At 51.2% G+C, this 60,948-nt stretch overlaps 3 protein-coding genes across 12 annotated transcripts in view; 2 read left to right on the top strand and 1 right to left on the bottom strand.

Moving 5' to 3' along the window:
* The first annotated feature begins 482 nt into the window (after positions 1–482).
* WASHC1 (WASH complex subunit 1) lies at positions 483–14,018 on the top strand. Of its 3 annotated transcripts, none has more exons than XM_077266982.1 (11): positions 483–612; positions 7,480–7,633; positions 7,830–7,941; positions 8,459–8,605; positions 8,773–8,909; positions 8,998–9,133; positions 9,205–9,412; positions 9,494–9,652; positions 9,733–9,891; positions 12,739–12,807; positions 12,989–14,018. In XM_077266982.1, exons 2-11 carry the CDS (start codon positions 7,494–7,496, stop codon positions 13,126–13,128), a joined length of 1,407 nt encoding a protein of 468 aa, XP_077123097.1. In that variant the 5' UTR covers positions 483–612; positions 7,480–7,493; the 3' UTR covers positions 13,129–14,018. The 3 variants fall into 3 exon arrangements, with proteins under 3 accessions (XP_077123097.1, XP_077123098.1, XP_077123096.1); XM_077266983.1 differs by having other exon boundaries at positions 490–620; XM_077266981.1 differs by having other exon boundaries at positions 563–746.
* On the bottom strand, positions 13,738–44,883 carry DDX11 (DEAD/H-box helicase 11). 5 transcript variants are annotated; one of them, XM_077266978.1, is made up of 27 exons: positions 44,788–44,883; positions 37,878–38,072; positions 37,538–37,735; positions 36,380–36,466; positions 35,749–35,900; positions 34,709–34,751; positions 32,000–32,107; positions 31,802–31,889; positions 31,452–31,651; positions 31,127–31,279; positions 28,472–28,518; positions 27,262–27,341; positions 27,145–27,189; positions 26,856–26,923; positions 26,195–26,233; positions 24,286–24,406; positions 21,970–22,092; positions 21,237–21,349; positions 20,957–21,029; positions 20,779–20,882; positions 19,027–19,176; positions 18,059–18,127; positions 17,712–17,812; positions 17,526–17,610; positions 17,358–17,433; positions 14,291–14,445; positions 13,738–13,869 (listed from the first exon to the last, which is right to left on the bottom strand). In XM_077266978.1, the coding sequence occupies exons 2-27, from the start codon at positions 38,067–38,069 to the stop codon at positions 13,840–13,842; spliced, it is 2,700 nt and encodes an 899-aa protein (XP_077123093.1). In that variant the 5' UTR covers positions 38,070–38,072; positions 44,788–44,883; the 3' UTR covers positions 13,738–13,839. The 5 variants fall into 5 exon arrangements, 4 of the variants coding, with proteins under 4 accessions (XP_077123093.1, XP_077123092.1, XP_077123094.1 ...); XM_077266977.1 differs by having other exon boundaries at positions 44,736–44,870; XM_077266979.1 differs by lacking the exons at positions 37,538–37,735; positions 37,878–38,072 and having other exon boundaries at positions 44,736–44,839.
* Positions 44,884–50,196: 5,313 nt separating this feature from the next.
* The window catches only part of FKBP4 (FKBP prolyl isomerase 4), an 18,893-nt gene continuing 8,141 nt past the window's right edge, over positions 50,197–60,948 (top strand). Inside the window, exons 1-2 of one of the 4 annotated variants that reach the window (XM_077266974.1) lie at positions 50,197–50,403; positions 50,435–50,689. In XM_077266974.1, the coding sequence (XP_077123089.1) occupies positions 50,597–50,689 (93 nt within the window). In that variant the 5' untranslated portion in view covers positions 50,197–50,403; positions 50,435–50,596. Of the gene's footprint in view, positions 50,690–60,948 lie in introns of all 4 variants that reach the window. The other 3 variants (XM_077266976.1, XM_077266975.1, XM_077266973.1) reach the window with 3 other exon arrangements.

The following is a 60,948-nucleotide window of genomic DNA, read 5'->3' as shown; positions in this document are numbered from 1 at the left end:
CAGCAGGCAGAGGGGTACACAGGTATCACACAGGGTAGGATTAGATACAGCAGGCAGTGGGGTACACAGGTATCACACAGGGCAGGATTAGATACAGCAGGCAGTGGGGTACACAGGTATCACACAGATAGGATTAGATACAGCAGGCAGTGGGGTACACAGGTATCACACAGATAGGATTAGATACAGCAGGCAGTGGGGTACACAGGTATCACACAGATAGGATTAGATACAGCAGGCAGTGGGGTACACATGTATCACACAGGGCAGGATTAGATACAGCAGGCAGTGGGGTACACAGGTATCACACAGGGCAGGATTAGATACAGCAGGCAGTGGGGTACACATGTATCACACAGGGTAGGATTAGATACAGCAGGCAGTGGGGTACACAGGTATCACACAGGGCAGGATTAGATACAGCAGGTTGTAGCTCAGCTTTTGGTGAGTGGTATAAAATGCATAGCAGATAGCAGAGAAGAAAGTCACGTGAGCAGTCACATGACTCCCATGTGGGCGGGGCGCTGACCACGTGACCTGTCACACGACTGTAGCAGCAGCCGCAGGAGGCAGCGGGGAGATACAGGGACCGCGCTCACCGGCAGCTCCTGTGTATGTCTGTATGTATGTGTGCGGCGGGACTACAACTCCCAGCACCGCCTGACACCCGCAGGCGGAGCACAAGGCTACTGCCCTGCTGGGGGCCTCGTCCTCCCCTATGTCGGCCCTGAGGGTCTCTTCCTCATGTATGTCTGCTGTCGGGGGTCTCATACATGTACTGGTCTCTGTTCTCCCTGTAGGGGGCGCTGTCACTGATCGCTCCTATGTATGGGGGGCGGGGGTCTCATACATGTACTGGTCTCTGTTCTCCCTGTAGGGGGCGCTGTCACTGATCGCTCCTATGTATGGGGGGCGGGGGTCTCATACATGTACTGGTCTCTGTTCTCCCTGTAGGGGGCGCTGTCACTGATCGCTCCTATGTATGGGGGGCGGGGGTCTCATACATGTACTGGTCTCTGTTCTCCCTGTAGGGGGGCTGTCACTGATCGCTCCTATGTATGGGGGGCGGGGGTCTCATACATGTACTGGTCTCTGTTCTCCCTGTAGGGGGCGCTGTCACTGACCGCTCCTATGTATGGGGGGCAGGGGTCTCATACATGTACTGGTCTCTGTTCTCCCTGTAGGGGGCGCTGTCACTGATCGCTCCTATGTATGGGGGGCGGGGGTCTCATACATGTACTGGTCTCTGTTCTCCCTGTAGGGGGCGCTGTCACTGATCGCTCCTATGTATGGGGGGCGGGGGTCTCATACATGTACTGGTCTCTGTTCTCCCTGTAGGGGGCGCTGTCACTGATCGCTCCTATGTATGGGGGGCGGGGGTCTCATACATGTACTAGTCTCTGTTCTCCCTGTAGGGGGCGCTGTCACTGACCGCTCCTATGTATGGGGGGCGGGGGTCTCATACATGTACTGGTCTCTGTTCTCCCTGTAGGGGGCGCTGTCACTGACCGCTCCTATGTATGGGGGGCAGGGGTCTCATACATGTACTGGTCTCTGTTCTCCCTGTAGGGGGCGCTGTCACTGATCGCTCCTATGTATGGGGGGCGGGGGTCTCATACATGTACTGGTCTCTGTTCTCCCTGTAGGGGGCGCTGTCACTGATCGCTCCTATGTATGGGGGGCGGGGGTCTCATACATGTACTGGTCTCTGTTCTCCCTGTAGGGGGCTGTCACTGACCGCTCCTATGTATGGGGGGCGGGGGTCTCATACATGTACTGGTCTCTGTTCTCCCTGTAGGGGGCGCTGTCACTGATCGCTCCTATGTATGGGGGGGCGGGGGTCTCATACATGTACTGGTCTCTGTTCTCCCTGTAGGGGGCGCTGTCACTGATCGCTCCTATGTATGGGGGGCGGGGGTCTCATACATGTACTGGTCTCTGTTCTCCCTGTAGGGGGCGCTGTCACTGATCGCTCCTATGTATGGGGGGCGGGGGTCTCATACATGTACTGGTCTCTGTTCTCCCTGTAGGGGGCGCTGTCACTGATCGCTCCTATGTATGGGGGGCGGGGGTCTCATACATGTACTGGTCTCTGTTCTCCCTGTAGGGGGCGCTGTCACTGATCGCTCCTATGTATGGGGGGCGGGGGTCTCATACATGTACTGGTCTCTGTTCTCCCTGTAGGGGGCGCTGTCACTGATCGCTCCTATGTATGGGGGGCGGGGGTCTCATACATGTACTGGTCTCTGTTCTCCCTGTAGGGGGCGCTGTCACTGATCGCTCCTATGTATGGGGGGCGGGGGTCTCATACATGTGCTGGTCTCTGTTCTCCCTGTAGGGGGCGCTGTCACTGATCGCTCCTATGTATGGGGGGCGGGGGTCTCATACATGTACTGGTCTGTTCTCCCTGTAGGGGGCGCTGTCACTGATCGCTCCTATGTATGGGGGGGCGGGGGTCTCATACATGTACTGGTCTCTGTTCTCCCTGTAGGGGGCGCTGTCACTGATCGCTCCTATGTATGGGGGGCGGGGGTCTCATACATGTACTGGTCTCTGTTCTCCCTGTAGGGGGCGCTGTCACTGATCGCTCCTATGTATGGGGGGCAGGGGTCTCATACATGTACTGGTCTCTGTTCTCCCTGTAGGGGGCGCTGTCACTGATCGCTCCTATGTATGGGGGGTGGGGATCCCATACATGTGCTGGTCTCTGTTCTCCCTGTAGGGGGCGCTGTCACTGACCGCTCCTATGTATGGGGGGCGGGGGTCTCATACATGTACTGGTCTCTGTTCTCCCTGTAGGGGGCGCTGTCACTGATCGCTCCTATGTATGGGGGGCGGGGGTCTCATACATGTACTGGTCTCTGTTCTCCCTGTAGGGGGCGCTGTCACTGACCGCTCCTATGTATGGGGGGCGGGGGTCTCATACATGTACTGGTCTCTGTTCCCGCTGTAGGGGGCGCTGTCACTGATCGCTCCTATGTATGGGGGGCGGGGGTCTCATACATGTACTGGTCTCTGTTCTCCCTGTAGGGGGCGCTGTCACTGATCGCTCCTATGTATGGGGGGCGGGGGTCTCATACATGTGCTGGTCTCTGTTCTCCCTGTAGGGGGCGCTGTCACTGATCGCTCCTATGTATGGGGGGCGGGGGTCTCATACATGTACTGGTCTGTTCTCCCTGTAGGGGGCGCTGTCACTGATCGCTCCTATGTATGGGGGGGCGGGGGTCTCATACATGTACTGGTCTCTGTTCTCCCTGTAGGGGGCGCTGTCACTGATCGCTCCTATGTATGGGGGGCGGGGGTCTCATACATGTACTGGTCTCTGTTCTCCCTGTAGGGGGCGCTGTCACTGACCGCTCCTATGTATGGGGGGCGGGGGTCCCATACATGTGCTGGTCTCTGTTCTCCCTGTAGGGGGCGCTGTCACTGACCGCTCCTATGTATGGGGGGCGGGGGTCTCATACATGTACTGGTCTCTGTTCTCCCTGTAGGGGGCGCTGTCACTGATCGCTCCTATGTATGGGGGGCGGGGGTCTCATACATGTACTGGTCTCTGTTCTCCCTGTAGGGGGCGCTGTCACTGATCGCTCCTATGTATGGGGGGCGGGGGTCTCATACATGTGCTGGTCTCTGTTCTCCCTGTAGGGGGCGCTGTCACTGATCGCTCCTATGTATGGGGGGCGGGGGTCTCATACATGTACTGGTCTGTTCTCCCTGTAGGGGGCGCTGTCACTGATCGCTCCTATGTATGGGGGGGCGGGGGTCTCATACATGTACTGGTCTCTGTTCTCCCTGTAGGGGGCGCTGTCACTGATCGCTCCTATGTATGGGGGGCGGGGGTCTCATACATGTACTGGTCTCTGTTCTCCCTGTAGGGGGCGCTGTCACTGATCGCTCCTATGTATGGGGGGTGGGGATCCCATACATGTGCTGGTCTCTGTTCTCCCTGTAGGGGGCGCTGTCACTGACCGCTCCTATGTATGGGGGGCGGGGGTCTCATACATGTACTGGTCTCTGTTCTCCCTGTAGGGGGCGCTGTCACTGATCGCTCCTATGTATGGGGGGCGGGGGTCTCATACATGTACTGGTCTCTGTTCTCCCTGTAGGGGGCGCTGTCACTGACCGCTCCTATGTATGGGGGGCGGGGGTCTCATACATGTACTGGTCTCTGTTCCCGCTGTAGGGGGCGCTGTCACTGATCGCTCCTATGTATGGGGGGCGGGGGTCTCATACATGTACTGGTCTCTGTTCTCCCTGTAGGGGGCGCTGTCACTGATCGCTCCTATGTATGGGGGGCGGGGGTCTCATACATGTACTGGTCTCTGTTCTCCCTGTAGGGGGCGCTGTCACTGATCGCTCCTATGTATGGGGGGCGGGGGTCTCATACATGTACTGGTCTCTGTTCTCCCTGTAGGGGGCGCTGTCACTGATCGCTCCTATGTATGGGGGGCGGGGGTCTCATACATGTACTGGTCTCTGTTCCCGCTGTAGGGGGCGCTGTCACTGATCGCTCCTATGTATGGGGGGGCGGGGGTCTCATACATGTACTGGTCTCTGTTCTCCCTGTAGGGGGCGCTGTCACTGATCGCTCCTATGTATGGGGGGCGGGGGTCTCATACATGTACTGGTCTCTGTTCTCCCTGTAGGGGGCGCTGTCACTGACCGCTCCTATGTATGGGGGGCGGGGGTCTCATACATGTACTGGTCTCTGTTCTCCCTGTAGGGGGCGCTGTCACTGATCGCTCCTATGTATGGGGGGCGGGGGTCTCATACATGTACTGGTCTCTGTTCTCCCTGTAGGGGGGCTGTCACTGATCGCTCCTATGTATGGGGGGCGGGGGTCTCATACATGTACTGGTCTCTGTTCTCCCTGTAGGGGGGCTGTCACTGATCGCTCCTATGTATGGGGGGCGGGGGTCTCATACATGTACTGGTCTCTGTTCTCCCTGTAGGGGGGCTGTCACTGATCGCTCCTATGTATGGGGGGCGGGGGTCTCATACATGTACTGGTCTCTGTTCCCCCTGTAGGGGGGCTGTCACTGATCGCTCCTATGTATGGGGGGCGGGGGTCTCATACATGGACTGGTCTCTGTTCTCCCTGTAGGGGGGCTGTCACTGACCGCTCCTATGTATGGGGGGCGGGGGTCTCATACATGTACTGGTCTCTGTTCTCCCTGTAGGGGGGCTGTCACTGACCGCTCCTACGTATGGGGGGCGGGGGTCTCATACATGTACTAGTCTCTGTTCTCCCTGTAGGGGGGCTGTCACTGACCGCTCCTATGTATGGGGGGCGGGGGTCTCATACATGTACTGGTCTCTGTTCTCCCTGTAGGGGGCACTGTCACTGATCGCTCCTATGTATGGGGGGCGGGGGTCTCATACATGTACTAGTCTCTGTTCTCCCTTTAGGGGGGCTGTCACTGACCGCTCCTATGTATGGGGGGCGGGGGTCTCATACATGTACTGGTCTCTGTTCTCCCTGTAGGGGGGCTGTCACTGATCGCTCCTATGTATGGGGGGCGGGGGTCTCATACATGTACTGGTCTCTGTTCTCCCTGTAGGGGGGCTGTCACTGATCGCTCCTATGTATGGGGGGCGGGGGTCTCATACATGTACTGGTCTCTGTTCTCCCTGTAGGGGGCGCTGTCACTGATCGCTCCTATGTATGGGGGGCGGGGGTCTCATACATGTACTGGTCTCTGTTCTCCCTGTAGGGGGCGCTGTCACTGACCGCTCCTATGTATGGGGGGCGGGGGTCTCATACATGTACTAGTCTCTGTTCTCCCTGTAGGGGGCGCTGTCACTGATCACTCCTATGTATGGGGGGCGGGGGTCTCATACATGTACTAGTCTGTTCTCCCTGTAGGGGGGCTGTCACTGATCGCTCCTATGTATGGGGGGCGGGGGTCTCATACATGTACTGGTCTCTGTTCTCCCTGTAGGGGGCGCTGTCACTGACCGCTCCTATGTATGGGGGGCGGGGGTCTCATACATGTACTGGTCTCTGTTCTCCCTGTAGGGGGCGCTGTCACTGATCGCTCCTATGTATGGGGGGCGGGGATCCCATACATGTGCTGGTCTCTGTTCTCCCTGTAGGGGGCGCTGTCACTGATCGCTCCTATGTATGGGGGGCGGGGGTCTCATACATGTACTGGTCTCTGTTCTCCCTGTAGGGGGGCTGTCACTGATCGCTCCTATGTATGGGGGGCGGGGGTCTCATACATGTACTGGTCTCTGTTCTCCCTGTAGGGGGCGCTGTCACTGATCGCTCCTATGTATGGGGGGTGGGGATCCCATACATGTGCTGGTCTCTGTTCTCCCTGTAGGGGGCGCTGTCACTGATCGCTCCTATGTATGGGGGGCGGGGGTCTCATACATGTACTAGTCTCTGTTCTCCCTGTAGGGGGCGCTGTCACTGATCGCTCCTATGTATGGGGGGCGGGGGTCTCATACATGTACTGGTCTCTGTTCTCCCTGTAGGGGGCGCTGTCACTGATCGCTCCTATGTATGGGGGGCGGGGGTCTCATACATGTACTGGTCTCTGTTCTCCCTGTAGGGGGCGCTGTCACTGATCGCTCCTATGTATGGGGGGCGGGGGTCTCATACATGTACTAGTCTCTGTTCTCCCTGTAGGGGGCGCTGTCACTGATCGCTCCTATGTATGGGGGGCGGGGGTCTCATACATGTACTGGTCTCTGTTCTCCCTGTAGGGGGCGCTGTCACTGATCGCTCCTATGTATGGGGGGCGGGGGTCTCATACATGTACTGGTCTCTGTTCTCCCTGTAGGGGGCGCTGTCACTGATCGCTCCTATGTATGGGGGGCGGGGGTCTCATACATGTACTAGTCTCTGTTCTCCCTGTAGGGGGCGCTGTCACTGATCGCTCCTATGTATGGGGGGCGGGGGTCTCATACATGTACTGGTCTCTGTTCTCCCTTAGGGGGCGCTGTCACTGATCGCTCCTATGTATGGGGGGCGGGGGTCTCATACATGTACTGGTCTCTGTTCTCCCTGTAGGGGGCGCTGTCACTGATCGCTCCTATGTATGGGGGGCGGGGGTCTCATACATGTACTGGTCTCTGTTCTCCCTGTAGGGGGCGCTGTCACTGATCGCTCCTATGTATGGGGGGCGGGGGTCTCATACATGTGCTGGTCTCTGTTCTCCCTGTAGGGGGCGCTGTCACTGATCGCTCCTATGTATGGGGGGTGGGGATCCCATACATGTGCTGGTCTCTGTTCTCCCTTAGGGGGCGCTGTCACTGATCGCTCCTATGTATGGGGGGCGGGGGTCTCATACATGTACTGGTCTCTGTTCTCCCTGTAGGGGGCGCTGTCACTGATCGCTCCTATGTATGGGGGATGGGGATCCCATACATGTGCTGGTCTCTGTTCTCCCTGTAGGGGGCGCTGTCACTGATCGCTCCTATGTATGGGGGGCGGGGGTCTCATACATGTACTAGTCTCTGTTCTCCCTGTAGGGGGCGCTGTCACGATGCCTCAGAGGATGTCCCTGGAGCGTCAGGCGTATTCGGTGCCGCTCATCCAGCCGGATCTCCGCAGGGAAGAGACCATCCAGCAGATCACCGTCACCCTGCAGCACCTGCAGTGTGTGTCCGACGACATCTTCAGCAGGTAACGCGTGCAGGGGTGCTGTGTACCGAAAACAGGCGCATCGTAATCATGTAATCTGTGAGTCGAGGAATCACCAGGTTTCCATTTGTACAATCTAAGGCGACGTCCTCCCCCCAAAATAGCGACTTTCGGATGTAACTGGAGTATCTCATGTAGTGTCACTCGGGGTTAACCCTTGCTTTTCCGCTATGGTCAGGATCCTGCAGCGAGTGGAGACCAACAGGTCACAGCTGAAGAACATCAACGAGCGGGTCCGGCTGGCGCAGGCGAAGATCGAGAAGGTGAAGGGCAGCAAGAAGGCCATAAAGGTGAGCGCTCGTTAAATGTGTCCCCTCCCTGCGCTGCTTCCCGCCGCCGTTTCACCCTCCTTCAGTCCCTCCCTCCTTGTGCATCGCCTTCCATTGGTTCCCGCCGCCGGTCCCCCCCTCCCTCTGTTGCTACCCGCCGCAGCCAGTCTCCCGTCCTGCGCTGCTTGTTTGTTGCCGCCGGTCTCCCGTCCTGCGCTGCTTTCTGCCGCTGGTCTCCCGTCCTGCGCTGCTTTCTGCCGCCGGTCTCCCGTCCTGTGCTGCTTGTTTGTTGCCGCCGGTCTCCCATCCTGCGCTGCTTGCCACCGCCGGTCCCCTTCCTGCGCTGCTTTCCGCCGCCGGTCTCCCGTCTTGCGCTCTTTGTTGTTGCCGCTGTCTTCCGTCCTGCGCTGCTTTCCGCCGCCGGTCTCCCATCCTGCGCTGCTTGTTTGTTGCCGCCGGTCTCCCATCCTGCGCTGCTTGCCGCCGCCAGTCTCCCCCCTCCTTGTGCGTCGCCCACCGGCCGTTTTCTTTTCTGCAGGTTTTCTCCAGCGCCAAGTACCCGGCTCCGGACCGTCTGCAGGAATACACGTCCGTCTTCTCCGGGGCAGATGATCCGTGGTCTGAGAAGCGAGCGAGACACAAGGTCCAGAGCAAGCACCGTCCGCTGGACGAGCAGGCGCTGCAGGTATTCCCACCGCCGCCATTTCTAGGCCGCTCTTGCTTTAGGATGTAGCAGAGCTGATCGCGTCATTTATTTTTGTGCATTGTCCGTTCATGTCCAGGTGATGCGCAGCTCGGCTTTATTGGTTTTTGCCAAGATTGTGATAATTGTCATCGATCTGTTCTGTACAGGAGAAACTCAAGTACTACCCCGTATACGTGGGCCCGAAGGGGCAAGAAGAGGAGGCGGCGGAGGAGGGGCTGGGCAGTCTCCCCCGAAACATCAACTCCGTCAGTTCTTTGCTTCTCTTCAACACAACGGAGAACCTGTGAGTGAGCGAAGCAGCAGGAACCGCGCAGAATGTCGCACGCAGCTTCGGCAGTGACTGCAGTATAAGGCTGCACTTGTGCTTGCAGGTACAAGAAGTACGTGTTCCTGGATCCTCTGGCCGGAGTGGTGTCCCGCACTAACCAGCCTCTAGAGGGCGACGATGAGGACCGGCTGTTCGATGCCCCTCTGTCCATCTCTAAGAGGGAGCAGCTGGAGCGGCAGGTGAGCAGAGCGGCTGATTACGCCCCTTGTCTGATCTCGCCGCCCCGCCTTATTATCTCACTTCTTTCTAGACGGCGGAGAATTACTTCTATGTTCCGGATCTTGGCGAGGTCCCGGAGATCGATGTTCCTTATTATTTGCCGGACCTTCCCGGGGTGGCGGACGACCTCATGTACAGCGCTGACCTGGGTCCTGGCATCGCTCCTTCTGCTCCTGCGGGGCCGATCCCGGAGCTGCCCACCTTCAGCACGGAGGAGGTCCCCGAGCCCTTGAGGACAGGTACAAAATCTTCTGGGAGGAATGTCGGTATAATCAAGTCTTTTTATTTTTAATGCATTTATTAACCCTTTAATATTTCAGATATGCAAGATGGCCGCCTTATGCCGCCACCACCGCCGCCTCCTCCCCCACCTCCGCCCCCTGCAATGCCAGCCATTGTTCCACCAGCTCCGCCACAGCTGCCTCCTCCACAGCCCACCCTAACTGTGCCCAGCGGAGGAGACGATAATGGGGACCCTGGTAAGGAGAGACCCTCTCCCCTGAAGGCATCTGGTCGGGTACTGGCCCCCTGTAGCCTCATCTATTTATTTCTATTCCAGCCGCCGTCCAAGGAGCCCCCAAAGAGGTGGTGAAGCCCTCCGACGGCCGCGCGTCCCTCCTGGAATCCATCCGCCAAGCGGGCGGCATCGGAAAAGCCAATCTGCGGAATGTAAAGGAGAAAAAGCTGGAGAAGAAGAAGATGAAGGAGCAGGAGCAAGGTGACCCCCGGGGGCCGCACGGGCCAAGAGGTTTAGTTATTGACAGATTAGCGGTGCCAGTGCCAAGGTGCTGCCAGGCAGGAGCCGGCTGGTGCGCAGCGGATGGGACTTGGCAGCGGTCCTGACTCTGACAACATCTGCCAGCCGCCGATAACGAGCCGAGTGCACACGCTGTGTCCCGACACTCAGCAATGGGGGGGGGGGGGGGGGGGGCTCCACTGTGTCCCGACACTCAGCAATGGGGGGCTCCGCTGTGTCCCGACACTCAGCAATGGGGGGCTCCGCTGCATCCTGACACCCAGCACGGGGGGGGGGGGGGCTCCGCTGCGTCCCGACACCCAGCAATGGGGGGCTCCGTTGTGTCCCGACACTCAGCACGGGGGGCTCCGCTGTGTCCCGACACTCAGCAGTGGGGGGCTCCGTTGCGTCTCAACCATAGGGCTTCACTAACTCTTTGGAGTCTATCTGAATGCTTCTGTTATCACAGTGGCGTGTAAAAGTTTGTGCACCCCTGGTCAAAACTGTTACTGTGAACAGTTAAGCAGGTTGAAGGTGAAATGATCTAAAAGGCCTAAAGTTACTGATGACACATTCTCTTTGTATTTTAGGTAAAAAAATATTTTTTTCTTTTACATTACAAAAAGGAAAATGGGCTGATGCAAAAGTTTGGGCACCCTGCATGATTAGTACTCAGTAGTGCCCCCTTTTTCTAGTATCACAGCTTGTAAACACATTTTGTATCTAGACAAGAGTCTTTCAATTCTTGTTTGAGGGATTTTCCTCCATTCTTCCTTGGAGAATTCCTCCCGTTCTGTGAGATTCCTGGTCCGTCTTGCTTCCTCTGCTTTTTTTGAGGTTTAGCCACAGATTGTCAATGATGCTGAGATCAGGGGACTGTGAGGGCCATTGTAAAACCTTCATCTTGCACCTTTTTGAGGTCATCTATTGTGGATTATGACTTGTGTTTAGGATCATTCTCCATTTGTAGAAGCCATCCTCTTCCTATCTTCAGTCTTTCACATGTTTTGTTTGCATCAAGAATTTGTCGAATTCTCATTGAATCCATTCTTCCCTCTACCCGTGAAATGTTCCCCGTTCCATTGGCTGCAACACAACCCCAAAGCATGATTTATCCCCCCCATGCTTAATGGTGGGCGAGATGTTCTTTTCCTCCACACATACTTCTTGATAATTGTGGCCAGAGATTTATTTTGTCCTCATCGACAGGACTGGAGTCACCGCTTGGGGCCCTGAGCATGGGGGGGTGGGGGTGGGGCACTCGCCATCGGGGACACTGGCACGCTCTATGGGGCCCGTAAGTCGGGGGCGATGCCAGCACGGGTGCTGCCATGGCCCCGTCCGTCGTGTTGTAAACTATTTGAAATACCTCTCCTGGTTTCTGCAGCTCCAGTGTCTTCCGCATCTCCTGACTCTGACGTCTCAGGGCAGAGGGCACAATGACCTCACTACTGCCCTCTGCGATGAGCAGTGCAGAGGGTCCGAAGACGCTGAGGAGACTGGAGCCTCGGGAGAACACTTAATTATTTATTTTAACGTATAGAGCATTATATGAGGCCCGTTATTCCGTGTGGAGCATTATATGGGGCCCATTATTCCGTGTGGAGCATTATATGGGGCCCGTTATTCCGTGTGGAGCATTATATGTGGCCCGTTATTCCATGTGGAGCATTATTTGAGGTCCTTTATTCAGTGTGGGGCCTGTTCTACTGTATGGAGGACTATACTGTCCGGTCTAAAAAGACTGCAGACCCCCCCCCCCAGGGCACGCATTGTGCACTGCGAGGATTTGCCGGTTTATGACCTATGGTAGAATTTACAATAGATTTCGCTTCTTACATTACATGAGTGATATCTTTGGCATTGTACTATACCTATATTTCTCTGTTGTATCAGTGCATCATGAATCGTGGTATGTGTTAAAGGGGCCCACTGAGACCTACAGCCGGCCCTGCCTATTCCCAAAATGCATCAGGCTTGCTTAATGTTCTTTTGCAGACTTCTGACGCTAAATGTTATGATGAGGACACAGGAGAGGCTTTCTTCTGATGACTCTTCCATGAAAATCATATTTGTGCAGATGTCTCTGAACAGTAGAACAATGTACAACACCAGAGTCTGATAAATCTTCCTGAAACTCTTTTGCATTCAAGTGAGGGTTCTAATTTGCCTCTCCAATGCTACGATCAGCTCAGTGAAATGTTGCTTGGTCTTCCAGACCTCATCTTGATCTCCACCGTTCCTGTTAACGGCCATATCTTAATTACATTTAGAACTGAGGAAAGGACAACTTGAAAACGCTGTGCTATCTTCTTATAGCCTTCTCCTGCTTTGTGGGCCTCCACCATTTTCAGAGTGCTAGGCAGCTGCTTAGAAGATCCCATGGGTGCTGGTTTTGGCACAAGGTTAGAGGAGGCTGGGTTCTTATAAAGCTGGGCAATTTGCATCACCTGGGCCTTTCCTAATGATGATAGTGAACAAGCCATAACCCTAACAGGCTAATTAAGGGCTGAAGCTCTGGTCACAGTTATCTGACCACATAAATCTCCCCATTGTGCCCACATTTCTGCACTGGCCCATTTTCCTTTTTTTTTTTGTGATTTTTAAAACTTAAAATTGTCTTTTTTTTCTTTCGCTTAAAATATAAAGGAAATGTCGTCTTTAACTTGAGGCCTTTTAGAGATCGTCTCATCTTCATCTTGCTTTAACTGTTCAAAATAGCAGTAATTTTGAGCAGGGGTGCCCAAACTTTTACATGCCACCGTATCTCCAGAGGATAGGATGATGGGAATGTTAGGTTTTGTTGATGTCCTATGTCTGACCTTGCAGTGAGAGCCACTGGTGGTGGAGGAGACCTGATGTCCGATCTGTTTAACAAGCTGGCGATGAGACGGAAAGGTAAGAGACCGGGTAATGGGGGGGTATGGTGGCAGTCAGATCACTGATCGGCCCGCGATGGCACCTGCCGCTAGTAAAGTTTTGATTGGCGGTGGGGTATTATCCCATGTTTTATGGTTGGTCGGGAGCCTCTTTTAGGGCATATTCACACCTGCCTGTTATTGACTTTTCTCTTTCCTAGGTATCTCAGGCAAGGGCCCGGCTGCCGGCAGCGGAGATTCTCCCGCTGGAGCATTTGCCAGGATTTCCGACACTATTCCACCCCTTCCCCCGCCACAAATGATGCCGGGAGAAGCTGACGAGGATGAATGGGAGTCGTAGGGGGTCGCCGGCCGGTGGAGAGGATGAATGGGAGTCCTAGAGGGTCACCGGCCGGTGGAGAGGATGAATGGGAGTCCTAGGGGGTCGCCGGCCGGTGGAGAGGATGAATGGGAGTCCTAGGGGGTCGCCGGCCGGTGGAGAGGATGAATGGGAGTCCTAGGGGGTCGCCGGCCGGTGGAGAGGATGAATGGGAGTCCTAGGGGGTCGCCGGCCGGTGGAGAGGATGAATGGGAGTCCTAGGGGGTCGCCGGCCGGTGGAGAGGATGAATGGGAGTCCTAGGGGGTCGCCGGCCGGTGGAGAGGATGAATGGGAGTCCTAGGGGGTCGCCGGCCGGTGGAGAGGATGAATGGGAGTCCTAGGGGGTCGCCGGCCGGTGGAGAGGATGAATGGGAGTCCTAGGGGGTCGCCGGCCGGTGGAGAGGATGAATGGGAGTCCTAGGGGGTCGCCGGCCGGTGGAGAGGATGAATGGGAGTCCTAGGGGGTCGCCGGCCGGTGGAGAGGATGAATGGGAGTCCTAGGGGGTCGCCGGCCGGTGGGCACAGCCAGAGCTAGAATAACGCCTGCGAGTCACAGGAGGCAAATGGAGCGATTCAATAAGACGACGCAGGAGATTTCATAGAAGTTTAATCTTACAAAATATCAGATTCTTATAATAAATAGTGAAGGAGGCAGTGGCGGCCGGTGACCTCTCTGGGGCGCGGCTACCGGGTCAAGATGGCATCTTCTTCATCTGGAAAAACTGCAGAAGCAAAACCGGTTACAGGCGCCACTGTCATGGCAACATTTAAAGGGACACTCCAGGTCCTGCTGATTTATAACCGTATGGCCCTCCATTACTATATGCTTATAGGAACCTCTTTATGTAAATAAAGCTCAATTCTTGCAAAATGGGTCTGTAATTTACTAAAACACTGATCGCTCTTCTGCAAGTCCTAATGTCTCTGCCACTAGATAAAGGGCACATCTGGCCCCATCCGAAGCCGCACGTTGCAGGTCATCAGTACCGGACACCTAAGGGGCCACCCCAGCCTCACATTGTGGGGCTATAAACCGTCAGCTTCTTGGCGTCACCTGGATGACAGTCCCTAAATGTCCCCGTTCTGGCTCACTGGTGGCCCCCCCATCTGAGGCCGGGATACGTCGCGGCTGTGGGTACAAACCTTTCTAATGGAGGCAAAAGCGGGAGCGAAGGACGGTCTGACCTCTGTGCTGCCGCGGATCCACTGCGGTAGTTTACGGAGGATCGTGGGTCTGGAGTATCTGTGGTCTAAGAGGACGATGCTGGCGAAGTCACCGCGGTGCCGAATGGCTCGTCCTGCCAAGATAATACAAGGTGAGCGCCATGTAATGCCCTTGTAACGTGCCGGCCTCACATCGGGGCAAGAATGCGGATCGCCAAAGGTAAGAGCTCCGCAAAGTGTAGAATAGAGGCAGATGACACAGGAGGCTTCTACCACACAGGGGCCCAATCTTCAGCATAGGCAGATCGAAAACAGGCAAAGCTAGCTCCACAGGTGGTCCCAGTACGCTACACTGAATGGCAGCTGGCCGGGTGTAGGCTTAGCTTGGTGTAGGCTGGGCGGGATGTCTGCTGAGTCCGGTGTAGGCTGGGTTGGGTAGCGGGGAGGAGAACTGAGTGTAGGCTGGGCTGGATTTCTGCTGGTCGATGTGAGCTTGACTGGATGTCGGCTGGCTAGGTGTAAGCTGGATGTCGGGCTGAGCCGGGTGTAGGTTGCGGGAGAGGAGCTGATGTTCTGACGAGAACGCCTACATACAGTTGTGTGGGTTTATATACTTACCAGGAAAATGTACACCATCATTTCACTAGGAATCGTGTGATAAGTCTTGCACGAGCCTTGGCTTAGCATTTTGCTGAGATTGTTTTAAATTGATCAACCAATGCGGACCAGGTCCATTATTCTACATGATCTGCCTCAGAAATATCTGTATGATCTATTTAGCATGAAGGTGAACGGTAGAAGAATCGGTGATTTCTAGCAGAGCGGGGGAGAAGGCAGCGCGGTATGTGAGCGCGGGGGAGAAGGCAGCGCAGTATGTGAGCGCGGGGGAGAAAACATGCCATAGGCGGCGAAAAGAAAAACTGATATGACAAACGTCCATAGCCCCCATCAATGGCTCCTACAATCCCCATCCCTATCCCCTACTGTGCAATTACTTTGAGAAAACAAATATTTATTTGGTCCTGCCAATAAAGCTTATTTGAATTTCAGAAATATAGACAGTCGTGACCAAAACTGTTGGCACCCTTGGAATTGTTCCAGAACACGAAGTATTTCACCCAGAACATCATTACATTCCCCATCTTTTGTTATACACATTTACTGCTTTTGTGTTTATTGGAACTCAATAAAAACAGAGAAAAAAGGCAAATTGGACAAAATTTCACACACAACCCCAAAAATTGTCCAGACACAATTGTTGGCACCTTTCCAAAATTGTAGGTAAACAACTTTGTTTCAAGCCTGTGATGCTCGTTCAGACTCACCTGTGGCAAGTAACAGGTGTGAGCAAATATGAAAATCACACCTGAAACTAGGAAAAAAAAAGGGAGAAGTTGACGCAATCTTTGCACTGTGTGTCACACTAAGCATGGAGAACAGAGAGAGGAGAAGAGAACTGAGGATTTGTGAACCAAAATTATTGAAAAATATTAACAACTTCAGAGTTACAAGTCCATCTCCAGGGATCTTAATGTTCCTTTGTCCACGATATGCAACATGATTAAGAAGTTTACAACCCATGGCACTGTAGCTAATCTCACTGGACGTGGATGGCAGAGAATAATTGATGAAAGGTTGTAACGCTGAATAAGCCCCAATCAAGGTCCAAAGAATTCCAAGCTGTAATGCAGGCTCAGGGTGCATCAGTGTCAGAGCGAAGTATCTGTTCACATGTGAATGAAATGAAACACTATGGCAGGAGACCCAGGAGGACCCCACTGTTGACACAGAGGCAGAAAAAGCTACATTGCAGTTTGCCAAAATCTATCGACTATTGGACAGATGAGACCAAGACAGAGCTTTTTGGTAAAGCACATCATTCTACTGTTAACAAAAAACAGAATGACGCCTACAAAGAAAAGAACACAATACCTACAGTCAGATATGGTGGAGGGTCACAGACGTTTTGTGGTAGTTTTGCTGCCTCTGGCACTGGCTGCCTTCACTGTGTGCGAAGCATCATTAAATCTGAAGATTACCAAAGGATTTCAAGTGGCAATGTAGTGCCCAGTGTCAGAAAGTTGGGTTTGCGTTCTAGGTCATGGATCTTCCAGCAGGACAATGACCCCAAACATATTTCAAGAAGCCACCAGACATGGATGGAAACAAAGCGCTGGAGAGTTCTGAAATGGCAGCAATGAGTCGGGTCATAAATCCCATTGATCCCCTGTGGAGAGATCTTACAATCACTGTCTGGAGAAGGTGAAATATGAGAGCGGGAGCAGATTGTGAGAAGAGTCCAAGATCCCGGCTGAGAGGAGGAAGAAGCTTCTGGATGGTTATAGGGAGCGACTGATCGCAGGGATTTATCCCAAAGGGGGCAAACAAATATTAAGCTGAGGGAGCCAACAATTGTGTCTAGAACATTTCTGGGAATTTATGTCCAATGTGCCTCTGTTTTTTTGTGTTGTTCCAATACAAAGGAAATAAACATGTTGTGAGGGGTTGGCTGCTTGCACAGGTAAACTCCAGAACGCCTCAAGGTAAATCACTTGCTGCTTTATTAAAGCACAGCATAAATCGTAGCAGGGCTGAATAAAGTAAACATGGCCTAATGGCAAAACAAAGAAAGTCCAAAAGAGTCCTTTCCCTGCAGGATTCACCCGCAGGTAACACACAGAGTCCTCAGCTCCTCCTGGAGCCACGTGTGAGTTCCTCTCCAAAGACACAACACCCACTGAGTCTCGTGTCCAGCTGTTTAACCTAGAACTTGTGATGATCACAGGACTGTGACATCATCATAGGTCCTGTCAGGACTCTACAGGTGGAAATAGGGTGGACATCCTCCCATCCGCTCTATGAATGTCCACCAAAAACCAGCCCATGTAACTTTAACTTAACCCTCTCAACACATACAAGCCATAATCATCAACATTAACAGAAATAAACACGTGAAATGTTCGGGGAGAAATACTTCATTTTCTGACACCATTTCAGGGGTGCCAACACTTTCGCATGTGACAGTATACACATACGTTACTCTTACCAATGGACTGATTGACGGCTTTCATGCACAGATTCTCGATGAGCGTTTTCCCAGCAGACCCCCCGTCAGTCTTGGGCTGGGGATAAGCACAGAGTTATAGGAGCCCCCTTAACCATCCCCCCCGTGGCTTATTCCTCGTTACTGGCACGGGGGGGGGGCCGTCATTACCAGCGTGTGATCCAGATACGAAATCTTCTCCTGCAGCTCGGGGGAGCGGATATTGGGGTACGGCATTCCCACCATCACAATGCACCTGCACAGAACATGGACAGAACCAGCGCCAGAGATAAGCTGGGAAATATTGGGGGGAAAGAACAACACGTCCATCTAAAGGAAAGTGCAGAAAACACTGACCGGCCCAAGTCGTCAGAAAAGTTGATTCCTTCGCTCATTTTTCCTCCGACCACAGAAAAGAGCAGCGCTCCGGTCAGGGGCCCTGCGGATCGTCCCGAGAGCTGCGGGCACAAGGAACACAACCTGAATCCCAGAGGATCCGGCTCCGGGATTAATGAGGCGCAATTTACACTAATAAATGAGTGAAGATCTGAGCGGAAGACGGTGATTGCTGCGTCTGTGCGGGAGACCACTAATTACTGCTCGTTATTGAGGAGCCGTCATTAATGTAAGAGGCTGCGGCAAAGACGAGAAGGTGACGAGAAGTCATAATCAGCGCTCCCAGGACGGCACTCAGCTCCTCTCACCTTGATGCACCGCGAGTACTCGGACAGGACCTGATCCACACAACTCGCCTGCTTAGGCTCCTGAAATATCTGTAGGACACAAGGAAACGGAGACTCAGAAATACCATCACTAAGCCTGTATTATCCTCCAGAGCTGCACTCACTATTCTGCTGGTGCAGTCACTGTGTACATACATTACATTACTGATCCTGAGTTACATCCTGTATTATTCTCCAGAGCTGCACTCACTATTCTGCTGGTGCAGTCACTGCGTACATACATTACTGATCCTGAGTTACATCCTGTATTATACTCCAGAGCTGCACTCACTATTCTGCTGGTGCAGTCACTGCGTACATACATTACTGATCCTGAGTTACATCCTGTATTATACTCCAGAGCTGCACTCACTACTCTACTGGTGCAGTCACTGTGTACATACATTACATTACTGATCCTGAGTTACATCCTGTATTATACTCCAGAGCTGCACTCACTATTCTGCTGGTGCAGTCACTGTGTACATACATTACATTACTGATCCTGAGTTACATCCTGTATTATTCTCCAGAGCGGCACTCACTATTCTGCTGGTGCAGTCACTGTGTACATACATTACATTACTGATCCTGAGTTATATCTTGTATTATTCTCCAGAGCTGCACTCACTATTCTGCTGGTGCAGTCACTGTGTACATACATTACTGATCCTGAGTTACATCCTGTATTATACTCCAGAGCTGCACTCACTATTCTGCTGGTGCAGTCACTGTGTACATACATTACATTACTGATCCCGAGTTACATCCTGTATTATACTCCAGAGCTGCACTCACTATTCTGCTGGTGCAGTCACTGTGTACATACATTACTGATCCAGAGTTATATCCTCCTGTATTATACTCCAGAGCTGCGCTCACTACATGTGACCTTTATCTGGTTCCCGCACTCGTTGCTCGCAGGCTGTCACTGTCGATCACACTCGGACCTTTTTCTTTCCCGCCAGTCTCTTCATTGTTCCCGTCGTCTCCCAGTGATCCAGGATCAGCTTCTCGTACTCGTAAGAAGGGAAGAAGCAGACGAGACCCCCCGGGACCACGTTACACAGGTTGGCCAGAATCCGTCCGGTCTCGTCCATCTGTGATAAGTGTCAAACATGGGATGTTATGTAGAGAAGCGAACATGTGATGGACACTGAGCAGCATGTATGTGACGGACACTGAGCAGCACGTGTGTGACAGACACTGAGCAGCGTGCATGTGACGGACACTGAGCAGCGTGTATGTGACAGACACGGAGCTGTGTGTATGTGACAGACACTGAGCAGCATGTGATGGGCACTGAGCAGCGTGTATGTGATGGACACTGAGCAGCGTGTACGTGACGGAGTTATATCCTGTATTATACTCCAGAGCTGCGCTCACTACATGTGACCTTTATCTGGTTCCCGCACTCGTTGCTTGCAGGTGTCACTGTCGATCACACACAGACACTGAGCCGCGTGCATGCGACGGACAGTGAGCCGCGTGTATGCGACGCACACTGAGCCGCGTGTATGCGACGCACACTGAGCCGCGTGTATGCGACGCACACTGAGCCGCGTGTATGCGACGCACACTGAGCAGCGTGTATGCGACGCACACTGAGCGTGTATGCGACGCACACTGAGCAGCGTGTATGCGACGCACACTGAGCAGCGTGTATGCGACGCACCGTGTATGCGACGCACACTGAGCAGCGTGTATGCGACGCACACTGAGCAGCGTGTATGCGACGCACACTGAGCAGCGTGTATGCGACGCACACTGAGCAGCGTGTATGCGACGCACACTGAGCAGCGTGTATGCGACGCACACTGAGCAGCGTGTATGCGACGCACACTGAGCAGCGTGTATGCGACGCACACTGAGCAGCGTGTATGCGACGGACACTAAGCTGCGTGTGACGGACACTGAGCTGCGTGTATGTGACAGACACTGAGCAGCGTGCATCGGACGGACACTGAGCCACGTGTATGTGACGGACACTGAGCAGCATACATGTGATGGACACTGAGCCGCGTGTATGTGACAGACACTGAGCCACGTGTATGTGACGGACACTGAGCAGCCTGTATGTGACGGACACTGAGCTGCATGTATGTGACGGACACTGAGCTGCGTGAATGTGACGGACACTGAGCAGCGTGCATGTGACTAACACTGTGCTATGTGTATATGACAGACACTGAGCAGCGTGTATGTGACACTGAGCAGTATGTGATGGGCACTGAGCAGCGTGTATGTGATGGACACTGAGCAGCGTGTATATGACAGACACTGAGCAGCGTGTATGTGACACTGAGCAGTATGTGATGGGCACTGAGCAGCGTGTATGTGATGGACACTGAGCAGCGTGTATATGACAGACACTGAGCTGTGTGTATGTGACAGACACTGAGCAGCATGTATGTGGCGGACACTGAGCAGCGTGTATGTGATGGACACTGAGCAGCGTGCATGTGACGCAGCACACAGCTCTCAGCCCATTGGACCAGAGGGATCACATGATAATTACTGGTGCCCTATACGGGCACAACTTGGGTTGTTCGATCGGTTCTTGCACCGTTTTAGGCATGCAGCTCACATGCATAGCTATGCGATAAGTGAGAATTTCTGGGCATGGCGATCAGAATGTCGCGGGTTTACAGATGTATCACTGCCTGAATGTGACGGCACAGAGGCGGTGACTGGCGAGTTACCATGTCCGGCCGACCCCTCTTCTCGTAGGTGAATTCCAGCTGCTGATTGGTCGGCCCGCTGCACAGCACTATGGGTAAAATATTTTCGGGTGGAATCACGTGACCTGCAGGACAATGACGCACCAACGTGAGCACGATCAATGGGCGCAGAGCAGGACGGACGGACGGCGTCACTCACCGCACGAGAACTCAACGATCCTCTCTGGCTGCAGCCCGGCCGCCATCAGCAACTGCTGCTTAAAGTCAGAAACCTGCGGATGACCAGAAGTAAAGATGGTGGGGGTGACAGACGGCAACCGCCCCCTTATCTGTGCGGACCTCCCAACCCAAATATCATGAGCATGAAGGGGTTAACAAGGAATGTGCAGGAACGCCGGCCTGCTGCATGTGGAGCTGTTCCCTCTGCATCGTGCCGACCTCCAGAAGTGACATGAAAACTAGGTCAGAGCAGAGCTCACCGGCTGCATCGTCCCTCCGGCGATGATCACGGCGCGACACTCCCGCAAGACCTCCGCGAAATGCACCGCCGGGTTCAGCATCAGGAACTTCAGACGGCTCCGCGCCACCGAACCTGCGGGGACAGAGCGCGGATCATCCCTGCGCTGCACAAATCTATACAGGAGCACGGCAGAGCAGCGCCGCACAGATCTATACAGGAGCGCAGCAGAGCAGCGCCGCACAGATCTATACAGGAGCGCAGCAGAGCAGCGCTGCACAGATCTATACAGGAGCCCCGCAGAGCAGCGCCGCACAGATCTATACAGGAGCGAAGCGGAGCAGCGCCGCACAGATCTATACAGGAGCGCAGCAGAGCAGCGCCCCACAGATCTATACAGGAGAGCAGGCACAGATCTATACAGGAGCCCCGCAGAGCAGCGCTGCACAGATCTATACAGGAGCGCAGCAGAGCAGCGCCGCACAGATCTATACAGGAGCGCAGGCACAGATCTATACAGGAGCCCGGCAGAGCAGCGCTGCACAGATCTATACAGGAGCCCTGCAGAGCAGCGCTGCACAGATCTATACAGGAGCCCCGCAGAGCAGCAAAGATCTATACAGGAGCCCGGCAGAGCAGCGCTGCACCCGGAACGACCATCACACGTCACATACATGTCAGACCCCCCCCGATCATTACCGGACCAGATCACATCACATAAACATCACAGCGACTAAAGAATCAGGGATCGAGACCTTGCATCTGTACCAGGACACGTCCATCTTGGTTGGCATTGGTCAATGCGGAGAGGAAGCTTTCAATCTGCATTAACGGCGACGCAGAACGAACGGGGTCGTTCTCACTGATCTCAGCCGCCCCTGGAATAGGTAAAGGGCAAAAAATAGCATTTCCCATCTCATAATCCCAGGCAGTAGCCACTAGGGGAGCTCCCTGTATACAGAGATACATAAGCTCCTGTCTGCAGCCACCACTAGGGGGAGCTCCCTGTATACAGAGATACATGATAAGCTCCTGTCTGCAGCCACCACTAGGGGGAGCTCCCTGTATACAGAGATACATGATAAGCTCCTGTCTGCAGCCACCACTAGGGGGAGCTCCCTGTATACAGAGATACATAAGCTCCTGTCTGCAGCCACCACTAGGGGGAGCTCCCCGTATACAGAGATACATGATAAGATCCTGTCTGCAGCCACCACTAGGGGGAGCTCCCTGTATACAGAGATACATGATAAGATCCTGTCTGCAGTCACCACTAGGGGGAGCTCCCTGTATACAGAGATACATGATAATATCCTGTCTGCAGTTACCACTAGGGGGAGCTCCCTGTATACAGAGATACATGATAATATCCTGTCTGCAGCCACCACTAGGGGGAGCTCCCTGTATACAGAGATACATGATTAGATCCTGTCTGCAGCCACCACTAGGGGGAGCTCCCTGTATACAGAGATACATGATAAGATCCTGTCTGCAGTCACCACTAGGGGGAGCTCCCTGTATACAGAGATACATGATAAGATTCTGTCTGCAGCCACCACTAGGGGGAGCTCCCTGTATACAGAGATACATGATAAGATCCTGTCTGCAGTCACCACTAGGGGGAGCTCCCTGCATACAGAGATACATGATAAGATCCTGTCTGCAGTCACCACTAGGGGGAGCTCCCTGTATACAGAGATACATGATAAGATCCTGTCTGCAGTCACCACTAGGGGGAGCTCCCTGTATACAGAGATACATGATAAGATCCTGTCTGCAGTTACCACTAGGGGGAGCTCCCTGTATACAGAGATACATGATAAGATCCTGTCTGCAGCCACCACTAGGGGGAGCTCCTTGTATACAGAGATACATGATAAGATCCTGTCTGCAGCCACCACTAGGGGGAGCTCCCTGTATACAGAGATACATGATAAGATCCTGTCTGCAGTCACCACTAGGGGGAGCTCCCTGTATACAGAGATACATAAGATCCTGTCTGCAGCCACCACTAGGGGGAGCTCCCTGTATACAGAGATACATGATAAGATCCTGTCTGCAGTTACCACTAGGGGGAGCTCCCTGTATACAGAGATACATGATAAGATCCTGTCTGCAGTCACCACTAGGGGGAGCTCCCTGTATACAGAGATACATGATAACATTCTGTCTGCAGCCACCACTAGGGGGAGCTCCATGTATACAGAGATACATGATAACATTCTGTCTGCAGTCACCACTAGGGGGAGCTCCCTGTATACAGAGATACATGATTAGATCCTGTCCGCAGCCTCCACTAGGGGGAGCTCCCTGTATACAGAGATACATGATAAGATCCTGTCTGCAGTCACCACTAGGGGGAGCTCCCTGTATATAGAGATACATGATAAGATCCTGTCTGCAGCCACCACTAGGGGGAGCTCCCTGTATACAGAGATACATGATAATATCCTGTCTGCAGCCACCACTAGGGGGAGCTCCCTGTATACAGAGATACATGATAAGATCCTGTCTGCAGTCACCACTAGGGGGAGCTCCCTGTATACAGAGATACATGATAAGATCCTGTCTGCAGCCACCACTAGGGGGAGCTCCCTGTATACAGAGATACATGATAAGATCCTGCCTGCAGCCACCACTAGGGGGAGCTCCCTGTACATAGATTCATACAGCTTAGAGCTCCTCCTATTGGTGGCTGCAGGTATTATTATTTATCAGTATAACTGAATAATGCCGGCTCACCTCGGTACCATTTAGTTCCGAACACGGAAATTCGTCCTGACTTGACAAGAAATGCTCAGTGAGAAGAAGCGTTGGTTTCCAGCTCCAAATAAAAACAAGTCCTTTTTATTGCATCTGTTGATCAATCTATTGTTTCTGCCTCTTTCTCTTCATTCGTTGAGTTGCTATTTTAATGTTTCAATAAAGGGACTTGTTCTTTTTTGGAGCTGGATACTACGGCTTTTTCTCATTGACCATTATTTATCTCTAGAACATCTGCTGGGAGATCTGTTTGGGGTATTTGGTGCCCCCGTTGTGCCCTCTGTCCCCCGTACTGGTCGGGATCTCACCTTCTCCCTGGTTTTTCGGATTCAGGTTCTGTAGGAATTGCTGGAATCCTCCGGTTTTGGCTCCGGCCTTCACAGGGTTAACAATGGACGTCCCTCTGAATTTCTCGGTGAAGCCGAACAACTAATGCAGAGAAATGACCGGACGGTCACGCGTCACCCAAAGGCAGCCCCCCAATCACTGTCAATGAGGGTCTTTACAGTGGCCATTAACTGCTTAAGGAAGCTGTGTATACCCCCATACAGTGTGTATACCCCATAAAGTGTGTATACCCTCCCCCCCGTATACCCCCCTTATAGTGTGTACGTCCCCTATATAGTGAATACAGTGGGGAATTAAGTATTTGTTCCTCTGCCGATTTTGCAGTTTCTCCCTACACAGAATGGAGGGTCTGTAATTTTTATCGTAGGTACACTTCAACTGTGAGAGACAGAATCTAAGAATAAAATCCAGAAAATGGCATTGTAGGATTATTTATTACATAATTAATTTGCATTTTATTGCATGTAATAATTATTTGAGGAGAAGGTCATGTGGTCAGATGAGATCAAATAGAACTTTCTGGTATCAACTCTACTCGCCGAAGTTGGAGGAAGAAGGATGAGAGTACAACCCCAAGAACACCATCCCAACCATGAAGCATGGTGGGGGAAGCATCATACTTTGGGCGTGCTTTTCTGCAAAGGGGATAGGATGACTGCACCGCATTGAAGGGAGGATGGATGGGGTCATGTATCGGGAGATTGTGGCCAACAACCTCCTTCTCTCAGTAACAGTATTGAAGATGGGTCGTGGCTGGGTCTTTGACCATCACAATAACCCAAAACACACAGCTAGGGCAGCTAAGGAGCGGCTCTGTAAGAAGCATTTCAAGGTACCGGCATGGCCTAGCCAGTCTCCAGACCTGAACCCAATAGGAAATCTTTGGAGGGAGCAGAAACTCAATGCTGCCCAGCGACAGCCCCAAAACCTGGAAGATCTGGAGAAGATCTGTATGGGGGAGGGGGCCAATATCCCTGCTGCAGTGTGTGCGACCCTGGTCAGGAACTACAGGAAACGTCCGACCTCTGTAACTGCAAACAAAGGTTTCTGGACAAAATATTAAGTTCTGTTTTTCTATTTTATCAAATACTTATTTCCTGCAACAAAATGCAAATTAATTATGTAAGAATCCTACAATGTGATTTTCTGGATTTTATTTTTAGATTCTCTCACAGGTGAAGTGTCCCTACGATAATAATTACAGACCCTCCATTCATTGTAGGGGGAAATGTGCAAAATCGGCAGTGTATCAAATACTTATTGCCCCACTGTGTGTACCCCCATAAAGTGCATATATTCCCCCATAAACTGTATATAGCCCCCGTATATGTATTCCCTACATACTGTATATATCCCATATAGTGTATGTATCTCCTATATACTGTATATACCCCCCGTAGTACATGTATCCCCCATATACTGTATATATCCCCCTGTATAGTGTATATATCCTCCCATATACTGCATGTATCCCTCATATAGTGTATACCCTCGTAAACTGTATATAACCCTCCATATACTGTATATACCCCCATAGTACATGTATCCCCCATATACTGTATATACCCCATATACTGTATGTATCTGCTATATACTGTATATACCCCCGTAGTACATGTATCCCCTACATACTGTATATATCCCCCTGTATAGTGTATATATCCTCCCATATACTGCATGTATCCCGCATATAGTGTATACCCCCGTAAACTGTATATAACCCTCCATATACTGTATATACCCCCAGTATACAGTATATACCCCCAGTATACAGTATATACCCCCAGTATACAGTATATACCCCCAGTATACAGTATATACCCCCAGTATACTTTATGTACCCCCGTATACTGTATATCCGCCTCTCACCTTCCTGCTGATCATGCTTTTCACACAATATCTCTGGACCTGTGGGGGAGAGAGATGTAACAACCACCATCAGTTGGAGTCCCCCGGAGACAGACCCTCGCAGGATCACTACCTGTACAGATATTAGAGAGGCAGCGCTGGAGACCCCCGAGAACAGACCCTCTCAGGATCATTACCTGTACACACATAACTGGGGGGCAGTGCTGTAGACCACAGGGGACAGACCCTCGCAGGATCATTAACGGAACAGACACTACATGGGGCAGCGCTGGAGACCCCCGGGGAGAGACCCTCGCAGGATCACACACACATTACAGTGGTCACCGCTGGAGACCCCCAGGGAGAGACTCTCGCAGGACAATTACCTGTACACACATTACATGGGGCAGCGCTGGAGACCCCCAGGGACAGACCCTCGCAGGATCATTACCTGTACACACATTACTGGGGGCAGCGCTGGAGACCACCGGAGACAGACCCTCGCAGGATCATTACCTGTACACACATTACTGGGGGCAGCGCTGGAGACCCCCGGAGACAGACCCTCACAGGATCATTACCTGTACACACATTACTGGGGACAGACTCTCGCAGGATCACACACACATTACAGTGGTCAGAGCTGGAGACCCCCGGGGAGAGACCCTCGCAGCGTCGTTACCTTGAACAGGTTGATGTTGTCCACGTGACTGTAGAAGAGGAAATCGTTGATGGATCTGAGCTCGGTGCCTGCGAGAAACACAAAGCGAGAGACCTCCTGACATCGCCGCCTGGGACCCCCACATCAGAGCAGAGATCGGTGACTGCCGTCCGTCTCTCGGGATCTGTTCACACCACGGTGACATTACGAGTCAGCGGTCCGTCCCCAATGTTGTGTGAACAGCGCCCGGCACGTCCGTCTGTCCCGTGCTGCCCCCCCAGACATCAGCCATGTTCTGCCCATTACTCACCCGCCTGCGACACGCTCTGGAAATTTGGGTTCTGCCTGACGTTCCCTGTAAGACAAGAGGTGGCGGTTATATCTCATGTGAGGGGCGCTCTACTCGGGACCCCCATAGATTCCTCACCTCCGAGGGCCCCCACAAACTTCTCCAACAGGAAGAGAATCTGCTTTACGTACATCAGGTTTTTTGCCTTCAGTCGACTCCTGAAAATGACAGTCTGAACTTGAGCGAGAAGCAAAGTGTCCACTAGTCACATCCAGAGCTGCACTCATTATTCTGCTGATGGCGCAGCTCTCTGGTGTATTGCGGAGACCCGCCGTATACCGGGAACACCACACAAGACCCGCCGTATACCGGGAACACCCCACAAGACCCGCCGTATACCGGGGACACCCCACAAGACCCGCCGTATACCGGGCACATCCCACAAGACATACCGTACACCGGGGACACCCCACAAGACCTGCCGCATACCGGGAACACCCCACAAGACCCGCCATATACCAGGGACACCCAACAAGACCCGCTGTATAACGGAGACACCCAACAAGACCCGCCGTATACCGAGGACACCCAACAAGACCTGCCGTATACCGAGGACACCCAGCAAGACCCGCCGTATACCGGGAACACCCCACAAGACCCGCTGTATACCAGGAACACCCCATAAGACCCGCCGTTTACCGGGAACAACGAAAAAGACCCGCCGTATACAGGGAACATCCCACAAGACCTGCCGTACACCAGGAACACCCCATAAGACCCGCCGTTTACCGGGAACAACGCAAAAGACCCGCCGTATACCGGGAACACCCCACAAGACCCGCTGTATACCAGGAACACCCCCACAAGACATACCGTATACCAGGAACACCGCAAAAGACCCAACTTATACAGGGACCTTCCCACAAGACCTGCTGTATACCGGGAACACCCCATAAGACCTGCTGCACACAGTGACTGCACCAGCAGAATAGTATGCGCAGCTCTGGGGTATAATACAGGATGTAACTCAGGATCAGAAATGTAATGTATGTACACAGTGACTGCACCAGCAGAATAGTGAGTGCTGCTCTGGAGTATAATACAGTATGTACAGTGCGCAGCGCTTTCCCAGCAGTGATTCTCGGCTGTAGGATATCAGGAGAGGAGCAAACATCAAACACATTTTCTAGAACAGCTCTTGTGCAAAACAAATCAATACAAACAGGCTTTTGTGCGGTGTCGGTGGGAGACGACTGTCATCCTCAGTAATGGAAGAAAATTAGGAGGAAAATGAGTGAGTAACAGACAGCAGATTACAGCACAATTACAGTGTGATTACGGAACATACCTGTATCGCTCCGAGTACTGCGCCAGCTGGGAGTGCGCCTGGCACAACTGCAAGGAAACAGACAGAGAGTGAGGCACCGGGAGCTGCAGGGTCCGGCCATAAAGACCCCTTAATTACTCTGTGCTTTGTGGCAGAACCTGAAATCACCGAGCAGAGATTATGGGATGAGCCGAGATCCCCGGCCGTAGTGGCAGAACACGACGCCGAGCAGCGAGAACAGAGCGCGATAATTAGCTGCAATCCCGAGCGCCCTGAAGAATAAGAGAATAACGAGCACGAGGCAGGGTCTTAATTGCATCCCTGGACCTTACATTGTTTAATTATGCGAGATGCGGAGCACTGTAACAAACCCTCAGCTGTGCGGACTGGGGGCGCCTCTATGGTTTAGGGTCTTTGCTTCTATTCACTGTCAGGAAGCAGAGATCTTGAGAAGAGTTAGGAATTGATAAAGTTGTAAAACTTTTCTCATATTTGACAGCTTTGGGGTAAGTGAGAAAAAGCCTGAGAGCACCGCGAAGGTGAAAAGTGGAAACGACGCGGCCAGGTGCAAAAACAAAAGCCATGAATAAAAGATCTCACCCGGTGGGGAAGGAAAAGCGCGGCCTCCGTCACTTTCCCACTCGCGGGTACGTCAGCACATGTATAAAACATGAAGAGTATCGCGCTCTATCACAATTATCTCTATCTGGAGTCAACTCCATTCACTTCAGCCGGCAGGAGGCGATAAAAAGTAATCACGTCCTCCTAAAAGGGGTGCCCCCACCTTATAAGTGATGGTGTATGCTATTAATTTAGGATCGGACACTCGCTGCTCAGAGTAAAGGGTACGCAATACTAAAACAGCACTGCGGTCCTTCAGCAGCATTTATCACGGCACCCCTGGCGAATTTAAAAGATTGGACCTTCACAGATGTGGCGATACTAAAGATTTTGGTATATAGCGGGGGCTCTAAATTCTCAGTTCTAAAACAATTTTGTTTTAGAATTTATTTATTTTTTAATCCCACAGGTGACCGCGATGGGGTCCTTAAGCAGGCCCTTGGAATCTCAGAAGAGCAGAGATCGGATAGAACAAACCCTTCTCCCAGAAACTATGCACTTAACCCCTTTGTGACCGTATAACGTATATGTTATATGGAGAGGGTGTAGAAGCTGTGTTATACAGCCAGCACCAGCCTTTAACAGCTGTGAACAGAACTACCTCTGATTGCTGCTGTTTAACCACTGACACTAACATTTAAATGGCTGTGTTTCGGCCCCCATTGCCATACTCTTCCCTGTGATGTGATTGCAGGACAGAAAACCTCCCATCGCTGCTATGTCGGTCCTTCTGTGACTAAGCTTCATAGGGGAATGTTAATTACTCTATATGCTACAACACTGACGAACTGTGGTCTAAAGAACAAGCGATCAAATGATCGGCAAGTTCATGTACCTGGCACTTGCCAGGAAGGGGTTAAAACTGCAGCATCCTGGATCCATCACAATTATAGGAGACACGCTGACCTCTAGTTACCCCTCAGTACAGAGCACGGCGGCATCTGGTGGCAAACCCCCTGCGGTACACACTGGGCCAGCCAGAGCACGCAACCCTATTATCAGGCTCCTCGGAGATCCAGATGTGCGGGATTATATAAATGGAGACGTGACACCAGGAGCTCGGCGGTGGCACCACATGTGTTCACTCGTCCGGAAAACCAATTACGGCTTCATCAATCCTAGATTGCTTTTCTATTTTGCAGCCACGACAAACGGGAAACGAGTGGCCGATCTGACCCGTGAAAGCAAAAATGAAACGTTACCAATCTATATGGAGACGTTGGCAGACGCCGGGCCTGACCCTGGCCTCGCTCCGATGCTTCTCCAAGTCCTGTGATTTCTGACATCTCGGACCGCGCTGCCGTGTTAGGTTGGCGATAAGTGGGCAGAGGTCAGATTCGGACCCTGAGCCGTGCCGCCAGAAAATTATCAATTTCCACCACGGCCGACATTTTTTGCTTTCTACCTTCCCTTCTCGAGTCAAAACTTTTTCCCATCTTTCCCTCCCCGTCGCTTGAGCCAACACCAGACGTGTCATATACGACCCTCGCCCGCCTCCGGTGGTGCAGAATTCCTCCAGTCCTCGCGGGTGACTAATCGCTCGCTCCGTGTGGCCGTGTCTGTGACACTGTCGCCTCCTCTTGAGGCCCGGAGTCTGACATTAGCGATAACCTCAATCGCCGGAGTGACGATAATAATTCTATTACCCGGCCAGGCCGCCTCCATCAGACGGAATTCACACCATGTTTTTTTTTTTTTCTTTGAGGACCAGGCCCCGTGGGGCAATTCCTACAACCGATTACACGGAGCAGAAGTTTTCATTTTCTATTTTAATTAATATTTTCCTTTAATCTGAGAGATAAAAAAATATTCGTTTTTAATTAACCAATTATCGCGGTCTACGCCAGGAAAAAAGGGAACGGTGCGGCACAGAGGCAGCAAAAGGACAATGCAAAGACTCAGGTTGTATTGTCCTATGGCAAGGGTTACCTTAAAGGGGCGCTCCGGCCTAAACTGGATGGGGGATTACTGCGAGATCGGTATCATTTATGCACCATAAATGCGTCCATCCGCAATCATGATGGTGGGGGTCCGACGCACGGGTGCGTGACTCACCTGGGCCCCGGTCACCTGGCAGCTGTACATGCCGGTTATGGTGTCTATCAGGTTGTGAGCTTCGTCGATGATCACCACCTGCTGCTTCAGCTTGATGCCGGACGCCCGGCGGGTGCAGTCATGGAGCAGCGTCTGGTAAGGGAGGACCACCAGCTGAAAAACAGACATTAAAAGGGGCGGTGAAAAGCGGCTGCCGGCTGTGTCTGGTATTACGATTAGTCAGGACACAGCACCACTCCTGTCGTAGGCCATGTCTGGTAATACACCTGAACCCATCTTTCTGCATCTCTGGTTCCACTTCCGGAGCTGCCCCGTGTCCGCTCACCTGTGCGGCAGGGACGGCATAGCGGCTGGCATAGTACGGGCACGCCGTCACCTCCCGGGCCTGAGTCACCAGCTGCTCAATGTCCTTCACCTCCAGGAGAATCTCATCCCGCAAAAACTGCATTTGATCGTAGGAATAGAAGGGACAAGTCGCCCGCCCTCCGCGCTTCTTCTTCCCCTCCGGCTCCTCGTTCTTCTTATCTGGAAAGTAAGAGGAAAAAATCGTAAATGACGACCGCGACCCCGGCTGCATCTTTTGGCCACTGCACTTTTCTAAAAAAAAAAAAAAAAGTAATAAAAAACGATGAAAACAAAAAAGCCCCCGTATGGCGGGACGTTACTCCCCCTCACCGTGCTTGGTCTTCTGCATCTCCATGCAGCGGTCGTTGATGAGCTGGACGGAGCTCAGACGCCGCACGTCCTCGTTCACACACATGTTCTGCAGAGAAACACAGAGAGAAGCAGCATTAGGACAAGTGGATAGAACTGTTCTGACCGTTATATATATATATACACACATACATAAAATAAGAATGTTGATGTGAATACCTGCCGAGACCCCAGGGACACCAGACGAGTCTCTTTCCCAAATGGACTTTTCTGTAGTTCATGGACAAACTGCGAAAGCTGAGAGTGAGTGCGGCTGCAATAATAAATCTGTGCGAAGGGAGGAAAGAAAGTAAGGGTTAATAGAGATAATAATGGCGGACCACGGTCCTGATCCCATCTGTCATCAGATTATACTCTTGCCGAGAAACGGAGAAGATATTCACACCGATCCTGCAGCCACCACTAGGGGGAGCTCCCTGTATACAGAGATACATGATCAGATCCTGTCTGCAGCCACCTCTAGGGGGAGCTCCCTGTATACAGAGATACATGATAAGATCCTGTCTGCAGCCACCACTAGGGAGAGCTCCCTGTATACAGAGATACATGATAAGATCCTGTCTGCAGCCACCACTAGGGGGAGTTCCCTGTATACAGAGATACATGATAAGATCCTGTCTGCAGCCACCACTAGGGGGAGCTCCCTGTATACCGAGATACATGGTAAGATCCTGTCTGCAGCCACCACTAGGGGGAGCTCCCTGTATACAGAGATACATGATAAGATCCTGTCTGCAGCCACCACTAGGGGGAGCTCCCTGTATACAAAGATACATGGTAAGATCCTGTCTGCAGCCACCACTAGGGGGAGCTCCCTGTATACAGAGATACATGATAAGATCCTGTCTGCAGCCACCACTAGAGGGAGCTAGCTCCCTGTATACAGAGATACATGATAAGATCCTGTCTGCAGCCACCACTAGGGGGAGCTCCCTGTATACCGAGATACATGATAAGCTCCTGTCTGCAGCCACCACTAGGGGGAGCTCCCTGTATACAGAGATACATGATAAGATTCTGTATGCAGCCACCACTAGGGGGAGCTCCCTGTATACAGAGATACATGATAAGATCCTGTCTGCAGCCACCACTAGGGGAAGCTCCCTGTATACAGAGATACATGGTAAGATCCTGTCTGCAGCCACCACTAGGGGGAGCTCCCTGTATAGAGATACATGGTAAGATCCTGTCTGCAGCCACCACTAGGGGGAGCTCCCTGTATACAGAGATACAAGATAAGATCCTGTCTGCAGCCACCACTAGGGGGAGCTCCCTGTAAACAGAGATACATGATAAGATCCTGTCTGCAGTCACCACTAGGGGGAGCTCCCTGTATAGAGATACATGATAAGATCGTGTCTGCAGCCACCACAAGGGGGAGCTCCCTGTATACAGAGATACATGATAAGACCCTGTCTGCAGTCACCACTAGGGGGAGCTCCCTGTATAGAGATACATGATAAGATCCTGTCTGCAGCCACCACTCGGGGGAGCTCCCTGTATACAGAGATACATGATAAGATCCTGTCTGCAGTCACCACTAGGGGGAGCTCCCTGTATACAGAGATACATAAGATCCTGTCTGCAGCCACCACTAGGGGGACCTCCCTGTATAGAGATACATGATAAGATCCTGTCTGCAGCCACCACTCGGGGGAGCTCCCTGTATACAGAGATACATGATAAGATCCTGTCTGCAGCCACCACTAGGGGGAGCTCCCTGTATACAGAGATACATAAGATCCTGTCTGCAGCCACCACTAGGGGGAGCTCCCTGTATACAGAGATACATGATAAGATCCTGTCTGCAGCCACCACTAGGGGGAGCTCCCTGTATACAGAGTCCCTAGTGGTGGCTGCAGACAGGATCTTATCATGTATCTCTCTATACAGGGAGCTCCCCCTAGTGGTGGCTGCAGACAGGATCTTATCATGTATCTCTGTATACAGGGAGCTCCCCCTAGTGGTGGCTGCAGACAGGATCTTATCATGTGTCGCTGTATACAGGGAGCTCCCCCTAGTGGTGGCTGCAGACAGAATATTATCATGTATCTCTGTATACAGGGAGCTCCCCCTAGTGGTGGCTGCAGACAGGATCTTATCATATATCTCTGTATACAGGGAGCTCCCCCTAGTGGTGGCTGCAGACAGAATATTATCATGTATCTCTGTATACAGGGAGCTCCCCCTAGTGGTGACTGCAGACAGGATCTTATCATATATCTCTGTATACAGGGAGCTCCCCCTAGTGGTGACTGCAGACAGGATCTTATCATGTATCTCTGTATACAGGGAGCTCCCCCTAGTGGTGGCTGCAGACAGGATCTTATCATGTATCTCTGTATACAGGGAGCTCCCCCTAGTGGAAAATTATGGATGGAGAAAATGAGAATATCATCATTTACCTCTATGTCCACACAGAGGATCTGGAGCTTTATCCCGTCACTCCCCCACTATGAGAAGCCCGGAACGCTGCTCCTTCTAGATGCTGGTGCAGGTTTATCACCATCTTTTCGCTGAGGCAGTACATTATTGCCTTTATGCTTTTGGACGGATGCTGCAGATCTGAATTATCGGCGTTGGGGATATTAATGATTAATGCTGGAGCTGAGATCTGTACATACATTGCTCTTTTTGCCGCGCTCAGGACAATTTCAGGCGCCGTCACTTCTGACGTTTTGCAGCCACAGACCCCATAACTATCAGAGGGGCCGGTAATTCTGCAGTAATGGGATTACGGCCCGGAAAGGGGAATCTCCTGATTGTCAGATGTTGCATTATCCGAGGTCTCCGGACGCTGCCGAGGTGGTTGGCGGCTGGAGAGGTCAACAGGGCATGAAATCAATGGCGGCTTTTTTTTCTGCTTACCTTCGTCACATGCTCTTCTTCACAATCATCCTCATCATCCGATCTGGCAGCAGACGAGAAAGAGAGAAGACAGAAAAGGTAAAAATGTATAGAAGGATGTGGCCGCCCCTCCGTATAACCTGTCCGTCTGTGACTCAGTATGGCGGACCCCGGGGCTGCAGACATGTCGCCCACAGGGAAGGTAAATGTCAGCCGCTTCTATAACGAGGGGCCGGGCGATATTTTTGACAACAGCATTTAAGTGGTTAAAAAGCAATGATCGGAGATCAGTTCGGCTGTTAGTGGCAGGTGCCGGCGGTGCACCGCCGCTCCGTGCACCGCCACCACAGCCGCTCCGTGCACCGCCACCACAGCCGCTCCGTGCACCGCCACCACAGCCGCTCCGTGCACCGCCACCACAGCCGCTCCGTGCACCGCCACCACAGCCGCTCCGTGCACCGCCACCACAGCCGCTCCGTGCACCGCCACCACAGCCGCTCCGTGCACCGCCACCACAGCCGCTCCGTGCACCGCCACCACAGCCGCACCGTGCACCGCCACCACAGCCGCACCGTGCACCGCCACCACAGCCGCTCCGCGCAGACACCACAGCCGCTCCGTGCACCGCCACCACAGCCGCTCCATGCACCGCCACCACAGCCGCTCCGTGCACCGCCACCACAGCCACTCCGTGCACCGCCACCACAGCCACTCCGTGCACCGCCACCACAGCCGCTCCGTGCACCGCCGCTCTGCGCACCGCCACCACAGCCGCTCCGTGCACCGCCGCTCTGCGCACCGCCACCACAGCCGCTCCGCGCACCGCCACCACAGCCACTCCGTGCACCGCCACCACAGCCGCTCCGTGCACTGCCACCACAGCCGCTCCGTGCACCGCCACCACAGCTGCTCCGTGCACCGCCACCACAGCCGCTCTGTGCACCGCCATCACAGCCGCTCCGCGCACAGAAGTGACTTAAAAAAACTGCTACGTTTAAAGGGAAAGACACAAATGTAAAGTCATATACACTACGTGTGGTCGAGAACAACAAGTGCCATACTTTCTGCCTTCTTTCTTCGTTTCCTCGTCACTTTCATATTCGGCGAGGAGCAGCTCTTCCTCTCCTTCCTCCAGGCTCGGGCCTTCCCCTCCGGGGGACAATATCTGCTGACTGAGCCGGAGAAGACGAATCGTCTCATCATCCTCTTCCCTCTGGAGAAGAAATAGAAAGAAAAAGAAGAGAGAGAAACTTAGCGGCCGAGAAGTTCAATCCTGCGAGGAAGATCCACACGTCCCGGATACGAGGGAAAGAAACGATAAAGTGTGAAAAGATCTTGTCGGAGACGTGAGGATGTAACGGGGGAAGAGTTCAGCTCCGGAGGCGGCCAACATTCATTTATCTTTACGATACGGTCAATGGCGTAAAAGAAAAAAAAAGAAAGAAAGGATGAACGTCGGCATCACACAGACGGTCAAGTAAAGGGATTGTCTAGAAAACCGGCCATCGCTGATAAGACTACAGAGGTGGCCGGTGACCTAGGCAACGAGCTGAAGACTAGTTATTTTTCTTAAGTTCTTTCTATTTATGTCACCCCTTTAATTTGATCGCTCGTCCTATAGGAAAGGTCAGGAGCCTCCGCACACGGCCTGGCCATGTGGACCCCTTACGTTGTCGTCCTCGCGGACCTCACCTTTCTCTTGGCGGCGAACTTCAGCTGGACGTTACGTCGCATCTGCTCCAGTTTCTCTTCTCGTTTCTTCCTTCGCAGCTGATCCTCCTGCAGGAAGAAAAAACAAGAAAAAAAGCAAGTAACTGAGTGGTCAGTCTCACAAGGACGGTTTCCATTCACTGACTGCAAGCCGAGGAGCGGCAAATCCATGAGCGGCACCGGGGGTTCTGCTCACAGCAACCAAAACAATAGCATTAAACCAGGTAAATCGACCTCCGTAAAAGGTGGAAGTGGTCGATTCTTAGGGCAGAAAAGGGTTAAAACTTAAAAAAAAAAAAAAAAAAAACCCTCCATGCTTTCATTTTTCATGGAGTTGGTGAATCTGTTCGAGGCGCATAAAAATATCACATAAGTGCGCAAGGTATTAAAAATAGATCGGGGGGAGGGAGGAAGTGGCGGTTTTTAGACAGCGCCATTTATTATTTAACATCGCGGGATCGTGTTATTACGACGGAGACACCTTCGGCTGACAGGATGGGAGATAATGCAGGGAAATGGCAAGGAGAGCAAATATGTCGCCTGCAGGCGCCGCGGCGTATAAACGCCGCCATTAATAGAAGCCTCTGCATCTATGAATACATGCTGCCACCTGCAGGCGAGCAGCGGGCACTGCGGCCACGCACAAGATTCCACGTGGCCAATTTTCATTCCCTTCTAAGAGCCCGAACCTTTTAGGGTATGTTTCCACAGTACGTAAACGCTGCTTGTTTGACGCTGCAGCGTCAAACAAGCAGCGTCCAGATGTTCCAGCATAGTGGAGGGGATTTTATGAAATCCCGTCTCCACTATGCGTGGAAACCCGCACGCGGCGGCCCTGCGACTCCTGACATGCTGCGCGTCTTTTCAGAACGCAGCATGTCCGTACACCTTGCGGGGACGCAGCGTCCCCGCAAGGCATATCACAGGGCCCTATGGCGAGGGGTGCGATGATCCCGGATGTGTACTGTACACATCCGGCACCATCGCGTCCCATTAAGGGGGCGGGGCTTAGCGCCGAGCGGCTTCGCCTCTGCGGCGATCCCGCCGGCGAAACGGACCGTGGAGACGTACCCTTACTTTCCGTCCCCGCAGCCGTTCGAGGGCTCGATCTGTCGTAGAGCGACATTTACTGTCCCGCACCTTTATCTTGTTCTTCACGTCCATCTCTTCTTTCTTCTGTAAGAACTGGGTCACCCAGTCGGGCTCGGCCGTGGATCCGGTGACTGTGGAGCCGACTGCCGTTTCTGCCGCCAGCGCCTCGGCCTCCTCCTGCCGCTTCTTCTCTTCAAAGTCCCGCAACCAAGTCAGGGAGCCGCAGATCAGACTCAAGGACTTGCCCTGCGGAGATCCCGGGACTGGTGAGGATATTACATGGGAGACGTCCCCGCAGCCAGATCCCATCAGGTCACAACAGCCGCAGTCATCTGCCGGAGACCAAACATGTCTGCCCTCGTCCCCCCGGAGCGTCTCTAATCCTCACCGTGCCTGTAGGACTCTCAAATATCCCGACTTTCCCGGCCTCGAGCACCCGATAAAGCTCCGTCATGAACTGCTCCTGGATGGGGTACGGCGGGAAGGGGAAAGGGAATGTCACAGGGTCCGCGGGGCGAGACGGCACAGGGTCCGCGGGGCGAGACGGCACAGGGTCCGCGGGGCGAGACGGCACATCCATGTCCTGGTAATAAAAGGGGAGAACATGATGGAGGATGAGGAATATTCTGCAAAAGGAAATTCTCCTAACCAGACAAATAATAACAACATTTATGCCTATGACCACCACTAGGGGGTGCACGGTTGGTCTTCTTCATATATTTAGGGGGTCTGGTCTGGGTTCTACACACGTGATCAAAATTGTTGGTCCCCCTCGTTTAATGACAGAAAAACCCACAATGGTCACAGAAATAACGTGAATCTGACAAAAGTAATATTAAATAAAAGATCTATGAAAATTAACAAGTGAAAGTCAGACACTGTTTTTCCACCATGCTTCCACAGAATTTATATTAAAAAAAAAAAAAAACAACAACTCCTGAAACACGCCTGGACAGAAATGATGGCACCCCTGAAAATAATGTGAACAGATTAAAGGTGAACTTCAAGCTCAAGGAACATCAGTGTCAGATCGCACCATCCGTCGTTGTATGAGCCAAAGTGGACTTCATGGGAGACGACCAAGGAGGACACCATTGTTGAAAAAAAAAAAAACAACATAAAGCCAAACTGGAATTTACCAAACTACATGTTGACAAGCCACAAAGCTTCTGGGAGAATGTCCTATGGACAGATGAGACAAAAATGGAACTTTTTGGCAAGGCACATCAGCTCTATGTTCACAGACGGAAAAATGAAGCATATCAAGAAAAGAACACTGTCCCTACTGTGAAGCATGGAGGAGGCTCTGTTATGTTCTGGGGCTGATTTGCTGCATCTGGCTCAGGGTGTCTACAACCTGTGCATGGTACAATGAAATCTGAAAACTATCAAGGGATTCTAGAGAGAAATGTGCTGCCCAGTGTCAGAAGGCTTGGTCTCAGGTTCAGGTCATGGGTCTTGTAACAGGATAATGACCCAGAACTCACAGCTAAAAACACCCAAGAATGGCTAAGAGGAAAACACTGGACCTAAATCCTATTGAGCATCTTTGGAAAGAGCTGAAACAAAAGGCGACCTTCAGACACGAGACAAGTGGAGCAGTTTGCTCTTGAGGAGCAGCTAAAATACCTGTTCAAGAGGAGCAGTTGTCTCATTGACAGTTACAGGAATCGTGTGATTGCAGTCATTGCCTCAAAAGGTCGTGCAGCAAAATATTACGTTAAGGTCCCATCATTTCTGTCCAGGCCGATTTCATGAGGTTTATGTTTTTTTTAATTCTGTGGAAGCAAGGCTGAAAAGCAATGTCTGACTTTCACTTGTTTATTTTCATAGATCTTTTATTTATTATTACTTTTATCAGATTCACGTTATTTCTGTGACCATTGTGGGGTTTCCTGTCTTTAAACGAGGGGGACCAACAATTTTGACCACGTGTGTAGATATTTCTGGAGTGTGGTCTGTATATATAGCCATGGCCAAAAGTGTTGCCACCCTTGAAATTGTGACAGAAAAGGATGTATTTCCTCCAAAACATTATTACATTCCCCGTGTTTTTTATTATACACACTAGATGGTGGCCCGATTCTAATGCATCGGGTATTCTAGAATATGTATGCGTAGTGTATAGCACAGGCCACGTAGTATATTGCGCAGGCCATGCAGTACATTGCGCAGACCACGCAGTACATTGCGCAGACCAAGCAGTACATTGCGCAGACCACGTTGTACATTGCGCAGCCCACGTAGTATATTGTGCAGCCCACGTAGCATATTGCGCAGCCCATGCAGTATATTGCACAGTCCATGTTGTATATTGTGCAGCCCACGTTGTACATTGCGCAGCCCACGTTGTACATTGCGCAGCCCACGTAGTATATTGCGCAGTCCATGCAGTATATTGTGCAGCCCATGTTGTACATTGAGTAGCCGACGTTGTACATTGCGCAGCCCACGCTGTACATTGCGCAGCCCACGTAGTATATTGCGCAGCCCAAGTAGTATATTGCGCAGCCCACGTTGTATATTGCACAGCCCACGTTGTATAGTCACGTAGTATATTGCCCAGCCCATGTAGTAAATTGCCCAGCCCATGTAGTATATTGCCCAGCCCAAGCAGTATATAGCAATGTGGGCATCATATCCCTGTTAAAAAAAAGAAATAAAATAAAAAATAGTTATATACTCACCTTCCGGCGAAGCGGTTACCGACGCTGCTCGTGCGCTCCGGTCCCAAGAGTGCATTGCGGTCTCGCGAGACCGCTACATCATCATCTCGCGAGATCGCAGCATGGAGCGGTCACCAGAGTGTCGCGAGCAGGAAAGGCCTGTTGTCGATCAGGGGGCCGACAAACGGTGAGTATATAACGATTTTTTATTTTTTTTAAACATTAGATCATTTTACTATTCATGCCGCATAGGCAGCATGAATAGTAAAATGATCTAATGTTTAAAAAAAATAAAAAATCGTTACAAACTCACCGTTTGTCGGCCCCCTGATCGACAGGTAATCCTCAGATTTCATGATTCCTTGCACACAGTCAAGGCAACTAGTGCCAGAAGCAGCAAAACAACCCTAGAATACCCATGACCCTCCACCATATCTGACTGTAGGTATGGTGTTCTTTTCTTTGTAAGCCTCATTCCTTTTTGGTAAACAGTAGAACGATGTGCTTTACCAAAAAGCTCTATCTTGGTCTCGTCTGTTCACAAGACGCTTTCCATAAAGGACTTTGGCTTACATACATTTTGGCAGACTGCAGTCTAGCTTTTTTATGTCTCTGTGTCAGCAGTGGGGTCCTCCGGGGTCTCCTGCCATAGCGTTTCATTTCATTCACATGTGGACTGATAGTTCGCGCTGACACTGATGCACTCTGAGCCTGCAGGACAGCTGGAATTTCTTGGCACTTAATTGAGGCTTATCCACCATCCGGACTATCCTGCGTTACAACCTTTCATCAGTTTTTCTCTGCCGTCCGCATCCAGGAAGATTAGCTACAGGGCCAGTGGTTGTAAACTTCTTGATTATGTTGCACACCGTGGACAAAGTAACATCAAGATCTCTGGAGATGGACTTGTAACCTTGAGATTGTTGATATTTTTCAACAATTTTGGTTCTCAAGTCCTCAGACAGTTCTCTTCTCCTCTTTCTGCTCTCCATGCTTAGTGTGGCACACAGACACACAATGCAAAGATTGAGTTTCAGGTTTTCATCTAGTTTCAGGTGTGATTTCCATATTGCCCACACCTGTTACTTGCCACAGGCAAGTGTGAACCAGCATCACATGCTGGAAACAAAGTTGTTTACCCACAATTTTGGAAAAGTGCCAACAAATTTGTCCAGTCCATTCCTGGAGTTTTGTGTAAAATGCTGTCCAATTTGTCTTTTTTTTCTGTGCGCACAAGAAGGAAATAAACATGTGGAAGTGTAATAATTAATACTTCATTTTCTGTAACAATTTCAAGAGTGCCAACACTTTTGGCCATGACGATTTAGGGGGTCTGTATATATTTAGGAGTCTGGTCTGGGGTCTGTATATATTTGGGGTTCCGGTCTGAAGTCTCTATATATTTAGGAGTCTGGTCTGAGGTCTGTATATATTTGGGGAATCCGGTCTGGGGTCTGTATATATTTCGAGGGTCTGCTCTGTATATATTTGGGGTTCCGGTCTGAGGTCTGTATATATTTGGGGTTTCGGTCAGGGGTCTGTATATGTTTGGGGTTCCGGTCTGAGGTCTGTATATATTTAGGAGTCCGGTCTGAGGTCTGTATATATTTGGGGTTCCGGTCTGAAGTCTGTATATATTTAGGAGTCCGGTCTGAGGTCTGTATATATTTGAGGAATCCGGTCTGAGGTCTGTATATATTTGGGGAATCCGGTCTGAGGTCTGTATATATTTCGAGGGTCTGGTCTGTATATATTTGGGGTTCCGGTCTGAGGTCTGTATATATTTGGGGTTTCGGTCAGGGGTCTGTATATGTTTGGGGTTCCGGTCTGAGGTCTGTATATATTTGGGGGTCCGGTCTGAGGTCTGTATATATTTGGGTTTCGGGTCTGAGGTCTGTATATATTTGGGGGTCCGGTCTGAAGTCTGTATATATTTGGGGTTTTGGTCAGGGGTCTGTATATGTTTGGGGTTCCGGTCTGAGGTCTGTATATATTTGGGGTTCCGGTCTGGGGTCTGTATATATTTGGGGTTCCGGTCTGAGGTCTGTATATATTTGGGGTTCTGGTCTGAGGTCTGTATATATTTGGGGTTCCGGTCTGTATATATTTGGGGGTCCAGTCTGGGGTCTGTATATATTTGGGGTTCCGGTCTGAAGTCTGTATATATTTAGGAGTCCGGTCTGAGGTCTGTATATATTTCGAGGGTCTGGTCTGTATATATTTGGGGTTCTGGTCTGAGGTCTGTATATGTTTGGGGTTTCGGTCAGGGGTCTGTATATGTTTGGGGTTCCGGTCTGAGGTCTGTATATATTTGGGGGTCCGGTCTGGGGTCTGTATATATTTGGGGTTCCAGTCTGAGGTCTGTATATATTTGGGGGTCCGGTCTGTATATATTTGGGGGTCCGGTCTGGGGTCTGTATATATTTGGGGTTCCGGTCTGAGGTCTGTATATATTTGGGGTTCCGGTCTGAGGTCTGTATATATTTGGGGTTTCGGTCAGGGGTCTGTATATGTTTGGGGTTCCGGTCTGAGGTCTGTATATATTTGGGGTTTTGGTCAGGGGTCTGTATATGTTTGGGGTTCCGGTCTGAGGTCTGTATATATTTGGGGGTCCGGTCTGGGGTCTGTATATATTTGGGGTTCCGGTCTGGGGTCTGTATATATTTGGGGTTCCGGTCTGAGGTCTGTATATATTTGGGGTTCTGGTCTGAGGTCTGTATATATTTGGGGTTCTGGTCTGAGGTCTGTATATATTTGGGGTTCCGGTCTGTATATATTTGGGGGTCCAGTCTGGGGTCTGTATATATTTGGGGTTCCGGTCTGAAGTCTGTATATATTTAGGAGTCCGGTCTGAGGTCTGTATATATTTCGAGGGTCTGGTCTGTATATATTTGGGGGTCCGGTCTGGGGTCTGTATATATTTGGGGTTCCGGTCTGAGGTCTGTATATATTTGGGGGTCCGGTCTGGGGTCTGTATATATTTGGGGTTCTGGTCTGAGGTCTGTATATATTTGGGGTTCCGGTCTGTATATATTTGGGGGTCCAGTCTGGGGTCTGTATATATTTGGGGTTCCGGTCTGAAGTCTGTATATATTTCGAGGGTCTGGTCTGTATATATTTGGGGTTCCAGTCTGAGGTCTGTATATATTTGGGGTTCCAGTCTGTATATATTTGGCGGTCCAGTCTGTGTATATTTGGGGTCCGGTCTGAGGTCTGTATATATTTGGGGTTCCGGTTTGGGGTCTGTATATATTTGGGGATCGGTATATATATAGGGGTCCGATCTGTATATATTAGTGGGCCCGTATATATTTGGGGTCCGGTCTTAGGTCTGTATATATTTGGGGGTCCGGTCTGGGGTCTGTATATATTTGGCGGTCCAGTCTGTGTATATTTGGGGTCCGGTCTGAGGTCTGTATATATTTGGGGTTCCGGTTTGGGGTCTGTATATATTTGGGGATCGGTATATAGATAGGGGTCCGATCTGTATATATTAGTGGGTCCGTATATATTTGGGGTCCGGTCTGGGGTCTGTATATATTTGGGGTTCCAGTCTGAGGTCTGTATATATTTGGGGGTCCGGTCTGGGGTCTGTATATATTTGGGGTTCTGGTCTGAGGTCTGTATATATTTGGGGTTCCGGTCTGTATATATTTGGGGGTCCAGTCTGGGGTCTGTATATATTTGGGGTTCCGGTCTGAAGTCTGTATATATTTCGAGGGTCTGGTCTGTATATATTTGGGGTTCCAGTCTGAGGTCTGTATATATTTGGGGTTCCAGTCTGGGGTCTGTATATATTTGGCGGTCCAGTCTGTGTATATTTGGGGACCGGTCTGAGGTCTGTATATATTTGGGGTTCCGGTTTGGGGTCTGTATATATTTGGGGATCGGTATATATATAGGGGTCCGATCTGTATATATTAGTGGGTCCGTATATATTTGGGGTCCGGTCTTAGGTCTGTATATATTTGGGGGTCCGGTCTGGGGTCTGTATATATTTGGCGGTCCAGTCTGTGTATATTTGGGGTCCGGTCTGAGGTCTGTATATATTTGGGGATCGGTATATATATAGGGGTCTGATCTGTATATATTAGTGGGTCCGTATATATTTGGGGTACGGTCTTAGGTCTGTATATATTTGGCGGTCCAGTCTGTGTATATTTGGGGTCCGGTCTGAGGTCTGTATATATTTGGGGTTCCGGTTTGGGGTCTGTATATATTTGGGGATCGGTATATAGATAGGGGTCCGATCTGTATATATTAGTGGGTCCGTATATATTTGGGGTCCGGTCTTAGGTCTGTATATATTTAGGGGTCCGGTCTGAGGTATTTATTTGGGGTCCGGTCTGAGGTATTTGTTTGGGGGTCCAGAGTGCATATATTTAGGGGTCTGATGCCTGCACATATTTGGTGGGTCCAATCTGGGGTCTGTATATATTTGGGGGGTCTGTATTATGTGGGCGGGGCATACATAAATATTTGCATACACTGACAACTCTGAGATCCGGTGTAATAAGCCCACGCCTTTGTGGTTGCTATGGGTTACAGCCCCTTCCCCCTGCTATCCCGATGTCACTGACCTCTCACTAATGCTCGGCTGTTATTATCCCGATATTGACGATAGTCACTCACGGTCACCGCCGATAATACCCAGCAGGCTCCACGACATAAAACAATCTCCCGCGCTCCCGATTAGCCAATCACAGGACACCAAGTAGCGACGTCACCCGCCCACCACTACAGTCTCAGCCAATGCGCGAGAGGAGCCCCTCACGAGCGCTAGTATCCAATCATACGCGACAGAATGACAGTAGCCAATGAATGAGCAGCGCTCAGCTTCCTGACGTCATTGTTGCTATGTCAGTGAAATCCTTATTTATATAGTAGCTGGGTTGCGTGTGTGTTGCCAATGGCGACCAATCATAGCGCAGCTTTCATATCATATTGTGCTCTTGATAAGTGAAAGCTGTGCTGTGATTGGCTGTTATACAGTTTTCATATCTTTTTAACCCCTTCCCTCCGGAGAAGATTTTTATTTCTCAGGTGTCTCATTTAGGCACACAGGATACCACAGGTGTACGCTGCTGCCACCAAGAGGCTGACATTAAGAATTACACTTCAATAAATTTGCTTAGTGTCATGTAGGAGGCAGACACAGCCCTGAGGCCCAGACCGCTCTCTGCCTGTGGTGTTTTGTGTTGTTTACTAATGTTTTTCTGCTTTAGATGAGGGTAATGACATCTCTCCGGCGGTGACATAAGGCGGCGAGCACAGTCCGGCCACATCCTCTTTCTTCTGGATAGCGGTCAGCGGTCAGATACTGGTGCGGCCGGTTTTGCCCCTTGTCTCCTGCAAACTCGTCCCCCCCCCAGAGTGTAGTATGGAGAGAAGAGGGTCCGAGGTCTCGCCTCTTCAGGGAGGCGGATGTAGCTCCTTCTTTGCGTCCCGCTGGCTCGCCATTGTTTTTGGTCAGGCACTTGTACCTCTATTTTTTCATTTCGGGCCCTTTGCCTTTTTTCCTGGTCTCTTTCTGATGCAGCCTCCTCAGTCCCTGTCGGAGCCAGATCTCTTCTTTAGGTCCTGGCTTCTGCTGCAGCGTATCCGGCTCTTTCATGCCTCCGGCGACTCTCCATTGCCTCTGCTGGGACTAAGCCTCTAATTTAGGCTCTGAAAGGCTTCTCCATGGTTCTTTGGCGTTCCCGCTGGAGCTGGGCCACGTCCCACACGTAATCCCCTTCCTATCTCCTTGGGCACCGCCATCCTCCCTGTCTGCTCACTTCCCGATTCATGCAGCCTCAGCGTGCTCCCCAGCGATGGCGCGGACATCCTCTGCTCCAGGTCCTCCTAGATAAGAGAGATTCCCCCAAATCTGCCCCTACTGAACCGATGCTTGCTATATCCCAACAGCACCCGCTACCCCCTATAGAGTCACAGGGGTCGACGGGCACCCCAGGTCCGCTAGCAGAAACCGCATGTACTAGAGATCTTTGCGCCGAACGCCCGCTCTCCCTTTAACATTGACAGAACACTATTCAGACAGCACAGGGTGAGGGATAAACAGTGTGGCAATGCTTTATTGAACCACAAAACAGGAAGATATCACGTAGAAAAGTCCCAGCAAAATTCCCCAAGATGGTGGACATTACAGAGTTTCACCCTTCCGCTCACCCGCCGGGATAATGGCAGCTGTTACTTCAGAACTCCCAGAATCAACTACCCACCTGTAGCATGCACAGAGATAGGAGGTAATGACAAGCTTAGGAAGCTGACAGTCCAGGTACAAGGCCAGTTGACCAGAGGGTCACAACCTGACTTCATCATCCAGGGTCGACTACCCCACCTTTGGTATGCACAGAGAAGAGGTAACGACAAGCTTAGGAAGATGACAACCCATTGAGGTACAAAGCCAGTAGACCTAAGGGTCACAACCTGGCTTCTCCGAACATCTCCATGGAGCCAAGCGACCGGTGGGTCCCAATCCTGGCTTTCTCCAAACATATCCATGGTTCAGTAATGCTCCATGGAGCAGATCTGTATTTTTCCAACCACAACCAAGGTACTCTAGGTTGTTTCCTGTAGAATGATAGATCTGCGTCCCTCGTGATGGGGCCATGATATACTGGCAGCAATCCTGTAGGATCCCCTGGATGTTTGGATGTCTTGGCGGAATCTCTGTCTCTCTTTCAGCCTGTCTCTTAGAGGCATATCACCTCTTTTTAAGTTTAACCAGTGTCTATCAGTCCATCATCACAGATAAGGGGAAGAATGGTGACGACCAAGTCACCTTGTTTGATTATGTAATCTATTTGTATAGGTTTTCCTCCTCTATTTTGAAAATCAACGATCTACCTGGGCTACCCAATGCATAATTAGCATATCACTAGTCATCACGGATAAGAGCACACTATGTTATATCAAATATCAGCTTACAAGTCAATATTACAACCTCACACAAACAAAAGTCTGTTTTCTCGACCAGCCAGAAAGAAATGCTTAAATTCAAAAGCCAACATATAGATAACAGTCTATTCTTCTTGGTGTTATAAAGACAGTCGTCGGGTTAATTAAGATACAATGCTGTGTCTCCACTCCCCCCTGCTGGCATCAGCTCTGTTCCTCTCAAAGAGAACCATGCACTCAAGCCCATCTCCCTGGTCACCATTTTGCCTGCACCCTACGTTGGGCCTACCACTCCGACCTGCGCTGCTTGCTCTCGCATGGCTTCCCTCCTCCTCCGGCTCAGAAGTCCCCCACAGCCTGCGATGAGAGTGCCCCTCTCCATCATGGGCCGTTACTGTGTCCCAATCAGTGCCCAAACTAACCAGATATCCCAGACCTTTGCAAAGTTATGGAGCAACTACCTATGCCGACAACCGCCCCTGTACTCTGACCACTACCCAGATTGAGTCGGGCCCACTAGCTACTCTGCACCCACTTGGCAGAGCGAGTCAGCGGTCTGAGGGGCCTTGAGAGATTTCATGGTCTCGTCTCCCGCAGAGATTGTGTCCTTCAGAAGAGTTGTTAGATGCTTCCTGAACCTCACCAAGCTCAGTGAGGATCTAAGAGGTATTCGACACGCACAGATGGAGGTTTCTGGCAAACAAGGTCATGTGAAAAATTTTTGTTTTCTTTTTCGAGTGGATCTCGTCGTGGCCTTTTCCTCCTCTCCCAGTCTCTCCACCCATGGACTCCTGGATAAAACGTGTGGTATCCTTGACCAAGTCTGCGCTTGAAGCAGCAAGCTTGCCTTTTGCTGCCCCTTTGGTTGCTAAAGGCTGTTACTACCTGTCCAGAATTCTGATGCCAGGGCTTCTACAACTGTGATGTTGGATCTCGCAGAGCAGATTGCCCTCACAGGTATTTTTGCTTTGTCTCGATTATTCTGCTCAGACCTCAAGCAACATTGTGGTGGTCCACCACATTCTTTGGCTCAGGTCAAGAATTGTGAACCCCCCATCCAAAATATCCCCTACTAACCTTCTTGTCATACGTGGAGTTACGAGTTATTCGAATCAAAGGCTGAGGGCATGGGATCACGGCCTGCACCCTCAGGTAATTGAAGCAGGTTATCTGATGGAGAGCAGACATGGAGAGCATACAGAGTAATTAACAAGTAGCTGACAGTGTTGAAAAGGCAAAGTGTGACTGTGTACGTCCTCAGTACCAAAGAGAAGCTAATCAATGAAAGGTGAAGACATCTGCCTCGAAGGCAGCCGGCACAGCTCCACGTCAAGAAGCCTCACGTAACCATGGAAGTAGAATGTTTTCTATAAAATCCAAGTTTCACAGAATCCATGGATTTATCTATCATTCGGAGCCGATTCACATGTGTGGATAAAACTGCAAAATTTTTGGCAGCAAGCGACCAACAACAGCACAAACTCTCCCTGAATTATGGATGTATCACGTTCACGGAACGCTTGAAGGATGTTCAGTAAGATGATGCCATATTGTTTCTCTCGGAGGACCCACATCAGAAATGAGGCTAAGCCTCGAAAACAATCGAATCTAATCATCCGCCCTCCTCTGAAGAAGCGAGGGGTCTGGCGAGACCCTTTATTATTATTTATTTTAGCCCCATTTATTCCATGGCGCTTTGCATGTGAGGACCGGTGTACATAATAAAAACAGTACAATAATCTTAAACAATACAAGTCACAGCTGGTACAGGAGGAGAGAGGACCCTGCCCGCGAGGGCTCACAATCTACAAGGGATGGGTGAGGATACAGGAGGAGAGAGTACCCTGCCCGCGAGGGTTTACAATCTACAAGGGATGGGTGAGAATACAGTAAGTGAGGGTAGAGCTGGTCGTGCAGCGGTTTGGTCGATAGATGGTCACTGCAGGTTGTAGGCTTGTCGGAAGAGGTGGGTCTTCAGGTTCTTTTTGAAGGTCGCCTAAGAATCACACCAAAAAGAAACCTTAGTGCCCAAATGGTGATACGGCCTAGGACGCCCCACTCGCACATCCCTACCTACCAGTGGACACCACCATGGGCTTCTGATTATCCTCCAGCATCTATACCTCTCATATATAAACCTTACCCTCCTGATGAAGAACCAAAGGAGAAACGCGTCGAGGCAGAGGCATACAAGCATTGCACATCACAATGCATCAGATTGATAAGTAACATCTCCCCTTTTTATCATGTGGTGTCCAACATCCCTCCCCACTTATAGCCTAGCTGCTCATTGTCCAGTCCAGGATCCCTGTAGACACGTTAGTGCCGGGCCCACAGGGTAAGTGAGGGTCCGCCACCGAGGAGCGGGGGCCCCAAATATCAGGTTTAGGGTGCCAACCTCTGCTGGTAGGTTGGGATGTGTTAGTGGACACATAGGGGTCCTAGGCCGTGTGGTGGTACCTGGGTCTTCATCCACAGAGCTTCTCCAGCCCACCTGTCACCATTTCACCTCCATCTTGGTGTGTGCGAGGAGATGGTGGCGCTCTGTGGGAGTAGATGTGACTGTATTTCACTTGACCTTTCACCACAGTCTCTTTGACTTTGTTTTGTGTCACCATTTTGTGCTCTAAGGTTTCTTTTTGGTGTGATTTTAGAGTTTTTCAATTAAAATGTATTTTTACGGGTTATTTGTTTGCACTCATAGTCCCTTATTATTATTTATAGCTTCTCAATACTTGAGAATTGCTGGTGAAGCTGGAATGCAGGGAAGGTGACTATCAGGTGCTCGGGAAAGCTGGGTGACGTGTGCAAAAAGTGCGGATGTGAGAATGGGCTGTGGGGGGCGCTCAGATCATTGTCCGGGACATTTCTCCGCTTCTCTCCGGATGTCGTCTTCCACCGTCTCCGTCTTTGGGTCCCGGCCGTCCCTCACTGTGTATATTTGTTACTTTGATCGTCTGCAGCGCTGCATTCTGCATTAATCGCTGTCATGGCTACAAGATTGTTATGTTGTTTCTCTTACTGAATACAATGTATCAACAAGGGGGAGGGGTCTGACTGTGACCCCGCCCCTGCATGTTGTCACAGCCATAGGCTCCTCCTCTCCCCGGTAGAAGTTTCTAGCAGATCTGGAAGTTTCCTCCTCCTCTTCCTTTGCAGCCAGTGCTGGGGGCGGTGAGCAGGGGAGCTGCTCTGTGGCCTGCAGATCCACATACACAGAGCACACTGCCTGCTGCAGAGCATTGCACTCCTAGGTCCTGGGCTGCAGAGCATTGCACTCCCTGACCCCTGGTGCTGCAGAGCATTGCACTCCCTGACCCCTGGTGCTGCAGAGCATTGCACTCCCAGGTTTCTGGTCTGCAGAGTATTGCACTCCCAGGTTTCTGGTCTGCAGAGCATTGCACTCCTAGGTCCTGGTCTGCAGAGTATTGCACTCCCAGGTTTCTGGTCTGCAGAGCATTACACTCCCTAATCACCTGGTGCTGCAGAGCATTGCACCCCCAGGTAGCCGGGCTGCAGGGAACCTCTGGGCTTTTGCACTATGACAGCAGAGGAGATGATGGAGCAGGAAGTCCAGGACACCAGCATGGAGGAAATAGACATCAGCCCCAAAGGGGATCAGGGGGTCCTGAAGGTAAGTGCTGCCGTCCTCACGGAGGGTGTAATGGCTGATGCTGCAGATCCAGGTCACCGCCTGACGTTACACAACGCTGTCTACTGCCGATCTGCAGGATTCACATGGTGCAATGTCTGCTGCAGATCCCACTGTATGAGGGGGCAGCCAGGTGCAGTCACAGGAGACCCCCAGCACCTCCTCAGTCACATGATCTTATGTAATTGCCTCAGTGTGTGATCCAAAATCAGGAGAGGAACAATCAGAGGAAAAGTATAATAGAAACACGAGCACCAACTTGTATTATCACCCACTCCGGGTTTTGGCTTACAAATACTGATGTAAAATACAGACCGAATACTGAACGTGTGACCATGGCCTAAAGCTGATGCAAAGGTTACATTTATTACTCCAGGGCTGCACTCACTATTCTGCTGGTGCAGTCACTGTGTACATACATTACATTACTGATCCTGAGTTACCTCCTGTATTATACTCCAGAGCTGCACTCACTATTCTGCTGGTGCAGTCACTGTGTACATACATTACATTACTGATCCTGAGTTACATCCTGTATTATACCCCAGAGCTGCACTCACTATTCTGCTGGTGCAGTCACTGTGTACATACATTACATTACTGATCCTGAGTTACCTCCTGTATTATACCCCAGAGCTGCACTCACTATTCTGCTGGTGCAGTCACTGTGTACATACATTACATTACTGATCCTGAGTTACATCCTGTATTATACCCCAGAGCTGCACTCACTATTCTGCTGGTGCAGTCACTGTGTACATACATTACATTACTGATCCTGAGTTACATCCTGTAGATCTTTTATTATAAAAATGAAAAACATAACAACAATAATAGCAGAAAACATAACAAAAATATTAGCCAGAAAATAATCAGTATACTGAACACTGGTCCAGCCGCTCATTCTCTCCTCCCACACATATTATACAGTATATACAGAACAATAACTTCAGGTCCGGTCACCAAACAAAATAATAATAACAAATAAAATAAACAATGGAAAACAAAGACTATATACAGGATTTTTTTTTTTTTTTTTTTTTTAGTTTTAAATAAAATAACTACAAATTAAACAAATATATACAATACTACAAGCTATCCTCCATTCCCAACCCCCCGCACTGACCTGAGAGCTGGTCCTGCGTCTCATGCCTCAGTCCATGTCCAACGTCCATAGGCCAGATCAGGCAGTGCCAGTTTTTCCCCCAAACAACCCAGTGTCCCATAGTCCCACAAGATAATCCCACCTCCCCCCTTTTCCCACCACCCAACCTAACACCTACACCCAAATCTATATCCCTATATACAATATATACATTATATACAGCAGCACACACCACAATAATTACAAAACACGAAGCCCAAGTTCGGCGCCTGCAGCCCTACATCACTGTATAATGATCAAACAAAACAAAATTCTACAGTGTCAGCAGCAGCCCACCACCAGGAAAGGAGATGACCAAACTAGGGCACACTAAAAGAAAAGCCCCTCCAGAGGAGCGCGGCCCTCCGTGCGCCCAGTCTCCCATACTCCAGAGAGCGCACCTTCACCAGGTCACCGAGTATGGTCCTAAACACATCGTCCACTGGGAGGATTTTTCGTTGCGTCGATACTAAGCACCGTGCGTTCCACGTGTGATACCTAACCACTGCGCTAACTAGAAATAAGGTGCAGCGGTCCCGACCACCCAGGTCTCCGAATGCTCCATAGGCCCATTCCGCATAGGAGAGACCGGCCAGCCGAGACCAGCCAATGAAGGCGCCCACCCTGTTGTACACCTCTGTGTTGAAGGGACAATGAAGCAGGAAGTGGTCCATGCTTTCCAGCAAGGTACCACAATGCTCCCGAGGACAATTCCTGTCCTCAGAGCTCCTACACTTCAGATTGTCCCTCACACACAGTTTCCCATGGAAGCAGCGCCAAGCCAAGTCCCAAAACTTCGAGGGGATCCTGATAGAATTCAAAAGATGCAAACCCACCCCAAGATCCCGACTTGGGCAGTCCCTGAGCGCCAGAGGCCTCTGGAAATGGGTCAACAGAACCCTACTGTCAAGTAGTTTCCTTGGCAGAGTCCTGATCTCCCACATTCCCAGACCCCACCGACGAATTACCTTCAGAACCAAGGTAGCGTAAGCCGGAAGATGTCCATGCGGTGTGCGAAGATCCTTCACTTGCCCTCCTGTCTCCCATTCCTGGAAGAAAGGCTGAAACCATCCCCTACAGGAGAATACCCACGGAGGAGCCCTCTCTTTCCAGAGGTTTGCGATATTGATCTTAATGAAGGTATCCACAAGGAATACCACAGGGTTGACCATACCCAACCCTCCTAGTCTCCTCGTACGGTAAGTAACCTCCCTCTTGACCAGGTTCAGTCTATTCCCCCATAATAGTTGGAAGAACAAACTGTAGACCCGAGTCCAGAGAGATTCCGGCAAGATGCACACACTGCCCAGATAAATCAGTAAAGGGAGCAGGTAAGTTTTGCTCAGGTTTACCCTTTCCCTTAGGGTCAAAGACCAACCCTTCCATTGGTTCACCTTCTGAGTGGCGATCTCTAGCCTGCTGTCCCAATTTTGTTTGGGGTAATCCCCCTGGCCAAATTCGATGCCAAGGACTTTTGCAGAGACTTTGGGTCCTGGAAGGGTGTCCGGGAGCTCAAAACCAGGATCTCCTCCTCCCAGCCAGAGACTCTCACACTTATCCCGGTTGATCTTGGACCCGGATGCCTCCGAGTAGCGATCTACCTCTGACATCAGCTACCCTGCCTCCTCGTGAGAGGAAGCAAACACAGTGACATCATCGGCATACGCCACCACCCTCAGAGTGGCTTCCGGTGCTGCCTGATCCATCCCGATCCCGGCCAACGGTCCACGCTCCACCCTCCTAAGAAGAGGGTCAATCGCAAACACGTACAGCAGCGGGCTCAAGGGACAACCCTGGCGAACACCGGACCCAACCTCAAAAGAGCTACCAATCCAACCATTCACAAGCGGGAAACTCTCTGCCCCACTGTACAAGGTCTTAAGCCAATCAACAAACCCCCCCGGCAGGCCATATCTCAGAAGGACGGACCAGAGGTACTCGTGATTAACCCGATCAAACGCTTTTGCCTGGTCCAGTGACAGCATGTACCCCTTCCAGTGACCAGCCCTACCCTGCTCCACTGCCTCTCGGACACAGAGCACAGCACTAAATGTGCTGCGGCCTGGAACAGAGCAATGCTGGGCCCCCGAAAGGAGTCGGGGTGCAAATTTCACCAGCCGATTAAACAGCACCTTTGCTAGAACCTTCCTGTCTGCATTGAGAAGCGCTATGGGACGCCAATTCTCAATGCAAGACGGGTCCTTACCCTTTGACAAGATGATCAGAGCAGACCTCCTCATTGACTTCGGCAGAGTGCCCGAGGAAAGACACTCATTGAATACCTCAGTCAAGAGGGGAACCAAAACGTCCTTAAAGGTCTTATAGAATTCAGATGTTAAGCCATCTGGACCAGGCGATTTTTTTGGGAGCAAGCCCTTCAATCGCCAACTGAACTTCCTCTTCCCTGATCATTTCTGTCAAAACGTCAAGAGAGGGGTCTACCCCTGGTTTGGGGACAGCTTCTGCCAGGAAAGCCGACATCTCATCCCAATCAAGATCCCTCTTCCCCAAGAGGTGCGAGTAGAAGGATCTGACAACCTCCAGGATCCCTGATCTGGATCGCCTCAGGGACCCCGTAGTGTCGACCAGTCCTGTAACCACTTTACTATTCACTGACATCTTGCAGTTTCTGTAAGGGTCGGGCGAGCGGTACTTCCCGTAATCCCTCTCAAAAACCAAAGATGCGTGTCTATCGTACTGACACCTCATAAGCAAAGATTTCACTCTGGAGATCTCCTCGCGGCTACCTCCAGTTGAGACAAGATGCTCGAGTTTCCTCCTCAGACCCTGATACAGGCGGTACCTGCTCAGACTCCTGAGGCTCGAGAGCTGGCGGAAGAATCTCGCCACCCTTTCCTTGAACATCTCCCACCACTCTGACCTACTACTACAAAGATCCAGTAAGGGTACCTGGCTCTGAAGAAAATCCTCAAAGGACTGTCTTATCTCCGCTTCTTCCAAGAGAGACGAATTGAGCCTCCAAAAGCCTCTTCCCATCCGGAGGGTCTCTGTAACATTCAGAGAAAACAAAATTAAACAGTGGTCGGAGAACTCCACCTCAACAACAGACACTGCTGAAGAGACAGCTTCCTCCTTTAAATAAAACCTATCTATTCTGGACCTACAGTTACCTCTATGATAGGTGAACCCCTCGTGGCCTGGGGTGTGCCGAATGTGGACATCCACCAGGCGAGCCTCACTAGCTATACTATTAAGGGCGACGCTATCATAAGTCAGCTTGTCTCTGGAACCTCCTCTATCTCGGGGCCTCGTGACAGCATTGAAGTCCCCTCCAAAGACAACCTGCCGACTTGTAAAAAGGTAGGGCTTGATCCTCATAAAGAGACACTTCCGGTCCCACTTAGATTGGGGACCATAGATGTTAATGAGCCGGAGCTCTTGTCCCTTCATGAGGACATCTAAGATCAGGCACCTCCCCATTTCTAACTCAATAACCCGTGGGCATTCCACCGGTGCGGTAAAAAGGACCGCCACTCCACTATACGGCTCGGCCGCAAGAGACCAATAGGAGGGCCCGAGTCTCCACTCCCTCTTAGCTTTAAACACATCTGCCATGTTTGGCAGCCTGGTCTCTTGCAAAAAGAAAATGTCAGCTTCAACCCGGCTGAGAAAATCAAAGGCCGCAAATCTAGCTGTATTTGACTTTATGCTGGCGACATTAATGGACGCCAGCGTCAACGGAGTGGGTTCCGCCATCATTGGTGATTGAGTTAGATGGCTTTCTTTTTCCCACTCCCCTTATCCTCTGCCTCAGAGGAGGAATCCTTCCCCCTCTTTAATGACATGGAGGTATCCATTTCCACGCGTTTTTTATTTTTTTCGTCCTCGTCTCCGGACTCTGGGCCAGTCCCTCCCTCCAAGGATCTTACGTTCCCAGAAGGAGGAGACTCGGCGCCCCCTGTGAGCCCCGCCGAAGCCAGAACCTCACCCTCAGCTTCCTCCTCAGAGGAAGAGATGTTTTCAAGGGCTTGGAACCGGTTAGAAAGACCAACCAGAGGGGAGTCGGTTTTTCCTTCCTTAGGTACCTTGGTCAGAGTGAGAGAAGATTTTTTATCTCCCTTCTTTCTCTTCTTTTTGGTGCCGAGCTTACGCTTGTCCTCTAGCCACTGCCTATTATCCTCATCCATACTTTCATAATGGGAGGACTCTGAGGCAGTGGCACTCTCCTCCCTGTGGATCCTCCTGACCTCCTCATCCAACTCATCATCCCTTGGGGCCTCAGCAGCAAGACTGGCATCCAGGACAGGGGCCGCCCCAGTAGCCCGAGGCTCGCCCAGCTCCCTATCCTGTCTGCGCTTGTCTAGACGCCTTAGCTGGGCAGGCGTCTTTTTATTGCTTTTCTTCCTTGGCCCCTCAGCTCCCTCACCCTTGCTAGTCCCTTCCCCAGCAGAATCAGCCTCACGGCTTTCTCCCACCGGGGTCACGACTGCGTTAGCGAAGGAGCGAGGACAACGGCTGAATGGGTGACCTAACTCACCACACAGGTGGCACCTAATCTCCACACAAGATGCAGCAAGATGGCCGACATCCCCACACAATGCACACTTCTGCACAGTGCAGTTTGCGCTGAAGTGTGTGGGGTCGCCGCACTTGTGACAGAGCTTCGGTTGCCCCTGGTAGAAGACCAGGATACGATCCCTACCCAGGAAGGCAGATGATGGTATGTGGGCAACCGTACCACCTGAACGCTTAAGTTTTACCATAAACGTCCAGGCCCCTGACCAGATACCAAACTCGTCACGGTTTTTCTTTGGCATCTCCACTACCTCTCCATACCGGCCAAGCCACGTCATGATGTCATAACAAGAAAGCGACTCGTTACATGTCATCACGGTCACTTTCTTGACTTTATTTTGGCGAGACACCGCCTGAACGGCAAAGTCTCGCCAGCCGGGCTCATTTTTTGCCAACTCATAGTTCGACCAGAAAAGTTCAAGCCCCTCCGGCCGAACAAAGCTGACATCAAACTCAGGTGTGGAATAGGGATGTATCAAGGCGTAGATGTCAATCGCCTTGAAGCCCATCCTCAGCAGGAGCTCCACAACCTTCGACCTTGGAGGACACGCATCACTGCCCCTCCACCGAAGACGGACCACATTCCTACGCACACTACCCGGCCCGGCTGTTGGGAGGGACCACACTGTATCCCCCCCTCTTTGCTCTCGGAAGGCCCCGAGGCCATGCCTCTCTATCCAGAAGGATAGATCAACCTCTCGACCCTCTACCATTAGTGATCTCTCTCCCTTCTTTAGAGCCTCCAGGAGACGCCGTTGCAACATGCCGTCCCCAGAGCCCAGAGACGAGGAGGACGCCCTATTTCCCCCGGAGGTGACAGCGGCATAACTCCTGACAGGTGCTGCCACCACCGGGGGGGCAACCGGACCAGTGACCACATCCACACCAACAGCATCACCATTACCCACCTCCATAACCTCCTCACCCTCCACCAAACCAGCAACCACACCACTAGACAAAGAGTTTTCCTCATCCATACCCACCACCACATTCACTCCTGCTGGACCAGTGACAACAGGGGGTGACATTTTGGCCTCCGCATCATCAGGCACAAGGGGCTGAGTCTCCTCCACAGAACTGGAGGTGACCTCACCCCTGGTTTTATGTGTGCCCTCCGCATCATCAGTTGATATTTTCCGCTGCTTCATGGTTGCTACCAGGCGCCGCTGATCTTTCGCTGTTGTGAGGCACCGCTGATCCTTAGCATCAGGATCTTGTTGACCAGCGGCGCCAACACAGAACAGGACTTTGGTGAGAGGACCGGAACGCCCAGCCCCGGTAACCCCCTCACACTGCCGCCGCTTCTCAACTAAGTGATCAGCGGCAACAGCATTCAGGGGCACCGAGGCTACCGGAGCTGCCCCTGACACCGGGCTGCTCCCCCCTCCCACTGGGGAGCGCACCACAGTATCGTGGCCTGATTTTTCGCCCGCCGCCGGGCCGCCCTCACTGTCCAGCCTCTCGGCTGATGCACCTGCTGCTACGTCCCCGCTACTACAAGCAGAAACGGAGCTCTGCGCCTCACTACATTGCTTTGTAGTCTCCCCGCGCCTTTGCACCGGATCCACAGCAGAACCCGGGCTGGGCTGGGCAACGGGGCTTATACAGCGAGCTGACCCTGCAGCCAACTCAGGGGGTACAGGGAGGGGGGCATACACATAGCTTACCGCTTCCTGCAGCTTAGGTTTGATCTTCTTCACCTTTTTTTTCCGGCCCCCAGGTGCCTCCTCTGGCAAATCATCACCAAGATGGAAGTTCTGAAGGCACACTGGGGACTCCAGGAGCTTGATCTCTGCCATTAGTGCCCCTCCCTGGTCGATGTCACTGTCCTCCCCAGAGCCAGCAGAACTGCGACGAGATGTCATTGTCGCCTGTCCAGCAGGGAGCTCGCTGCACGTGGCCTGTGAGTGACTAAGCAGGCTGCCAGGTGGGGCTTTCTGCTGGTCATCATCCTCCTCCTCATCATCATCATCCACCTGGCACTCAGGCTGCAGCCCTATCTGCCTTTGCTCTCTGTTATCAGCCATTTCTCTGAATCGATCTTCATTAATAAGTTTTTCCTTAAATGGTCCACTTTTTTCTCTGATGAAAGCTTTTCTGACTTCAAGCTCATTGATGTCATCCTTCAGTCTTCTTACCTCCGCCTGGAGCTGATTCTTCCTCGGTTTGGAGGAACCTGCAGCTTTGTTGCTTGTGCAGCGCAGCTCCTCTCGGAGCCTCGTGATGGTCTTGCTTGCGTCTTCATACTCACGGAGGTGGCTCATGACCCGGGAGGCATAGGTGGACACAGACTCCCGGGGGCTCTGCAGCGCCCAACCCTCTTCAGTGAGGTCGGCCTCACCTCCGTGAGCACTCAGCTTTCCTCCAGAAGGACCGCCATCTTGCACACTAGCAGGCTTCTCCTCCATGGAAGCCTTGCGGCTTCTCTGGGTCTCTGCAGACCTGGGGGGAGTAGGAGCCACATTGCTGCGACTCCTGGTGGAGCGTCTCACCCCCGAATCCTCTGATGTGCAGGCTGGTTGCTGGTTCCTTCTGCCCCCCGCCAGCCTGGTCCGGGAAGCAGAAGCCTGGGACTTGGCCCCCTCATTCATCCCAGGAAACCCACTCCCTCCCTGGGTAAGAGAGAGAGCAGGTCCCCGGGTGGAGAGGTGGTGGTTCCCAGGAGCTCAGGAGCACACAGCAGGTTCAGCAGCGACCGCACCCACAATCAGCACAGCGAGTAGCAGCTGAGCAGAGCTGCACCCACTATCCTGCTGGAGCAGTCACTGTGTACATACATTACATTACTGATCCTGAGTTACATCCTGTATTATACTCCAGAGCTGCACTCACTATTCTGCTGGTGCAGTCACTGTGTACATACATTACATTACTGATCCTGAGTTACATCCTGTATTATACCCCAGAGCTGCACTCACTATTCTGCTGGTGCAGTCACTGTGTACATACATTACATTACTGATCCTGAGTTACATCCTGTATTATACCCCAGAGCTGCACTCACTATTCTGCTGGTGCAGTCACTGTGTACATACATTACATTACTGATCCTGAGTTACATCCTGTATTATACCCCGGAGCTGCGCTCACTATTCTGCTGGTGCAGTCACTGTGTACATACATTACATTACTGATCCTGAGTTACATCCTGTATTATACCCCAGTGTTCACCCCCTTCCTGATGTCCTATTCTTTTGCATGTTTGTCACACTGAAATGTTTCTGATCACTAACCAAATGTAAATATTAGACAAAGATAACCGAAGTAATTACAAAATGCAGTTTATTAATGAAGATCTTTATCATTAAAGGATAAAGAAATCCAAATCTACAGGGTCCTGTGTGAGAAAGTGATTGCTCCCCCTTAAAACATGAATTAACTGTGGTTTATCACATCTTTTGGGAAGTTGAGGTCACATTCCTGATTACTGCCACACCTGTTCTCAATCAAGAAATCACTTAAATAGGACCTGCCTGACAAAGTGAAGAAAACCAAAAGGATCCTCAAAAGCTAGATATCATGCCGCGATCCAAAGAAATTCTGGGACAAATGAGAAACTAAAGTAACTGAGGTCTTTCAGTCTGGAGTATAATACAGGATGTAACTCAGGATCAGTAATGTATGTACACAGTGACTGCACCAGCAGAATAGTGAGTGCAGCTCTGGGGTATAATACAGCATGTAACTCAGGATCAGTAATGTAATGTATGTACACAGTGACTGCACCAGCAGAATAGTAAGTGCAGCTCTGGAGTATAATACAGGATGTAACTCCGGATCAGTAATGTATGTACACAGTGACTGCACCATCAGAATAGTGAGTGCAGCTCTGGGGTATAATACAGGAGGTAACTCAGGATCAGTGGTGTAATGTATGTACACAGTGACTGCATCAGCAGAATAGTGAGTGCAGCTCTGGAGTATAACACAGGATGTAACTCAGGATCAGTAATGTAATGTATGTACACAGTGACTGCACCAGCAGAATAGTGAGTGCAGCTCTGGAGTATAACACAGGATGTAACTCAGGATCAGTAATGTAATGTATGTACACAGTGACTGCATCAGCAGAATAGTGAGTGCAGCTCTGGAGTATAACACAGGATGTAACTCAGGATCAGTAATGTAATGTATGTACACAGTGACTGCATCAGCAGAATAGTGAGTGCAGCACTGGAGTATAATACAGGATGTAACTCAGGATCAGTAATGTAATGTATGTACACAGTGACTGCACCAGCAGAATAGTGAGTGCAGCACTGGAGTATAATACAGGATGTAACTCAGGATCAGTAATGTAATGTATGTACACAGTGACTGCACCAGCAGAATAGTGAGTGCAGCACTGGAGTATAATACAGGATGTAACTCAGGATCAGTAATGTATGTACACAGTGACTGCACCAGCAGAATAGTGAGTGCAGCACTGGAGTATAATGCAGGATGTAACTCAGGATCAGTAATGTAATGTATGTACACAGTGACTGCACCAGCAGAATAGTGAGTGCAGCACTGGAGTATAATGCAGGATGTAACTCAGGATCAGTAATGTAATGTATGT

This window comes from Ranitomeya variabilis, chromosome 5 (assembly GCF_051348905.1).
Source record: "Ranitomeya variabilis isolate aRanVar5 chromosome 5, aRanVar5.hap1, whole genome shotgun sequence".
Taxonomy (NCBI): domain Eukaryota; kingdom Metazoa; phylum Chordata; class Amphibia; order Anura; family Dendrobatidae; genus Ranitomeya; species Ranitomeya variabilis.
This window is presented reverse-complemented; position numbering and strand designations above follow the sequence as displayed.

Excerpts from the sequence above, each read along its gene's own strand:
- WASHC1 (XM_077266981.1), top strand. The coding sequence starts at position 719 with ATGTCGGCCCTGAGGGTCTCTTCCTCAT. Across the intron at positions 9,413-9,493 it reads CCCCGAGCCCTTGAGGACAG|ATATGCAAGATGGCCGCCTT; the intron begins GTACAAAATCTT and ends TTAATATTTCAG. Across the intron at positions 9,892-12,738 it reads GATGAAGGAGCAGGAGCAAG|TGAGAGCCACTGGTGGTGGA; the intron begins GTGACCCCCGGG and ends CTGACCTTGCAG.
- DDX11 (XM_077266978.1), bottom strand. The coding sequence starts at position 38,069 with ATGGATGTGCCGTCTCGCCCCGCGGACCCTGTGCCGTCTCGCCCCGCG. Across the intron at positions 28,519-31,126 it reads GCCAGGTGACCGGGGCCCAG|TTGTGCCAGGCGCACTCCCA; the intron begins GTGAGTCACGCA and ends GTTTCCTTGCAG. Across the intron at positions 27,342-28,471 it reads CAGTACTCGGAGCGATACAG|GAGTCGACTGAAGGCAAAAA; the intron begins GTATGTTCCGTA and ends TGTCATTTTCAG.